The sequence below is a fragment of the Myotis nattereri genome, assembly GCF_964212035.1.
Source record: "Myotis nattereri genome assembly, chromosome: 4".
Classification (NCBI taxonomy): domain Eukaryota; kingdom Metazoa; phylum Chordata; class Mammalia; order Chiroptera; family Vespertilionidae; genus Myotis; species Myotis nattereri.
In genome coordinates this window covers 26,464,999-26,537,087 of record NC_138079.1, presented here as the reverse complement: position 1 = coordinate 26,537,087, position 72,089 = coordinate 26,464,999, and the positions used below count along the sequence as shown (strand labels likewise).

The 72,089-nt window shown below is 40.9% G+C and overlaps 1 protein-coding gene across 1 annotated transcript; it reads left to right on the top strand.

Moving 5' to 3' along the window:
- The first annotated feature begins 16,024 nt into the window (after nt 1-16,024).
- Nucleotides 16,025-71,476, top strand: ICE1 (interactor of little elongation complex ELL subunit 1). Its single transcript, XM_081089714.1, has 19 exons — nt 16,025-16,212; nt 27,204-27,262; nt 27,822-27,858; nt 30,683-30,699; nt 31,453-31,564; nt 33,617-33,693; nt 34,617-34,654; nt 36,725-36,807; nt 37,008-37,047; nt 37,134-37,190; nt 46,527-46,613; nt 48,974-49,365; nt 51,695-56,428; nt 57,570-57,738; nt 59,547-59,707; nt 62,605-62,795; nt 65,574-65,680; nt 67,371-67,469; nt 68,616-71,476. Exons 1-19 carry the CDS (start codon nt 16,132-16,134, stop codon nt 68,795-68,797), a joined length of 6,723 nt encoding a protein of 2,240 aa, XP_080945840.1. The 5' UTR covers nt 16,025-16,131; the 3' UTR covers nt 68,798-71,476.
- The last annotated feature ends 613 nt before the right edge of the window (nt 71,477-72,089 follow it).

Genomic DNA, 72,089 nt, shown 5'->3' with positions numbered 1-72,089 from the left:
TGTAACAACCATGGACAACAATGAAGCTTAGAGTGGACTCTCTTTAAAATATTCGTTAAAAGGCAACCATGGAGACACCATACAGATTCTTTCCATCACAGACCACAGCAAGGAAAGCAATTGTCCCAGACATGGGAAGAATTTTGCCTGGTTGTCAGCATCTTTGGGATGTCTTTGGGGTTCTCGTGCATTTTACTAACTAAGATCAAATCTCTTCTGATTTATTTTTTATTTCCACAAGCACACATGGGCCATCTTAGCAGCACAGAAATTTCTAAAGCCAGTGCAACCCAACACGAGTGACTGTGGGAAGCAGAGTTCTAAGATGACCCTGCTCCCCCAGAGGCCATGGTATGCACAAATCATCCCCCAGTTATTCAATTACACTAACCTAAGTGCTGCTGAGATTGAGTCTTGCCGATGAAAATAGGTTCAAAATAAGTTGGCCTCAAGATAGATTGTTCTGGGTGAACCTGACCTAATTAGGTGAGACACTAAAGGGATGGGGAACTTCCTACAGAAAGAGATTTGAAGCATAAGGAAAATTCAACATGAGGGAGGTTCCCTGTTCCTGGCTTTGAAGATGAGGGGACCACATGGTAAGGAATGTGAACAACCTCCAGCGCCTAAGATTCTCAGTCTTACAACCATGAAAAGAAATGAATTCCACCAACAACCTGCCTAAGTTGAAAGCAGATTCTTTTCTTGAGTCTCCAGATAGGAAGAAAGCCTGGCCAACACCACAGTTTCACTGTGTGAGACCCTGAACTGAGAATCCGGCCTCACTGTGCCTGGCCTTCTGACCTGGAGGTCCGTGCGGTAATGCATGGCTGTTGGTTTACACCACTAAGTTCTCGATAACTTTTACACAGCAAAGGAAAGCTAACAAAATCTGTTATGCAATCAATAGATGCAGATTTCCTAAGCAGGCTCCACCATCCCACAGCCCCAGACACCAAAATTCTCAGCAAAATGGGTCAATAATGCTGATCCTCCATTCCTCTTCTGGGAATGGTGAGGACTGCTGAGAAAAATGCCTAAAATTCCGTTGGAAAAATAGAAAGCACCATCTAAGGCAGAGTGGATCATGTTCCTGTTGTCAATGATTATATTTAACTAGAGGCCTGGTGCACAAAATTCGTGCACTGGGGGAGGGGGTTCCTCAACCCAGCCTGCCCCCTCTCACAGACTGGGAGCCATCAAGGGATGTCCTACTAACGGCTTAAGCCTGCTCCCCACAGTCTGGCCTCTGTGGGAGGTGACCGAGCTGACCAGGGGAAGGTGCCAGCCCCATCACCCCACTGCTGCTGCCACTGCTGGCCACTGCAGCCGCCAAGGTGTTTTCATCAACACAGACTCCAGTCCCTTCACCATGAAAAGATGACAACTTTCTTTAGGCATTTCCAAGATTTCTCTTTCATAAGATATGACATTTCTTTCTTTCTTCCTTTTTTTATCCTTTCTTTCTTTTTTTATCCTGAGGATATGTTTCCATTGATTTTTAGAGAGCTTGGAAGAGAGAGGGAAAGACAGAGAGAAACATCAATGTGAGAGGGACACTTCAATTGGTTGCCTCCTGCGTGAACCCTGACCTGGGCCCTGGCCAGGGGGGAGCCTGCAACCTAAATACATGCCCTTGATCAGAATTGAACCTGGACCCTGTGGGCAGCAGGCCGAGGCTCTAAACACTAAGCCAAACCAGCTAGGGCAGGATATGACATTTCTTAGCCCCTCCAGCAGAGGACCTTAGTTTTTTTCTCCAGAAGTGTGATGGAAAAACCCTAGATCACCTTCTTGGATTCTTATTGCCCAAGTTACCAAGAACACTGCAAGTGGCAGCATACAGGGAGCTTAGCCAATGAGTGGTCAAAAAAGGTGTTTCCTTTGCAGTTCACATGCAGAGGCCCCCCTGCGTTGTGTCCGCTGGGCTGGGGGTGTGCTGCCTGCCCAGACGCCCTTCCTCCCTCTGCAGCTGGGGCGCGGGATGCTGTGGGCACCGCCATCTTTGTGATGGAGTGACAGTTGATTTACATATCACCCTTTTATTAGATTAGATTATAGCTGTCTTCATTTTTGCTTTTGGAGATGTTTTGTCCTTTTCATAATTTTGCTTGAAAAATAATAGTATCAGGAAAATAGTCTTTCCTGGCTGCAGGGCTTAGAAAGCTGGTGTTCACTGGCTGTTCGTTGTTGTTTCCTGGAGAAGGTCTAGTAACCATCACATTCTTGGAGTCACAGGATAGTAGCAGGTTGAAGGCCTGGAGAATTTCTGCTACAGGGAGACTTGCTTAACAAGACTTAACTGGGCATTTCCCAACACTGCTGTTCCAAAAAGATCTTTCCTTCATTCTAATAAATCCCACAGGACTCGAGGAACCCAGTTTTAAAAGACTGGTTCAGAGTTGAATAACAAACAATAACAAGAACAAGAAAAACACTCAACAAATAAATGAAGGTCTGCCCACTCTCCACAGCAATCCGGCCATGCTGTGTCCTGAGCATATGAGAGCCTGCACCCTCATGAGTGTGGCAGGTGCTTTCGGCCAACACTTGGATGTTCCCCTATGACCTTGGGCCTAAACATTCCCAGACACTCCAGGCACAGCAAAAGGAGGTCTGGTAAGAATATTTAAGACAAGTGGCTTTACTACACAGAGGGAAATTTCATGGCTTCAAAATGCTCAGTAAGAAAGGAAAATAACTTTTGAATGGGAAACACTTGACCTGATAAGAAAATGAAAAGTCACTGTCCTAAAAAAATGAACACCTTTTCACTTATCTAAATGCTATATAAATAGACTCTCAACCAGTTGCACAAAAAAGCTGTGACTTTTTAAATGAGATCTGGTCAGCCAGATAAAGTGTATTACATATCAACAGTGATTTACATTTTATGGCCTGTGGCCAAGACAAGAGGAAGATCAAGAGAATAGAACAGGCAGTCCAGAAACATTCTCTCCTGTACAGGGACTTCACATCTGAGCCAAAGGACTTACAAAGATGAATTATTCAACAAATAGAGTCAAGAAAACTGGCTAGCTCTTTTTTTGTTGGGGGGGGGGGTGTTATATTTTCAACTCTCCTCTTATTTTCAAATGAACTTTAAATGGAATACAAATTTATGTGAGAAATAATAACCTCTAAATATAGTAGAAGAAAGCATAGATAAAGATTTAATCCTGGGGTTAAGAAATAACTTAATCGCAGAAGTGAAACCATAAAGAAAAATACTGATGGGTTAGATTATATATAAATTTTTCTTATAAAGAAAAACTAAATGAAAAGGCAAAGGGACCTTGAGAAAAATACTTCTAACATTTATAAAAGACAGATGATCAGTATTCTAAATGGATAAATGAATTACAAATGAATGAGAAAACATTGAATTCCCTCAAAGGAAAATGGGCAAAGTGCATGAGTAGGCAAACTAAATTGGGGCAGGAATGGCCAATAAACACGTGAGAACATATTTGACCTCATAGGCAGTGGAATAAGTTGAAACAAAGTAATAAAATGCCTGTCTGATAGGATAGAATGAACATGAGTGAGAATCATCCATGCTGGTTATGGTGATGGGAGGTGTGTCAGTAGAACAGAGTAAATTTTACAAAATTTCAGGAAAACAATGTTAAGAGAAAAAAAAATAGAACTCAGACATAGGCAATGGATGACGCTGTCTTTTCAAGGTGTTGGCCAACCGTCACTTAATATCTATCTGAATCATTGGAAGTAACCACCTTGGTTTAACAGATTATTTTCTATTGATGAGGATACTTCACAAGCTGTGAGAGTCCATGTTAACAGGAAACTGAGAGCAATGCAAGTGATTCCTGTCTGATGTCAGTGGAAATGAGTGATGTCCTGTAGCCTTGGAAAGGCTTACGACCCAAAGGTTAGTGCTCCATTGTGGGCACCACTGAACACCTTCTTCCCAGTGTTTTTGCAGTACTTTTGGGCCCCGTCTCCACTTATTTCTGAACCTGCCCTACCATCTTGCTGGTTGTCTCACTCAATGAGACAAGGAAACCTTGGACAGAGGCTTGCTTTATATTTGCATGAGAGTTGTGTTTTAACTTTAAGAAAATGATACTTGGACCGAAATTTGGCAAAACTATATCAAAGTTCTTGACGAGATGCCTCTTCTCTGTAACAGTAATTGAACATCTAGGAATGTCCACAGTGGTTATGCTTGGAAAGAGGAGGGCAAAAAGCTCTAAGGAAGTTTGGGCAGCTCTGTTTAATGTAGTCAAAAGAAAAAAAAAACACAATGAGAGAGAAAGAGAGAGAGATAGAGAGAGAAGACAAAAGGAAATGAATTACTGATTCTCAACCTGGAGTGGTTCTGGCCTTAGGGAGAGTTTTGATTGTCCCAACTGGAAGAAGCTACTGCTGTCATCTAGTGGGCAGAGGCCAGGATTGCTGTTCAGCCTCCTACAGGGCACAGGGCAGCCCCTCCCCCCGACCCCCCACCCCCACCCACCCACACACACACACATAGAGAGAACGAACAGCCCAAATGCCAATAGTGAAAGGTTGAGAAACCCTGACCAAAATGTACAAGTACAGTTGAACCAACTAAAGTGGAAAGTTTTGCAACCCATGAGATAAAACTATGATCTTATCAGTATAGATTCATTCATATTTATGTTCAGAATTCATTGTTAAGTAAAGATTGTTATAAAAGTATATTTACAATGGTCATATAGCTAGAAAAATAAAAAGGTATTAATAAAATATACACACATTTATAGAATATTATATTTCATGTTCTCTATAAATATATGCACCCCTATGTTCATAGCAGTGCAATTTATAATAGCTAAGATCTAGAAACAGCCCAAGTGTGCATCAGTAGATGAGTGAATAAAAAAGCAGGGGTACATTTACACCATGAAATACTATGGCACAGTAAAAAAGAATGATCTCTTACCATTTGAGACAGCAAGGAAGGACCTGGAGAATATTATGCTAACTGAAATAAGCCAGACAGAGAAAGCCAAGAATTACACGATCTCACTCATATGTGGAATCTAAAGAACAAAATAAACTGATGAACAAAATAGACCCAGAGACACAGAAGCATGGAACAGGCTATTAAATCTCAGAGGGAAGGTGGGAGTGGGTGGGAAGAGATTAACCAAAGAACTTATTTACATGTATGCATAACCCATAGATACAGATAGTAGTGTGGGAAAGGCCTGGGGCAGGAGGTAGTGTGGGTCAGAAAGGTTCAATGAGGGAAAATACTTTCAACAATAAAGATAAATTTTATAAAAAAGAATATATTCATTATGTATCTCTATGCAAAGTAACAAATGAATGAAATACATATTATATGCACACATACTATGGTATTTATTATTTATTTCTCTATACCTTTCTCAATTTACATATGATATGATATGATATTGACTTATTTATGATGTGTGAGGAGGGTACATCGTTAAATAGTCTTGTGTCTACGTGAAGACACTGTTAATTCTGTAATAACAAATTGGTCTTGGGGAGATAGCACACTGAACCCTTATCATATATGTGCTCTGTCTATGAAGTGGTTGACTGGGTTGGCTGGCCTGCCAGGTCCTCAGCTCTGCCTTGGGGAGCAGGGAGCTTTGGTAAAGAGCGAGGCTCCATGTGGGACTGCTCGTACAAGGTCAGGTCCACCTCTGAGCAGCTCAAGGGAGGTCCTGCTGCTTCCTCTCAGGACTGTCTGTCCACTCCCTGAGTGGGCCTGGGAGCAAAAGGCACAGGGATATGTGGAGACACAGGACTGTCCATCCCAAATCTGGCCTGCCCCTGGGCTGTGCCGGGACCCAGGTTCCTGGCCTGTGGAATGAGCGTGTTGAATCAGCAGTCCTGGGGATTTTCAGGGTTCTGACCCTCTGAATTCCTCATCACGTATCCATCCCACATTTTGCAATGAGCAAACGGTTTCCATCCTCAGCACTGACATGCCTTTTGAAATCATCCTCTTGGCTTGGCAACTCTCTTCTGTTACTTTCAAATCATCACAGGCTCCAGGGAGGAGAATTTAGGTAAACTTCTCTCCAAGTGCTGGGTCCCAGACATCCCCCCAAAAAACATCTTCCTACGAAGATTGCTCGAGCTCTGGGATGTGTGACCACGGACATCCAAAGGGTCAGCCAGCCTGCTGCTCCTGTGGGAAGGAGGCAGCAGAGGAGGCTGGCTCTGGTGTGCATTTTCTAATCTTTGATTAATTCCGATCTGTCACTTGATAACATAATTTTCCCTTCATTCCTTAAAGCCCAATAAATCTTCTCCCACTCTCTAGTGCTTTATTTTGGGAGGAATATAATTCTGCCTGATCTATTACCACATGTGAATGTCTAACCAAGATTGCTAAGTGATTTTTAAAAAGGTTGAATTCTATAGATGCTTTGAAACCAGGTGACTTTCGCTCTTTATTTTCATTGGGTTGAACAGTGAGCTATGATTGAGAGAGAAACACCTTTATAAATAACCGAAATAACCCAGTCTCTTTAGCTTCCCGTTGTTGTGTGAGGCGTGAGACCAGGGGTTCCCAGCCTTGACAATGTGGCTATTCAATGCTGACAGTTCTGCCTAGTGAGGGACTGTGCTGTGTGTTACAGGACGTTCCACATAGGCCCTAGGCTTGACCTACTTGATGCCAGTAGCACTTCCCACACCCCGAACAGTGTGACAATCACAAATTTAAAAAAATGTCATGTCACAGAGCACACAGGGCTCTATTGGCCCACTTGGCCAATGGCCTCCATATTGTAAGAAATAAGAACAATTTCAACCATTTTAAGTAAAACAGCCTTTAAAACAGAGAGTCCACAGAATTGTTCGACCCTGGGTTAGAAAAGTGGTTCCAGGCTGGGCCTCCAAGGATGACTCCATGACACTGCAGGACAAAGCAGATCAGGGGTGGGGACCCGTGCTGTGTCAGGAAGGTGCCGGGTCAGGAGAACAGTGTCTGTGGGGTGCCTTCAGTGACCTCCTTTCTTGCTGTACAAAGAAGCCCCAGCTACCCAGCCTGGGTGGCTCAGTTTGATTCCTGGTCAGGGAAGCAACTGATCTCTCTCTCTCTCTCTCTCTCTCTCTCTCTCTCTCTCTCTCTCTCCCTCTCTCTTTCTCTCTCCCCCCTTTCCTCTCTCTCTAAAGTCAATAAATATATCCTCAAGTGAGGATTTCTTAGAAAAGCTCTAGCCATGATGGCTACAAAGGATTCTCGACACCTAAAACATCTAGTGATGCCACACAGGAGCACCTCTGTGGGGAAAAAGTCACATCAGCAGGAATATGACCTCCTGCTTGCTTCTTTCTTCCAATGCTTTTGCGGGTGCATCTACTTGGCAGAAGCTGATCCATGTCCATCATTCTAAGGATGAAGACACATGAGCGAAGTGGTGTTAGCTTTCTGCACTCTCTAATGTGTAAAAGATACATGAGAGAAGATGAAAGGAGGCTACTGTTGCCAGTCACCTCTACCCACCACATGAGGCCCTGTTTAAACAATGGGAAATTATCTGCTTTAATTTTATGCAATCTGATCCTTTAGATGTGATTTGAATTTATCATACCTGTGGTGTCATTTCCCCCCAAAACATAGATAAAGCTTTGCAAAGTCATTACCACTGGAGGAGTCTGTTGTTTTTGTCTCTGATGTTTTGTCTACACTTTGGTTTAATTGCCATGACTTAAGTTTTCATGTCCTGGTTATAGCTACCTAATATGAATGATTCATTGTCAGCTGGGCAGGGAACTAGATGAGTGCTAAGCAAGCATTCTTGCTCATTCCTTTAAAATGACTGCTTGCATAGGGCCAAACCCATTGTCTTTATATGTTATCCACATAAGGCTCTTAAAATAGGTATTCAGGTATATAACTCAGTCAATTCCCCAGTGATATTTGACCACTAGGCATTTTAAGGACTTCCTTCCTCCTTTTTTATGACGTCAACAACAGATACTCTTAGCTCTCTGAGTTACTTGACTCAGAAGGGAGCTCCTGGAGACCTGGTGAGCTTCCATGTCCATGTCTTAGTGCAGAGCCTAAGGACTGGCATGGAGAATGGTGGCCCATAAAATACGTCTAATGAATGAGCAAATTAAAGAAAATCTTCCTTTAAAACCACCCTCCCAAATCTGGTTTCATTTTATTGTTGAAGTCTCAAATATAATCAGTCACTTTTGCCATAAAGGGAACCATTAGCCACTCACAGCGTTGCTCATCCGAACTTTCCATGAAGCGGGAACCACAAGTAGGCAGTATAGTCACAGTGCCCACAGGAATAGCCACTTCTGTGAAAGGGACGCCCAGCATCCAGTCTGCTACATTGAGTAGAGGCATCAGATTCCATGTAGGTATGTCCCTCACCCATACAGCCCCGCTCATGGGTGCTGCCTGTGCTCCTGGCTGTTGGGGAGGACCTGTAACCCAGATCTAAGCTTCTCCCAACCTCAGAGGCTGGTTCAGGTAGGGGCACCTGGCTTACAGAGGCAGGGTTTTGTTTGCTAGGAGCAGGACCAGGTAACTCTCTTTGCTAGTGGATGAGAACCCATAGAAATGCAGAACAAGGAGTGGCTGTCACCCATCATGTGACTGTGCAAAGGGGCCTGTCCAATCACTGCAGCGGAGTTACAAGGTCAGATGTTCCTTTAAAACCAGATGAGGTTGGGTAGCTTGGTTGGAAAGCTGTCCTGATTCACCAAGGTTGTGGGTTCAATCCCAGGTCAGGGCACATGTAGGAGTCAACCAGTAAATGCATAATGGGTGGAGCAGCAGCTCAATCTCTCTCTCGTCAATAAATACATTTAACTTTTTAAAATAAAATAAGGTTGGATTCTCTGTTGATTACAGCTGAGTCATTTCTAAGTGATGTAACTATCCGGCCTCAGTAGAACCCTGAAAAGTTTTGTCTGCTCAAAAGTGCAATTGTTTAAATTTTTGCACATACCTCTTCCCTTCCACATACCCTTTGAATTTCTTAGTTCCTGAAAACAAGGATAGATTTGACAACTGCAATTCATACCCTCAGAGCTTGATGGGGATGCGATATATCTCTACAAATCTTCTCAGATCTTGCTTCTGAATTTGCAGAGATTTCAACCCATGTTTAAATAGATATTTGAATTTTTTTCTCAATATCTGTATAAAACTGCTCTTCTTTGAGTAGAAAATCAGAATATAACAACAATTTAACATCCGAGAGACACTTGGGGTCATACTTTTCTATATTTTTAAAAATAAAAAACATTAAAATAGTCTATTTATTTTTCCATTCAAGTATATGTTGAATGATTGTCCACAAGTCTTAGAGCTTCCACCATGTATCTGGAATGCACCGTTAAAGCTTATCACCATTTTTCTTTATGTCAGGGCTTGAGGAAGAGGCCAAAGGAAAATTTCTGGCCAAAGATGTTTGCTATAATTTTATCTAAACTACAAACAATTGCTAGACATGTATTTTAAATGAAAAACGTGTGGGGGTTTTTTTGTTTTTTTTTTTCCTCCTTGGAAACAATTTTCTTCCTGGATAAATGACCAAATGTGCTATATTCTCATGATCTTAGAATAAAACCATCTCAACTCACGATCTGAACCCTTAAATTTCAGAAATAGGGACGTTTTGAGAATCATTAAGGTCAGTTTGAGAATCTTAAGGTCAGTAAGAAACTCAAAACATTGCTTTTCCGGGTAATTGTATGATTCTTCCTTGGGAAATCCAGAAAGGAAGTAAACAACCTCTTTAAGTTATACACGCCTTTGAAGCAACACATCCTTGATTTCCTACCTCAGGCTGATTCTTTCCCAACTCAGGAAATGACACCCAGCCTCCCAGCCTACTTCCAAGACAGCGGTAACGAAAAGTTTTAGTGTGACTCAGATAGTGCCACTCCATCCTTAAAAGTCTTCAATGACTGCCCTTGCACTTACAATCTAAAACATTTCTTCCCTGGCCTACAAGCTCCTGTAGGATCTGGTCTGTGCCACCCCCTCACCTCCATTAATCGATACCCAGTGAATTACAGACGTTGAGCTGGTTTCTGATGCTTTCACCTCCCACATTTACTCCTCCAGTGAAGACTTTCTGCAGTTATTTCCACTTTGAACAAGTGGAAAGTTATTGGCAACTTTCTGTTCTTGGGGTTTTGTTGTTAATAGGTTTTATTTTATTTTTTTTTTAGAACATTTTTAGGTTCACAGAAAAATAGAGTGGAAAGTATAGAGCAGCGATTCTCAACCTGTGGGTCGCGACCCCTTCGACGGTCGAAAGACCCTTTCACAAAGACCATCCTGCATATCAGATATTTACATTACGATTCATAACAGTAGCAACATTACAGTTATGAAGTAGCAACGAAAATAATTTTATGGTTGGGTCACAACATGAGGAACTGTATTTAAAGGGCCAGAAGGTTGAGAACCACTGGATAGAGATTTCCCATATACTTCCTGCTTCCACAAGGGCATAACCTCCCTACTATCAACATTCCTCACCAGGTTGTATATTTGTTACAACTGATGAGCCTGCATTGATACATCATAAATACCCCGAGTCTGTAGTTTACACTGTGGTTCAATCTTGGTGCTGTACATTGTATAGTTTGGACTGATGTATGATAACATGTGTCCACCATTAAAGTATCAGACAGAGTTGTTTCACTGTCCTAAAAGAAATCCTCTGTGCTTCCTCTATTTATCCCCCCCACCCCTAATCCCTGACATCCGCTATCTTTTTACTGTCTCTGTAGTTTTGCCTCTGCAGAATGTCGTATAGCTGGAATCATACATTATGTCGCCTTTCCAGATTGGCATCTTTCACTTAGTGATATGCATTTAGGTTTCCTCCATGTCTGGCTGGGAGGTTGGCTCGGGGCTGGGGGCAGGGGAGTCCCAGCAGGCAGGAAAGCCACCTGGGGGCTGGGGATGCTGCTTCCCACAGTGCCCTTCCTTCCACAGAGTGGAACAGGAAGCCCATTGCAAAAGGAGCACTGCCTTCCTCGCACCATGCCCCTCAGGGACCTCTTTCTTCAGACTTGCCTGAAAGGACTGCATCTGAAGAGCCAGCCTCCAGGCAGGACTGGGCTTGGAGGCACCTGTGCTGTGTCTCTCACCACCGGTCCTTCCTGGCGGCCTGCCTTGTTGCTGTCACCCTGTGCGGACACCGCTCTATCAGCCTGTAGTGGTAACAGTGGGTGATCATATATATGCCTCTGCTTCGGAAATGCCCTGGTGGATTTCCCAGAGCTGAGCCCCTCTGGGGCAGGCCTTCCCTTCAACTATGGCTGAGCCATGGCTCTGAGAAAGATGTCTCTAGACATTTTGGGGGGAGTGAAATCCTTGCTTTTAGATGATACCTTGGAGGGTCTCCAATAGCAGATCTTCTGGGGTTGAAGTGGGGACGGGAGATGAAATTCCCCTGAGAGTAACTGCCTCTCCTCTAAATCCGGTTAGTTCGGTTTAACCAGAATCCCCCTTATCCTCTTACAAATGCCCCATCCTGCTCCTCAGCTATAAACTCTCACTTTTCCTTGTTGTACTTGGAACGGAGACAGCCTCTCCATCTCCCGTTGCAAAACATGCACCTGGCAGTATGCTCCTGAATGCCTCTCTTCTCCACTGTGCCACCCCTGTGCACAGCCAGATGCCACTCACAGTGGGTGGCCAAGGGCAGGGGCTGAGCAGGAGCAGCCGCCAAGCGGAAGCAGCAGCTCCCTGCAGTGGGGGGCTCCTTACAGCACCTCCGGAGGAGCCCGCAGTCTGGGATGGCATGACTGCTGTGGAGGGGAGGTGGATGGAAGTGAGTAGAGACCTCACCAATGGGACTCCTTGAGGCTGACATTCGACCAGTGGAACTTAATCTCCTATCAGTAGCAAGGGAGCCCGGGGAACTCTTGGGAAAAGGTGACACAGATTTTGGTGAGCAGCGGACAGGATCTGCCGCTTGTGCAGGATTACAGGACAGGGCCAAGGCAGGCCTTTTCAGCTGTGGCATCTCTGCAGTTGTTTTGATGGTGGATATAGTAACAACAGGTTACTCCAGGCTGCCTGCTTTCACTCAGCCTCAGCCCTGGGCATCTAGAAAACCTGTTCAATCTCTGTCCTCCTTCCTGGCTGTCCTCTCGCGTCCCTGGACAGTTCCCATCGAGAAGCCTATGTATCTACTGCACAGAAAACCCCTACCTTTGTCCAATGCTGGTGAAACTGCGGCTTGCTCCCAGTGGCCCTCTTCCCATAGCCCCAAGAATCTCTCACCCCCTGTGGCCTTCCCAAGGTTCCCCCCAATCACTCCAGGCATATGTGGAATTCTGATTCACCCCATGACTCCTCACTGGCCTAAGGTGAAGAGACACACTTCTCCTCCCTCCCCCACTCTTCTCTGGGGTAGGAGCAACGTGCCCGGGCACGCCAACTCCCCCAGACAGAATCCTCTCTCCTGCCACCCTCTCTGAGCCCCACCTCCCTTCTCCAAGTCCTGGAGACCCCAGAAGCTCTCACGTGACAAGTTGTTCCAACTTCCCGATATTCACAAAATACCATACACATGCACGACAGAGTGAGCCGGCACTCCCCTGAGGAAGGTACTGCACCCATGAGAGGCCTTTACAACCATAGATCTTTAACGATCTTGTCAGCTTTGCATTCTCTTCCAACTATGCTTGTTTTAAACAAAAATCAGGATTTTTTTGATTCCTGAATAAAGTCAATCTTCCAGGAAGAAGCAATGCTTGCCCTCCTCCCAGACTTTGCATCCTTTGAGGGTAAGAGCAAGGGCTGTAAGCAAAGGCCCAGGACCTACTGCTGGTTCTGGGGGACAAAGCAAAACGCCAGCATCACCCAGGGCAATGAGAAACACGGGGGCAAAGTAGCTCAGCACCAATTCGGTGGACCGTGAGAGGCAGATGGTTCCCACAAAATGTCTCCCACCTGAGACACCCCAAAGGTGGCCTTTCCATCCATACATAAAGGGGGCTGATATGGCAAAAATACACAGGAAATTAGATTTGTGTCTAAACTACAGACAGGGAAAGATAGACATCTTGTGGGCACATGGTAGCATTGCCTCACAGGTCTGGAAATTAATCTAACATCATCAGATAATATCCCTGAACTGGTAGACTGCTAGCCTTGCAAACCACTGTATAAAACATCTCTGGGGGTGGAGGTGGGGGGAGAGGGGTTACAAGAAAGAAGAACATGTAGCTTATTTTTCTTTTTGGTGAATGCATCAAATGAAAGAGTAGCTCTTCATAAAGCTAAGAACAAATAGCTATCCATTTTGAATTATGATAAAAAAAAAAAACCCTTGGCTTCTACACATCTAGGAGACATTTCAGTGGGTGCATATAATTAAATAATAAATTAAATATTCGGTCACCTCTCTATTATGTTATGGCTTAAATCATTTATTTCAAGAAGTTACCAACCATCTGGAAGGTGATGATGTGGGTGTGGGGCAAGAACTGAGACTTTTATGGACTCTGGAGGTGCAGGGAAGCCCCAAAATCAGAGTCCAAAATCTAGACTCCCCTCCAGGTCTTAGGACACTTTGACAAAAAGCAGAAAGTTCTTCAGTTTCCCAAAGTAGAAGATGCCATAAATAAATTAACAACTACTCTCTGTATAGTAGAGCTTAAGGATTCGGCCCTGTATTTGTCACTTTTCACCTAAATTACAGCTAATCCTTCATAAGAAAATAAAAGATCAAAGAGATCACTAACTTAAGAATTAATTTAACGCCAGATGTGTGGTTCCAAAGCCATCTTTCACTACTTTCTGCAGTGCAGACATTTGTTCCCATCACAGTGACCAAACAGTGGCCCATGTGGGAATGAGAAACAGTGCAACATGCAGCATTCCTCAACCGGGGACCTGTATCAGTTTCATCTATTTCCTATAACCACACCTGGTTTTGTGTAGCCTGCAAGGTAAGAATATTTACATTTAATAGGGTTCTTTAACAAATTACAAAGAGAAACATGTAACAAAGACCTGTATGGCCCCCAAAGCCTGAAATACTTACTGTGAATCCCTTTACATACAGTGGGCCCACCCTGCATTACACAAACAAGGCTTTTGTAACTTTCTTTAAATGTCTTAAGAACTGATTTTGAGAAAGATAGCAGAAACAAATGCACTTTCATTTTTGAACACAAGTGTTTATTCTTTTTTTAACCTTTCAATGAGTTGAAACGAATTTGATTCATTCGTTGAGCACTTACTATGTACAGCACTTTGCCAGATTTAAAAGGAAATCTCGCCTCTCAGACATAAAAAATCGCTATACTCAACGTGAAAACATAGTGTCATAAAAATTAGGGCAAGGATGGGAAAGGAGGCAGGCATTCCGTGGGGATGTGGAGGTAAAATGTGGCATCTAGGGTATATGGATCACCACACGTAGAGCTGGGAGGACAGAGTCCCAGGCAAAGGGAAGACAACGGCAGGTGTGCAAAGGCAGGAAGGAAGCGGTGGTCCTGAGTTCTGGCAGGGGCAGGTGTGTAGAGGGTGTAGGCGGACAGAGTAGAGGGAGATGAAGCTGTACAGTAAGCTGGTGCTTCCCTCACTACGGTACTCCAGAAAAAGCACTAATTTAAGAAACCTTAAATATAAAGAGTTACTGTGAAACTTCCTGGGACCAGAGCCAGAAATGTAGTCATGGGGATCCACACGGGCCTCCGCTCCCCTCTCTCCAATGGGTCATGTGAACCCTGAAAAGAAGACACCTACTAAGAAGGGCTCCTGGTAGGTCCACGCTCACCCACTGAGCCACCAGAGCCGGGCTCCCCTTTCCCTTTTGACCCTACCCCTGTTTTCTGCTTTCGGGTAAGTGGATCCGTCAGCGGACTTTCTCAGTCAGGACCTGGGCGACCTTAGGTGTCAAAGACAGGAAACCTAGCTGTCAGCCCGAATGTGCAAGCAAGGGAAGAAATCCGGGCTGTTTTCTTGGGAGGGGAGTTTCCAGTTGCAATTTCCATACTAAGGACTCCTAGGAGAAGAAGCTGGTCAAGTCTGCAGGCCTACTTAACACATGCAATGCTTGCATTGAATGCCGAGAATTTAGACTTTAACTATAGGCTCTGGAAGCCAGGTTGGGCTCTGATAGCAGGGATGGAGACAAGGGATTGGAGTCACTGAAACCGCAGTTCAAACAAAAGGATTCCAGCCGGGATTTATCCAGGAACGGCGGCCAGCGGGGAGGATTCTGTGTGTGTGCCCCCTCCCAAGAGGTATTCAATGGGACTGGGTAGAGGTTGGCTATGCACCCTGAGCGGTGGGGGGGTCGCAGGGATGGGTCTGGAGACCAGGCCCAGGAGGGAGCGGGGTGTTGGACAGCAAGTGGACCACAGCCGGACAGCAGGCAGGGGGAGCTGCCCGGAGATAAAAAAAAAACATTCCTGGGGGAAGAGAGGGCCCAGGGCATCAAAGGCCGCGACTAGGCGATCCGGCACACCCGGCGTGGCGGGAGGAACCGAGCGGGCGCTGCCCGCCGCGCGGACCTTCGGGAACTGTAGTCACCCCGCTGCCCCCGGACCTGGCCGAACTCGGACTGCACCGCTCCTTCTAGTTATAAATCGCACACAGACCCGGGCAGGGTGGGGTCCTTCCAGTGTGGGAGGCGCCTTAAATGACGTCATCGAAGGTCCGCCCCCCCCCTTTCGTTCAATGTTTTAGGTGCCCATGGGAAGTCTGTCACGCAGCAGGCCGGCAATACAATAGGAACCAGTATACGGTACAGGGAGGGCACCTCCGATGCCTCTGCTATCCCTGACTTTTCCTTTGTGGGCGTGGTCCCCGCCGCATCGGCAGGGCTGGGCCCTTATTTTGCTCAGGCGCTACCTTAGGCAGCTACATGCCGTGACGAAGGGCGGGGCGAGCTAGGGCGGGGCGGGTCCTGGCCGTGCAGCGTCGCGTCGGGGGCCGCACCGGGGAGCGTTTCTCTCTAGTGCCCGGGGCAGCTCTGGCTGGGAGAGCCTTTGGCCCGCTCCACGGGGACCTCTGTGCACGGATGGACCCGCCCGGACACGGCGGGAAGCGGCCTGGCAGGCGGCGGCCCCGGCGACGTCAGCAGAAGCAGTGCAGGGCCAAGGCCGCGGGTCCCTGAGGCGCGCGGGCCCACCGGGCCCGGCGGCGGCACCATGATGCCGGGCGAGACCCACTCGGCGGCGCCTGGGGCGGCGGATCTCTCGCGGTGTCAGGGCTGCGCTTCCCTGCAGCAGGTGCGGCGCCTTCCCGGAGCCGAGGACGCGGGGGGGCTCGGTGGGCGCGGCGGGACGCGCGGGGCTGGGCGGAAGCTTCCCTGCCCCCACCCCCCATCACCCCGCCTCCGTCCGTCGGTTCTCCCTGCACCCCCTCTCCCCCCGGTTCTCCCTTCTCTTTTGCTGCAGTTGTTTTGGGAACGGCTTCCTTTGCTTTATTTGGGATTGGAACCCTGGATTCGTATTCGGGGATGCGGTGGGGGGCGGGGGAGTAAGCGAGTTCTGGAGGGCCCCCTCCACCGCTTACCCAGCCTCAGGCTCCCCAGGGCTTACATTTAGGTCGGTGAGTGATAGGATCAAGGTTAAGGTTTTTGCTTGTTCTGGCCCGTCTGTAAATACTTCTTGCCTGGAGGCAGGCTCTTGTGCGACGAATGGCATGCAGGTCCTGGAAGTCTAACGGCGGCGTGGACGGTCCGGCACCGTGATGACAGGAGTTGCTAGTGTGTGGCTCCAGGTCTAGCGAAGTAGTGGGATCGCCCCAAGCACTGGTTTCCAGCCGGACCCTCCTAGTTGTCGGATGTCGGTGGCTCTTTTAACTTCCTACTGTCAGCGTCTTTCCCCAGTGGAGTGGAGCTGTCCACCTTCACCTACGGGATGTGATGAAATCACCATCTGTTTTCGATGGTGGGGTAGGTGCGAGGGACGCACAGTGGTGAACAAAATGGGTCAGATCTGCTCTCATTTGTAAGATGTACGTGTGCAAGTAAGGCTTTATAAGGTCCTGAGTCCCAGAAAGGAAATGAAGGAGGAGTTGAAATGGGGGGCTTGTCTCTTGGCTGCGGTGGCAGGCAGGGTGTTTTTCAGGAGGTGACATGGGGAGATTTTGATGGGAAGCAGCAGGCTAGATAGACTCGGTGTGGGAGGAGCTTTCTAAATAGAGGGAGTCACAGGTGGAAAGGTTATGAAGTGAGAAAGAGCACAGTGGTTTTGAGGAGCAGAACGTGGTGTGGGCACGGTGCAGAGGGGAGAATACAGTACTGATGAAACGAGACCAAAAAGGACCGTAGGACTAATAGGCCACCAAGGAAAGGTGTGTGTATGTGTGTGTGTGAGTGTGTGTGTGTGTGTGTGTGTGTGTGAGAATGTGATCTATGACCTGATCTCAGACGTTTTAATTGTTGAGAGCAGGGGAGGGAGAAAAGGGAGTTCTGCACTGCCACTCTGGAATTGGAGAACTAATAATAATAAAATCACTGAATTGAGTTGTACATAAGGCATTTGCAACGTGGTTTAATTTTTTGCCTCTCAAATCCTGGGAACATGGGTGAAATTATCTCGAATCATTAAATTCTATCTGTTCTTTGCACCAGTTCATTCAAATATTTATTGATCACGTGCTGTGTTTCAGGCAGAGTGATTACAGGGGGGAGGGAGCATGGGAGACAAATACCCTTGCTCTCTTGGAGCTTCCATTCTAGGAGGTGGGGATAGGAGACATTAATCAAGTTACATGAGAAGGTAATAAATACATTGGAGACAAGTTAAGCAGAGAAGAGGGGATGACAAGTGGGGGAAGAAGGGACCAATGGCTGGGGTAATTGAGGAGTGTTGAGAAGGCCTCACAGGAAAGGTTGTGCTTGAGCGGGGTTGGGGCAGGGGTGAGAGAGAAGCTCTGTAGATAGCTTGGGAGAAAAGCATCCCAGATAGTGGTAAAATCTGGTGTGGAGGCCTGACACAGGAGCTTGCTCAGTGTATTGGAGAATAGCAAGGAGACCAGGTGTCTGGGGTGGGGTGAATGTTGGTGTCGTCATCTGTTTGGGGTTGCTATAACAGTACCATAGACTGGTTGGCCTATAAGTAACAAATTTATTTCTCACAGTGCTGGTGGCTGGGAAGTCTAAGACCAAGGCACCAGCAGATTTGGTGCTGGTAAGGTCTGATTGCTGGTTTATGACTGTTTTCTGCCTGTGTCCTCGCATGGCAGAAGGGAGAAGAGAGTACTCCGGGGTCTCTTTTATAAGGACACGATTCCATTCATGAGGGCTCTGCCCTCTTGACTTAATCATCTCACAAAAGCCCACAAGTCCAAATTCCATGACCTTGGAGATTAAATTTCAACATACTAATTTTTTGTGGGACCCAATCTGTAGCAGTCAGGGAATCTGATGAAGTCACGAAAAGGAGGGCCTGATTATGCCTTGTAGCTATTACTAGGATTTTTACTTATACTCTGAAAGAATAGTTTCATTGGAGGCTTTTGTATAGGAAAGCAACTGCTGTGAATTATTCTTTGCAGTTGTGTATCTGATCTTCCTTCAGAAATCTGGTCTACCCATAATCCCATCTTTTTTTTTTTTTAATATGTTTTTATTGATTTCAGAGAGAGGAAGGGAGAGGGGGAGAGATAGAAACATCAATTATGAGAATCAGCTGCCTTCTGCACACCCCCTACTGGGGATGGAGTCCGTAACCCAAACATGTGCCTTGATGGGATTGAACCTTGACCTCCTGGTTCATGGGTGGACGCTCAACCACTGGGCCACATGGGCTGCGTAGTAGTCCCCATCTTGCTTAAATGTAGCAACTGTATCCTCCTGGTTGCTTAGGCCAGAAACTAGATGTCATTCTTAGTTCCTCTGTTTCTCTCAAACATGCCTCCAATCTATCAGCTGGTCCTGTTGGCTCTGCCTTTGTTTTCTGTTCACTTCTCTCCATCCCCACTGCCTCCACACAGGTGAACCACTATAACCTATGGCCTGGAGATTATTTCAGTAGTCTCCTAAGCCTTAGGACCTAAGGAGTCTCCCTCCTTCCACCTTTGGCACATTCCCACTGTTGGTTCTCAAAACAGCAATAGGAGTAATTATGTTAAATCTCTAAACCCAGGTGTCTGCAGACTTTTCCTGTAAAGAGCAGGATCATAAATATTTGGTGGTGTGGATGGTGGTCTTGTTCATGACTATCAACTCTGCCATTAGAGTGTGAAAGCAGCCACAGGCAGTACTAAAGGAATGTGCTGGTGTGGTCCATCAAAATATTTACAAAAACAGGCAAAGGGCCTTAGTTTGCAGGCCTTTTTCCTAGATCTGGATACATTTTTGCATTTGGATTTTCTGTTGCTTGAAATGCTTTTTTAGGGGAAGAGGGTGATTAGAGTGTCTGGAACAAGTCTTTAATATTGCAAAGTACGAATGGAAAAATAGATTCGTGTCGGATTATAGAGGACCTTGAATGGTTACCACCTTAATATTTTGTTCTTATTTCTGTCAGCATTATGGAGCGGTGAAGGGTTTTGCATAGTTACCACACAAGAGCAGTGCTTATAGTAAAAATAACAGGTGGTGGTGTTCAGGGTGGATGGATGGAGGAGGTGCAACTAGCTCTGGTAAATTATTTTACTAATGCATACTAGTGATAATAAAAGCCCAGATTAATTGAAATTTCCTGAGCCTGGGCCTGGAGGTTCTGATTATGAGCAACTGCAGAATGGACAGATCTCAAATTAGGGAGTAGAAGGCGCAGAGATTTAAAATCTGAGAGGCAGGAGAAAGTGAAACCGAGGCACTGCAGGTATAGGGAATGTCGGGCTGACGTTTTGGAATGATGTCAGAACTGGAGAATTTCAACTGTTTTCACATTTGTTGTTTGTGAAGCACAGTGCCCCCAGGGCACCCTACCATAGATCCAAGGAAGTCGAGAAGAGGCTAGGTTAGGTGGGTGCTGGGTTCATTGTAAGAATTTTATTTGGGGAGAGATGGGAATGGAAGAATGGAGGAGTATGTTCTGTCACTTGAAAAATAAAACCCCTTTGAAAACCTTCGTGGACTAGATGTTATCATGAGCATTCTGTGAAGAAAAAGTAGTTGGGTAGTGACAAAGTTGAGCATGGAAAGGTGAGAAAAGGAGAAACAGATAAAGATAAGATAGTTCAATAAGAAGTGTATAGGAAATCAGTTTTGGAAAGCATGAGAATTGAGAACAGGCAATTGCATTTGTCAGCGAGAGGTCAGTAACTACCTTAGGAAAGATGTTTCTGCGTCTTTACTACAGCACATTCCGTGTTCCAGTCAAAGTCATGCAAGAGAGAAACTTAAGAGGTTCCATGCAGAGAGAAGATAATCCCACTGTGTAGTTCTAACACACTGAAACTCTGGATCTTTTAGAAAATGTACAGTATATTACAAGCACCTTCCCTGCAGGAGGCCTTTGCCCAGTGCTGCGACTTCATCCTGAGCTGTAATGGGGACTCAAACTGTTCCTGTCCCGAGTTGAACATTTGTTTGTTTACATTAGAAATCTCCCTTCATTTCCTCCCTGTCCTCTTTTTCTTAGTGGTTGAATAGATAGTGTGCCTGCTTGATTCAGAAATGTATAGATGACCACATTTTATGCATTTTTTTACAAAATGCATATTACCTTAGCAGTCTCACATATTACCTTTCTTTTCTTACCCTAAATGATTGCAATGGTTCATGAGGGATCTGTAGTTTAATGTCCACATGGGTTGTCAAACTTTGTTATAAACCAAAATGGACCTTACTCTGATAATACTATGCACAAGTAAAGAAGTCTTAAATTGAGTGGTTTTAAGTTAAGCTGCCATAAGTCTTTCCTTATGAAGGAGAAGCACCCCTCCTCCCCCTCTTTTTTCTTAACAGTTTCATTTATTGCAAAGCCAAACATTTTAACTCTTGGGGGTCCAGATGAGAATTTGAAGCATATGTTTATACTGTTTAGCTAATGTAACTAGATAGCTTCAGAATAGATTTGAGCCTGTCATTTACATAAACTTGTGCTGGACTCCTATTGATAATTGCCAATGGTTGAACTTCATAATTTGGAGCTTCACACATATACATTGATTTGTAAATGGTTATATTACAGGGGTGCTCACAGAATTGTTATTTATTCATTTAGCAAACATTTATTGAGCATCACTGCATCTGTGATGCCATGGTATATTGGAATACAGTCAGGAGCAGAAGAGGCATGGAGCTTGTGTTCTAGGTGAGGTTACAGATGAGTGAGAAAGCAACCAGACTATAAACATAATGCAGTAAGTACTGTGTTGAGTGATGTACAGGGTATGTTGAGCATCTAGGAGGGACAACTGAAGGCTTTGTAAGAGGAAGTGAACCTAGACAGGTCTGAAAAATGATTTGTACCTAATTAAGAGGGAAGAGATGTAAGGAAAATATTCTGGATAGGAACATTTCATGTGCAGAGGCTTGGAAGGGAGAAAGTAGTTTGTGATTGATTAGGCACAAAAAGTCAAAGGTAAGGGCAATGGAAGACCAGGCAGAAAGGATGGGGTGGGAACCTTCCAAAATTCCAAGTTCCCAGACTCCAGCCAAGGGCCAGCCTTGCAAGCAGGTTTTTGTAAGGATAGCAGTCTCAGGCCCGATGTGGGAACTTTTCTTGTACACACAACTTGGGGGTGCTCTGGCCAGCTAGTGAGTAGGGCCAGAATGCTACCAAACATCCAGAGTGAACTGACTGGACTGCTCCCACAACTAAGAATTTTTCCCACCCCAAATGATAGTGTTTGAGTAGTAGTGACACATAATTTACTCTTCCCCAAGTTATCTATTTACTTATTTGCTGTGTACCCATAGGTTTTACTTATTTAGTGTTATTATTCTGTAATCTACCTCAGCCAGGCCAGCTGGCTTGCTCCTTGCCAGGGCTGTCCTGCTGCCTGCTCCTCACGGCTTCCGTGCTCAGTCACTGTTTTGATTCTACTTCCCCAAGAAGCGAAGAGAAGGTAGGAAGAACAGAGAGGATTTCTTTTTCTCCACTGTTGCATATTCACAGTGACATTCAGAGGAGATTGTATAGATAAACTTAAAACAGTACACTATAGAAAAGGAATGAATGGGGAACGGAAAGTCCGAGTAATGGGTTCCTCTTGGATTTGTTAGTGGCCCAGTGAGTAAATATAAAGCATTGCTTGAGAAACTCACCCAGAGAGCAGAGAAAAACAAAAGCTGGCAATTGTGGAAGGAGAGGAGAGAGAATTGAGAGTAAATCTGAGCCTTCCAATAGACACCAGAATAGAAATTCAGAAGAGAGCAGGGCTGCTGGGAGAAAAGCAATAATCAAAGAAACCAACCACCTTCACTTTTCCTGGAGGAGGAAGAGTAGCCTGAACCTTTCTTCCTTCCTTGGATGCAGGGTAATAGGGCTCTGCGAATACCCCTGAGAGTGAATGTGGGTCAGGAGGGGGCTCTAAGGGCCCCCCACCTAGATTCAGACCGCTCAGCGTTCACAACTCCAAGATTCATTAGTTGGAGACCTTGGCTGCACCCATCAGTGACATTTGAATCAGATTGAAGAAAATAGAATGTTTTATTAGGACACTGCTGTATCTGACCAGCTTTGAACTGCCACCCAACCAGGCCTTAGGAGAAAAAATAAGTCAGGGACTAGGATGCTGTAGGAAACCAAGAAGTCATATTCATTTAGTATGTTATGTTTTTTCTTATATAATGCTATGTTTTGTGAATTTAGGTTTTTGTTTTTATTAGTATTTTATTTGTTTTTATATGAGCACAGTTTAGAGAGACAGCTAGATGTATAAGATTTGGTAAGACAGCCCCCACCCCCTAGCTCCCGTAATTTCCCCTTCCCAGGAGACAGCACTTTTAATTACTTGAACAGTGTGTGTTTCATAATAAACTTTCATATTGTTGAAATAACAGACTTGTGTTGGCTACTTGTTTTTCATTTTTAGGCATGTCATTTGATTTCTGACTTTGAAGGTGAGAATTGAGCTCTCTTTCTGTCCTGTACCCCACCACACCTGAGCACCCCTTCTGCGCTCCCCCTACCCCCATCCTCAGTGTAGTTATGATTTCAGTTAGGTCACTATGGGAGTTGACCTAACTATATGTTATTCAGAGCTAAGCTCTGGAGTAAATTACAATTACTTTTCCTTTTCTGTGTTTTCTTGTTTCCTCTGGTTAATGACTATATCCTTAATTCAACTTCTTCATCTTAAAATTGTTGAGGAGTGCTTACTTTATGCTGGGGGCTGGGTTAAACACTTTGGCTCATCCTATTTAATCCTGATAGCAAGCCAGTTTTGTAACCTCCTAGTGTCTGTCTCCTTCTCTGTGCAGTTGGAAATGGTTCTGAAGCAGGGAGAAGTCAAGTAAATTTGCCCAAGGTCACTTAGCCAGAAAGTGGAGGAACAGGAATTTGAATCCAGCTGTGTGTGACACTAGGCCTGAGGTCTCTGGAATGTCTCTTGCCTAGCACTTTACATTACAGATGGCATCTGGAAGCAAGGTGGGGAAAGTGAGATCAATTAGCAAAAAACTTGAAACAGAATGGAAAAAGAGAAAGAATCACTTTTACCAAAAAATTGTAACTTAACTGCATGAGGAGAAGCAACTATATACATTCACTTGCACTTCTCTGCCTTTTAAAGCTTTCATTCAAGCAGATATTGTATCATTTTCTTATTAGGGGAAAAATTCCCTCCTGAGCCTTCAGTGCTAATCTGGTACTCAGCTGCCTTCCTAGTCTTTAATTATGCTCTGTGCTCCACATTGTTCTCTGTGGGTTTGTCCATGATTTTGGTGAAGCCTGTTCACATCTTTTAGTACCTCCCTGAGCAAGGATGTCTGGGAAGACTGCAGATTTGAAAATATCTATTTTACTATCACTATTGATTGCTAGTTTGTATAGACTTTTATTTAGAATTCATTTGTTTTCAGAAAATTTTGAAGGCTTGCTTTCTAGGTATCCAGATTTCTTGACTGCTGTTGAAATCTGAAACCCTTCCAATTCCACATTCTTTGTATATGACTTGTTTTTGTTTTTCTCTCTCAGGATTCCTATAGACTCTTTGCTTTGTCTCTGATATTCTGAAATTTTATATTGATGTGTCATGGTTTGGATCCTATTTGTATCAGTGTGTTGGGACCTTTCAGTTTGGGAACTTCTGGCTTCATTTCTGGGATCTTTTTCTTGAACATTAGTATTTCTTTGATTACCTCTCCATCTTTCTGTTATTCTCCCTGTAGAACTCATTGTTGGGCATGTGAACTTCTTACACTGACACTCTAATTGTTTTTCTTTTTCTTTTCCATGTCTGTGGTTTGCTTTATTTTGGGGGACAGTTTTTCAACTTTATTATTAAGTCTATAATTTTGCTTCCCTGTTTTAAATTAATTATAACAGTTTTTTGAGGTATAACTCATATGCCATAAAATTAAACCTTTTAATGTGTACAATTCAGTGGCTTTTAGTATGTTCACAGTTATCTAATCTTGTCACCACTATTTAATTGTGAAATAGGTTTACCTACACACCCCTGTATCTCCCCAAGAAACCTCTTCAATACAGGGTGGGGCAAAAGTAGGTTTACAGTTGTGAGAACATGAAACAGGGTTTATTCTTGTATTACTTATTAATTATTGTGTTATTTTATATACGAACAACTGTAAACCTACTCTTGCCCTACCCTGTATTAGCAGTCATTCCCTGTCCTCCCCTAACCTCCTCCGCCCCAGCCACTAATCTACTTCCTGCCTCTGGATTTGCCTATTATGAACATTTTATATGAATGGAATCATACATCAACTAGCCTTTTGTGACTGGCTTCTTTTACTTGGCATAATGTTTTCAAGTCTCTCATCCATATTGTAGCCTGTATCATTCATTCCTTTTCATTGCCAAATGACCACATTGTATGACTGTATGACATTTTGTTTATCCATTCATCAGTTGATGAATATTGAGTTTATTTTTACTTTCTGGCTAGTGTGAATAATACTGCTATAAATAAGAATGTACAAGTTTGGCCTGAACATGTGTTTCCAATTCTCATGGGTATATACCTAGGAGTGTAATTGCTGGATCACATGCTTAACTCTGTTTAACATTTTGAGGAATTGCCAAACTATTTTCCACAGCAGCTGCACCATTTCATATTCTACCAGCAATGTATGAGGGCTCCAATTTCTCTACATCCTCTCCAACACTTGTTATTGCCTGTCATTTTGATTTTAGCCATGCTAGTGGGTGTTTATAGTCTTACTTTTTAAGAGCTTTTTATTTTAATTTCTTAGATCTTGATCATTTCTTGTTTCATGAATTTAATATAATTTATCTCAGATCATATTATTTTTTTTGAAGTTTTCTTCTTAATTTTTGCTTATTCTAAGTTTCTTTGGGTTGTTTTGGTCTCTCTTTCATGTTACAAGTTTCTGAGTTTCATTGCAGTAGGTCTGGATAGGCCATTTATTGACTAAATAATATCTGATGTCAGTACCTTTATCTCATCTCCAGGCTGATTAGAGTTCCTCAGGTCCTCAGATAAATTGTTTCAAGTCCCTGCATGGAGAGCAAAAGGATTGGCTGCCACCATCTGGGAGCTTACTGGGGAGGAGAAGCAGGTGGCAAGTGTGTGTTAGGTGTACCTGGTTCCTCTGTTCTTGGTCTAGTCCAATGATGGCCAACCTATGACATGCGTGTCAGAGGTGACACGCGAACTCATTTTTTTGGTTGATTTTTCTTTGTTAAATAGCATTTAAATATATAAAATAAATATCGAAAATATAAGTCTTTGTTTTACTATGGTTGCAAATATCAAAAATTTCTATGTGTGACACGGCACCAGAGTTAAGTTAGGGTTTTTCAAAATGCTGACATGCCGAGCTCAAAAGGTTCGCCATCACTGGCAGTCCATCTGTTCCAGGTGTTCTCAGTGTCCCAGGAGGAGACTTTTTTCAAAAGCAAAGCTCCTGCTAGATGAGGGAGGACCAGCTGGCTAAGAGGAATCTGGTGTCTGATTCCCAAGCTTGTTGATGTTTTGCAGTGTAACTGAGTACACCACACTGAAATCAAGTACACACAGTCAGAGCATCTGTACAACTAACTACTTGCTCTTAGAGTTCCATCATTCAGGTAAAAGATTCACAGAGAGGCAGTGTGGGCTTAGGATCACACTGCATATTTTTGTGTGTTATACACAATGGAAATAATAGATTTACATATTTCTGTGTTTATGTAACACAGTAAATAACATGTTTGTGCTTTATAATAAACTAGGGGCCCACTGCACGAATTTGTGCACCTTGAAAGGAACTGTGGGCCGTGAGGTTGCGGTGGGCACAGGGGCGGGTCTTGGCCCATCCTCTGCACCCCCACTTGGCCCCTCCCACCATGGCCCCCGGTCCCCTCTCTGCTGGCAGCCCCGCTCCTGCCACCACTGCTGTCACACACTGATGGCGCCCGCCCCACTTGCACTGGCTGATGGCATGGAGCAATTGGGGCTGGTGCCATCAGTGGGTGCGAGCAGCAACTGCTGCCCCGATCGTCCCTCAGGAGTGGGAGGGTGGCGTGGAGATGCCCTCAGGGGCGATTGGGGCTGGCAGTCGCCTCTTGCACCCGCTGCCAGTGACGGCCCCTTTCGCACCTGCAGCTGGCACTGGAGCCGCCGCTTGCACCTGCTGCCAATGCCCGGCACTGGTCCTGATTGCTTAGCACCATCAATGGGTGCGAGCGGCAGCTGCCGGCCCCTTTTGTGCCTCAGGAGCAGGGAGAGGTGAAGCCCTGAGGGGTGATCAGGGCCGGCAGCCGCCGCTCCCACCCGCTGACAGCACCAAGCAATCGGGGCTGGCGCTGGGCGCCAGCAGCCTATGTGAGTGGGGTTGGTGTTGGCAGTAGGTGCAAGTGCTGAGGGGTGGGGGTGGGGGCGGCGTGGCACACGGGAGCAAAGAATTTTCAGTAACCACCAGAGGCTTGCCCCAGTGCCAGCGACCAGCGCCCCGCCTTGGTCTGATGCACCTGCTCCACCATCCTGCCACTGCTGATGCCTGCCATGTTCCGTGCACGCCCCCGGTGGTCAGCGCATGTCATTGCGACCTGTTTGTTTGGTTCTGCTGTTCGGTCTATTTGCCTATTAGGGTTTTATATATATAGGTGACATGCTACCTTAAAATTATATTTAAATTAATTTACATAAAAACAAGTACCTGACTAGTGTTTTTTTTTTCTTTCAGAATTTAAATGAATATGTTGAAGCATTAATCACCTTGAAGCAAAAAATTATTAATACAGAGTGAGTATATTCATGTGTTTGGCTGAACTTCATGGACCTGGACAGACAAGCTGAAGTGGCAGATGATGTTAGACCTCTGAGCCTGAAAGGCGAACTGGAGTTTATCTTCTGAAGCCTACATGGTGTTGTGCTGATTATAACGAAAATCCTGTCCTCGTCATTAACCTTCTGTTATTGGCCTTAACAACAACGTTCATGTCTTAGGAAGCGATTATTGCTAAACTGGCAATTTTTGTAAAGCTGTCTTATATATTCAAAGCCTTCTTGGTTTTAGGAGAGAGCCTCAAATTTCCTCACAGTATTTCATAGCTGTGGTGTGAGATTTAATTTTTTTTTTTAATTCTAATGAAGTCACATAATTTATAGACTAAGATATTAATTAGATCAAAGGGATTTTTAAATGAAAAACTCATATATCGATACAGTGTTTTAAGGAATTTAAGATAATATGTACATGTTTGCATATATATAATTAAATTTATTGTGGGGGAAGAAAGGTGCCTTGCATATTTTGAAACATAGTTTTAACATAGTATAACAATTCTTTTCTTTGTTGCAGTAATTTGTTAACAGAGTACCAGAAGAAATGTGATGATATCCTTTTATTGGCTTTTTTCTTTGAATTTTTAAATTTACTTATATATAATTTTTTAAAGAAATGTGAGATTTTCATGATTATCTTTTGGAGGGCACTATTTACAGACTTAAAGGAGGGAGTATTTCTAACAGGCACAGTAAACAGTTGGTCTTTTACTGTTAATACGTTTCCTGATAAAGACTGCAGGTCTCCTTATTTTAGAATTTTTTGTTGTCATTGATTTTGATATTTTTGATATTTTTAGGTTTCATAAGCTTTTTAATGAGTAGGTCTTTTTTCTTATATATGCATATTTGCATATATATGTATATTTATATGTATATATTTATATGTAAATATGTATATATACATATATATTTATATGTATATATGTAAATACATATATATATGTAAATAGGTATATATGTATATGTATTTCAGAGAGAAAGGCAGAGGGAGAGACAGAGAGAGAGACATCAATGATGAGAGAGAATCATTGATTGGCTGCCCCCTGTACGCCCCCTAATGGGGATTGAACCTGCAACCTGAACATGTGCCTTGACTGGAAATTGAACTGTGATCTGGTTCATAGGTTGATGCTCAATCACTGAACTGGACAGAGTAGGTCTTTTTCATTGTACCAAGGACGTGCTATATGTTCTTTAGGCTCAGAAATAATGTGAAGCTGAATATCAGAATATTTGGGCATTTCTGCAAGAAGGGCCCTGTAGGAATATTCAGAATGTTAGAAAACCGTCTTGTGTTTATCAGTGTTGGGACTTGTAGAGATTAATGTATACCTTGAGCTCATAGTCACCATTTGTTCAACAACCATGTAGGGCACTTGTGTTATATTTGGCCTTTGGTTAAATAATTTCTTAGCAAGGTGAAAATGGTGTGTATAATTGATCCTTTCTCATCTTGTGATGATGACACTTACCCTGAATTATTTCTCCCATAAAATAAAATTTCTCTCACAAAAATACATGTATATTTTCAGGGAGTCACTGAAGTACAGCTTCAGCTTAAATATTGGGACAGATTCTGCTGGTCACCTTTGGCAGTTACTCGAAGCCTGCTTCATTTGGTATTATGTCTGACATCCTGGACTTATTTGTTTGTGTTGGTACCATCATATCTAATTTGTTATTAAAGTGATAAAATCAGGGTATAACCTTGAGACTTACTTTTCATATCTGGTTTTTTACATTAAAAAGTATAAGTCATTGAAATTTCTTGTGCCTTATTTGTTGAAACTATCCGTCTACTTAACTATACATGTGTATTATTGCAAGAGTAATTTGTTTGGTTTATAAAAACTACAGAAACAGTTATTGCAGAAAAATAGGTAGGCGATCAATTCTAGTATTAGAAGAGTATGTGTTCATCCTTTTTGGAAGAAATGGTATAACCTTTTAGAGATAATTGCACAAGTAAGCAGGAAAATTACTCACTTTTCTAAAAGTTGTTAGAATAGATTATTAAAAATTGATAAAGCTTTCTATTATTATTGAATTTCCATTCATGATATAGTAATCTGCTTCTGTCTCGAACCCACAACCTACATATGTGCCCTGACCAGGAATTGAACCCCCCAACCTTTTGGTCTACTGGGATGATGCTCCAACCAACTGAGCCACACTGGCCAGGGCTAAATATAGATTTTTCAAAAAACACATTTGGCATTTGCCCAAAATATGTATTTGCTGTACCTCAAGTATTTAGTAATTTGCTCTATAACTTGAGGTACCAATGTTATAGGGTTTGTATGGCTTTCTTATATAACTTGCTTTTTTACTTTTTTTTTGTAATTCTGACCATTTTGTTGTTTATTAGTTTCTCTTTCTAAAGGGAAGAGCAACTTTATTTCTGCAGATGTGTTTTGAACTTTTCTTGCAAAGACTGCAGTAATTTAGGTTGAATAAAATATATTACTTAATCTTGAGAAGTTTATATTCTAATAGAGGAGGATACAGACTAGTTACAAATAAACATTTGCTATATTGTGATATGATTAGGAATTTATAGGAGATGAAACTTAAAGGAATTATTATTTGCTATCTTTATAACATTACTGGCAGCTTAAGATAAGGAATGAAGTTATCAAATTGTGTAAATTGTAAAAATGAGTGAATATCTAGATTTTATGTTCTCCCTTTCCTCATTACTCATTGAATTTAGTTATGTATAGTTTTAGTAAGAACATATTCTTATTTGATAGAATTATTGAATTATTCTCTAGATCATCGGTTCTCAACCTGTGGGTCACGACCCCTTTAGGGGTTGAACGACCCTTTCATAGGGGTCACCTAAGACCATCGGAAAACACATATATAATTACATATTGTTTTTGTGATTAATCACTGTGCTTTAATTATGTTCAATTTGTAACAATGAAATTGGGGGTCACTACAACATGAGGAACTGTATTAAAGGGTCATGGCATTAGGAAGGTTGAGAACCACTGCTGTAGATCATTTGAGAAGTGGAAGACAAGTTATTTGGTTGTTCTGATGTATATATAGGATTCGAGGGATTATCCATTGGTTTCATATTGTCTTTATTCTTGGAATTTAATATTGATCATTTAATCAGATGCCTTTTTAATTTAGAGAATTGGATATTTTTACTTTTAGTACATGTAAAATAACTCAGTAAAAATAACTCAGTAAAAATATTTTCACTATGTTATATGTATGTTATGTATGGAACTTTGAATATTGTTTTCTAGGAATTATGACCTTACCTATATATACATTTAAATGTTATTTTTAAGTGAGTTTTGTCTTTAGACAAGTATCAGTAGATAAAATTCTCAGAGTTTTCTTTAACAAGTTTTACAGTTGCAGTTTGCCAGAAGGTAAGCTGTCTGTTTCCATATTTGATTTGGGGGAAACATTTCTCAGTCTAGATTTTTAAATGGATGGATTTGAAAAAAGAGCCATTTATATTTGACCCATTATTTAGAATGTTGCTTTGATACTCATAATAAAAGAAGATTCATGTTTCACAAGTGAATTTCTTATTAAGGTATTAAATTATGGCCTAGTTTGACTTTTCAATAACTTTTAATGACTATTGAGATGAAGCTTATTGACATATAATTGTTGTTGTCTATGTGAATTGGACTATTCAGTGCGGTTATTTATTTTGTATATTTGAAACAATTTTAGATAAACTTATGCCAAAATTTAGCAATATTCTAAACTGATTACCCTCATCACTTAGAAGGAGGCAAAAAAACATGGTTGTTAACTGAATCACAAAATTGTCTATCATTTAATTTGAATAAAAGGTGATTAGTTCAAGATTGGAAGAGCCAACTTACTTGGCAGATTGCCCTTCAATGTTTTCTCCAGCAGATTGAGAATCTGCTGTATCTGCTTCTCAAGTGGCTTTTTGATATACTTTTATTAGAAATAGACTATAATGCTAGAGAAATAAAAAGGAACGTGAGGGTCATGTTGGTATAAATAGAAAATGTATTTAAAAAGATAAATTCTTTCATTCCTTTTTGTTTCTATTTAGAAAATAATCAAAAGTCACCAATAGATATATTTAATAATTCACTGTAGATTCTTTTGTATAATGTTATTGCATTGTCCATTTTCAGGGAGAATAGTACTCTGCATCATCAAGTGGAACAGATGCTTCAAAAAATTTCTCCTCTGCAGAAATGTCAGGAAGAACTGGGATCTTTAAAAGCTGAGCTAGAAGAGAAAAAGGTACCTAAAATAATTTTCCTCCAAAACCATATCTTCAATTAATTAAGAGCTGCTAATTCACTGTAATTGGGATAACAAGACACTTTCTATGTTAACAAAGGAAATCAATACTAATCAAGACTCTTAAGTGTGTTAGTACACTTAGTGAACATTGAACTAGTTGATTTATGGCTTGATCCTTACAGTGATCATTGGATCTGTACATCTGTGTTAGTTTCTAATGCTTTATGAGAGGCTCAGTAGTAGAGGATTCTTCTAGTTGTGAATCTTTATGGCTCCATGTGTCCTGCATTGATTGCCTTTTCACATCGTTTTTGTTTGTTTGTTCGGGTTTTTTTGCTTTAAGTGTAAAATAACATACAAAAATTTAAACTTAAAAGTAGCAAAATCATATTCTCTATTTCAAGATCAAATTATAATAAAACAGTTTATTTAAAATAGTATAAGCTTGTTTTTCTATATAAATTTTGGTTTAGTCTTTATAGGAGTCTTAGAAGAGAATTCCTAGCTTTTCAGATAAGAAATATCTGAAGCCAATAAAGTGAGGTGATTTGTATAAGACAAATTATGGCCAATCTGGGATGATTCTTGGCTTCTTTACCTATTCTTTAAGCTCTTCTCAGTATTATTGTGCTGTTCAGTCTTCAAATTGTGGCATCTTAATAATGGCATGCATCTATCTGAGGTCGTACATACTTTAACAGTGATTGATTTTCCCATTTCTGGAGAAATTCTGTTTTACATATTTCACTATTCAATAAAAGTTAAAGAAAAACAACCAAGACGTTGAATTTTGTCTACCTCTGATTGATATAAATATAAAAGCCTAAGCGACCGTATGACCAGTCAACCGAACAACCGGTTGACCGGTCGCTTTGATGCGCACTGACCACCAGGGGGCAGACGCTCAACAGGAGCTTCCCCCTGGTGATCAGTGTGCTCCCACAGCCAACCTCCCGTGGTTCCTCCCCAAGGTCGGCTGGCATATAGTAGCCTTTAGGGTATATGTATTGATTGGTGTTAACACATTTTCTTCAGTTACTGTTAAGTATAATGACTTGTTTTATATTTTTGCATACTGGTTATAATGGCTTATATTAAGCTCTAAAATTTCTTTAGGTTTTGTTGAATTTTAATTGGTTGAGACAAAAATATTAGCAATTCCATATTATGAAGATTTGGACTTAAAATTAATTCATTTTCACTTTTTAGCTTTGATTGGACTATTAATCATATTATTGTAATATACAAAGCTAAGTGACCTACCGCATGTCCGACCGACGGACGACTGACCGACTGATTGGTACATATGATGCACCCTGGCAATTTAAAAAATAAATGTTGACTCGCGCATGCGCGATATACATAAAGCTCTCGCTGGTGCCAGTTGCATGCATGTGTTTCAATCTGTTATTGTCAATTGTGAATTTGATTGTTTTTGTTGACATTCAACGTAAACCACATCGCGATTTATTCGACAATTCAACCAGCCAGTACATATGATGCGCACTGGCAATTTAAAAATAAACATTGACTCGCCCATGCACGATACATACAAAGCTCTCGCTGGTGCCAATTGCATGCGTGTTTTAATTTTATAATAGTATACTATATATACTATTTTGATGTAATTTTTTTAATATATTTTTTATTGATTAAGATATTACATATGTGACCTTATACCCACGTTATCCCCTACTTCCCCCCCCTCCCCCCCATGCCCTCACTCCCCGTTGTCTGTGTCCATTGGTTAGGCCTATATGCTTGCATATTGATGTAATTTTTTGCAGTATTGTAGTTACTGCACAAATCTTTCCTCTAATTAATTTCCTTTCAATTTACACGAATCCGTGCACCTGCCCACTAGTGTTTAATAAGGATCTAGTCATAGCCTTTACAATGTTCAATGAACTGTACTTTGTTTCCGGCCTAACATATCTGTTCAGTTAATTTCATACTGGTAAATGATAATAATTTAGCTTTTCTAGGTCAAAGTAAGTTATTACTGATGGTCATGACTTTCAGATTGATAGTATCTATCTATTTTTTAAGAGTTCTCTAAAGTTATATCAGGAAACTCATCAGGAATATGCTCGTATAAAAGAAGAATGCTTGAAAACTGATGCTCAGTAAGTAATTTTAAAATTACTTTGGAAATAGGGTTTTCATCTTAAAAAATTCTTAAATCGGTTATGTGTCTCTTTTCTCTGTCTTTGGGTTTGTTGGCCATAATTTACTGCAATCTTGAATGTCTTTCAACCTTGGTGTCCACATCTGTAAAGTGGAAATTATAACTACCTTGAAAGGTTAGAAGGAAGGTTAAATAAACCATCACAAGTCAAAGGACTATACAAAGAGAAAACTCTGTAAACATGTTAATATTTATATGGCATGCATGCTTATGTATCTCTGTGCTGTGTGAAAATACTATTTACTCCTTTCTTTGTACCAGTACTTTTAACAGCTACCATACAGAATGGATGTCTTTGTTGCCATCCATAAAAAGGGCTGTTGAGAAGCATCCAGTTGATTATTTTGAAATTTTAATCCTATATTCACATTATTCAACAAACTTGTAAACTACACAAATAGTAGTTTAATTGATGTAGCAGAAACTCAGAGAGCACCTCTCTTCTCTGACTCAAATCCATCCAAAAACAAGTGCACATCTCCAGTGACGGCCTCTCTTAATAGTGGTGTTGTGAGTACTCCCGCCATCCGTGCTCTTGAAAGTAGCATTGCCTAGTTAGAGGCTGCACTGAATCTAAGAGACCATCCAGACTATCAGCTTGATTCTTAGTTGAAGCCACTGCAGTTCAGAGAGAAGTACACTTTTCTTTAGTTCATTTTACAACTCTTACATACTAAATGGCATAATATTTTTCTTGTTCTACCGTTGGAACAATTGCTGATAATTTTAATGGTTGATGTGTGATGCTCATTGTGACTGACATTTACTTTGTTATATAAACATCAGTAATTAAAAATAAATGTACCACAAACTAATGTATATTTTTTTTACCATTTTAACATGTAAAATTTTTATTTTTAGGAAGAAGAAACTGGAAGCCAAGGTGAAGAAGCTAGAAGGTATTGGCACTATTGTTATCTAGCTACTTACTGGTAACTGTAAGATGTTGGAGTACTGGAGTAAGTAGTTGAGTAGTCGTGGTTTTGATGGCATATCCCTGGGTGATTGCTTTAAGGATACCATTAGGAAGAATCTGGATGCTATTATATTCCTTTCATTTACCAGATAGTAGCATGAAAATGAATGTGGCAAATCCTTAAAATGTTGTTCCATTGAAAGTAGTAGTAGCCTATACTTTTTCTGTAAAAAAACAATTAATAAAAGGATTTAATTTTGAAAGTTGAGTCTCAGAGCTTTCTCATTTTTTTTTCTAATGAAATCAGTGGTTAATAGAGAAAGTTACTACTTTTAGTACCAAGAAACTTCATGCATTTAGATAGTTATGACTATACCCATGGAGGGATTTCCGTGAAATTCCCTACTTTGGGGATTGTCACTTTGTCCTTGATCTTCCCCACTCCCCATTGTCTGCTTAGGGGCTTCTAGTCCACACTGGGTAGGCAGAGTACAGAGGGGCCACTAGGAGGATCTGGTCAGTCCTTATGGAGCAGCTATTAACCCTTTCAGGAACTGAATGCAAGATCTTTCCTTCTGTTTTCTTCTCCCTTCATTGAGTGGTTGGGATGTGGAAATAACATCCAGTAAAGACCAGCAGGACTCTGCCAGACCCATCCCTGGTACATGTTTTTCTCATTCCTGCTGTGCTTACTGACCCTGCTCTTTGATATTTCATCATACTTGCAGTGCTCTGCTTCAGAGAATGGTGAATTTTTCACTTAGAGCAGCGGTTTTCAACCTGTGGGTTGCGACCCCTTTGGGGGTCGAATGACCCTTTCACAGGAGTCACCTAAGACCATCAGAAAACACATATATAATTACATATTGTTTTTGTGATTAATCACTATGCTTTAATTATGTTCAATTTGTAACAATGAAAATACATCCTGCATATCAGATATTTACATTATGATTTATAACAGCAGAATTACAGTTATGAAGTAGCAGCGAAAAAGAAATAGTTAGACTTATTAAAAGGAATCGGGACAGCATTATTATTCTGGTGTCTTATGGCATTTTACTTTTCATAACAATTGTGAATGAACATATTTAGTACTATTCAGATTCCTAAAGTATGCTTGGATGATACGGTGCTTCAGAACCAAAACCAGAAATGAATAATTGGCTGAAGATTCAGAGAACAGCTATAAATATGCCTTAATAGTACAGTTGATCCTTGAACAACTCAAGTTTTAACTGTGTGGGTCTATTTACACATGAATTTTTTTTCAATAAATACTATAAATTGTATTTTCTTTTTTATATGATTTTCTTAATAACATTTTCTTTTCTCTAGCTTACTTTATTGTAAGAATACAGTATATATTACACATAACATCCAAAATGTGTGTTAAGTGACTGTTCATGATATTGTTAATGCCCCTGATCAACAGTAGCCTATTAGTAGTTACTTTTTTGGGGATTCAAAAGTTATATGTGGATTTTCAAACACTTGGTGGTCGGCGCCCCTAACCCCAGGCTTGTTCAAGGGTCAACTGTAGATCATAATAAAGGTATTAGCTTATTGAAGGAAATTCCAGAGAGGAGTAACAATATAGTAAGCATAGAGAAGATTGACTCTTCCCCCAAATAAAGAGAATGATATTAACTTTATTCTAAGATAAAACCTCAGTTCTATAATCTATAAACCTTGAATGTTGCTGATGAAGAACAAGGAGGGGGACCATGGCCTCCTTCTCTTTTAAGGTTACATGTGTTGGAACTTTCCTATCTAGAGGGTTTGGGTTGGCTTGTCCTGGGATTGTAAAGGTTCCTAAGGGCCTGTGCCAATTCTATGGTTTTGTAGGTGATAGAAATAATTTTTTAAGCTAAAAGTTTTTCTCCATCCTGATTGATAAAATGCTGAAGGCATAGGAATCTTTTACACAATTTTTTTTTCAAAGTTTAAGAAATGAAAAAACCTCAGTAGATTAGATTTTGAATATTTTATTAATGGTACTTGTAAAGTTGGTAAATTATGTTTCTTATTTCCTTGCACTCTTTAAATAAAGAGGCTGCTGTCAAGCAAACTCAGGACTTCAAGCAACTAAGGAATGAAAAGAAAATACTTGAAAAGGAATTTAAGAAGACACAGGTAAAAGATAACAGCACACACACATTAACGTTCTGGCTTCAGGGCTCCTTAGTGTCCTTGTAAAAATGCAATGTCCTGCTCATGCAGGAGTCAGGAATGAGGCCCCTGGTGGAAACGGCCAGCGGTACTGTCAGGCTGCCCCTTTCTAGAGTGGCTACACTCCTGTACATTCAAACACTGTTAGTGTTTTGTTTCCACAGGAAAGGCTTGATGAATTTTCTAAACAGAAAGCTGAAAAGGGTGAGTATTCAGTTAATGGCTTACATAAAAATTATGTTTGGTACACAAAATTCTTCTTTTAACTGTTTTTCCCTCCTTATTTTTAGAGTTGAGAAACGTTGGAACACAAATTTCAAGTGATACTTCCGGAAGCATAAATAGAAGTGAGTATATTCCAAGTTCTGTTTTTATTTCAGTGCATTACATTTAGTGTTTTGGGAGGCTGCTCTTACCTATAATTGTGCAAGTTGCAGGGCTTAGTAGATGTTTCAATGGAAGAAGAAGCCGTATCCTATTTCATGTCTTCATTAGATCCCTGTGTGTTATCACTATACTATGTGATAAAATAACACATGGAAAAGAAGTATAAAAAAGCAGTATTGTTTAGGAAATGAAAACTAGTTAGAAATGTAATTTCCAACTTTTCAATGAATATGTATAGTTTTCTCATTAGTTTACAATTTATTGAGTTAATTTCTTAGGTGCCAAATATATAAAAACGAGAGGCCCGGTGCACGAAATACATGCACTGGAAGGGGGTCCCTCAGCCGGCCTGCACCCTCTAGCAGTCTGGGACCCCTCAGGGGATGTCCAACTGCCGGCTTAGGCCCACCCCCTCCACCCCTGCCCCCCGGACATCCTTCTCGCAATCTGGGATCCCTCACTCTTTATTGCCCACCTACTTGCTCCTTACTGCTCGGCTTGCTGCTCCTTAGCGTTGCCGTGGAGGTGGGAGAGGCTCCCACCACCGCCTCTGCACTTCCCAGCCATGAGCCTGGCTTCTGGCTAAGTGGCGCTCCCTCTGTGGGAGCGCACTGACCACTAGAGGCCAGCTCCTGTGTTGAGCATCTGCCCCCTGGTAGTCAGTGCACATCATAGCTACCGGTTGTTCTGGTTGTTCCACCATAAAGGTCGCTTAGGCTTTTCTTATATAGATTGTTAATGTCAGGCAGGAACTTGAATCAAAGTCCTATAAGTGATTTTGGAAGATAAGACTTTATGGAAGGCCAGAAGTTACCAGGAAAAGTAAAGTGGCAGTCACAAAAGTCACAGGGAAATGACAGACATGCATGTGTACCTTTTACCCCTGAATAATCTTGTAGATGTGGAGGCATGACCCTGGAAATGGAGAAATTTGGGCTTTCACTTTAATATTTCTGTTTATTCATTGTGGGACTATTTACTTTCCTTCTTTGTGTTTTCATTCTTGATTTCTAAATTGGAAGTTATGAGTTTCTGCTCTGCCATTTCTCACTTTTTTGTTAGGAATAAATTTAAAGTGTAAATAATGGTGTTTTCATGCAATGTGTGTTTTTTTCTAAATGGATATTATTAAAAGCACTTATGATGTTTTGTACAATGTAGTGTGTCTCTTTAGAAGTCTCCTTTACCTTTTTTCTCTTAAAAAAATTTTTTTTTAAATATTCAGAGCATGAGATCTTTTGTGTATGTGTGTGTGTATGTGTGTGGTTTAAGGCTTTAGCAAGTCACACCTTTTAGTTGCCTGCTCATTGATTTATCACTGTCACTGATATATAATTTGTGTGCTTTACACTATTCTTCCTGCTCTTATCTATGGAAAGTGAAACTCTTAGCAATAGCTGTTGCTGAGAGAAATAGAAGGTTGGACAACACTTGGCTTTCCCAAGTAACAGTGGACTGTAAAATGTAATGTGATCTTTTTTGAGTGGTAGATTTGCTCTAGGATTCGGCTATTCTTGGGCCTTACTATTTGAACCGAACTCTCCCACTCCCTTTCTATAGTTGCTCTCTGTCCCTATATTCTTTTATTTTCCTTAAAGAAATTGCTACTATCTCAAGTAAAATTGTTTTTGTTTTTTTTTTTTTACCTTCCCTTACTATAAGGGTAGGGATATTGTTTTTTTGTACATTAAGTCTTTAGGAATCTGCTGCATATTAAGCTGTGGACCTTGATGGGTTTAATTTATAATTCTTAAATGATCTTTAATGCTTTTCTTTATTAACTAGAGGCCTGGTGCACAAATTCATACATGGGTGGGGTCCCTCGGCCTGGCCCAGGGCTGATTGGGGCTGGCCGGGGGGAAGGACCATGGGAGGTTGGCCGGCGTGGGAGGCTGGCTGGCACGGGAGGTTGGCTGTGGGAGCACACTGACCACCGGGGATCAGCTCCTGCATTGAGCATCTGCCCCCTGATGGTCAGTGCATGTTCAAAGCACTGACTGGTTGACTGGTCTTAACGGTCACGAAGGCTTTTATATATATGGATCCTTGACTTCTCTGAAAAAGATTTATAAGTTAAGCAGAAAGGGTGTTGATTTCACTTTTAATAAAGGCTGCCTGAGTGCCACATTTGCCTTTTTCCCTTTTAGCTTTCAAAGTTAAGTAAAAATGGCAGAAAATAAAATATAGCCCTTCTTTATAGTTAAAAACTTTAGCACCAGTGAAAGAAATAAATGAGGAAAAAAGTAGTTGGTTCAATTGGCGATGAAGCCCCAAATTACAGAGAAAACAGCAGTCCCCCAAAAGCAAGCTTCTATGGCAGAAGCTGAGTTTCCTCAAAGTAAAGGTGGGAGGGAGAAAGAGCAGGACAACAGCATTTTGCCAGATCATTGATTAAGGGATGAAAAATATGCAATCTTCTGGGTTCAGAAATAGTTTCTGATGTTTGTACAGAGGCTATGGCCCAAAGTTCAGTTGTCTAAAATGTTAGTTATGCCATGGGTGCGAAGATTGGGTGATTATGGCTGTTCCTAGTCCCAAAAAATGAGATGTTTCTATATTCCATGTAATTCCACACAACTGCGTTCACTCTCCCCCTCCCTCTGAAGGAGGGATCGTATAGGCTTATGAAATAAATCTCCATTTATTGTGAGTATAGCACTAAAAATGTAGGCTGAGGAAACATACTCTGGTTATCAAAGATGTTATGCCAAAACCTTCATCCAAAACAGAAAAAAAGCAGGGGCAAGAAAGAAAGGCACCAAAACTCAAGAAGAACTAGTTCCTGAGGAAACAGTATGAAATTATAAGCCACATAAAATGTTAAAAATTGAATTGTATTCCTAGAGAAAGTCCAAGAACATATACATAGGCTGTTGCTATGAAATTGGAGTTGGGGTTCTGGAACATTAATAATGTGATTGTAGGAATATACCCACGAGAAAGGCTGAGTTGTTGAATAGACAAATACAGGATAGGTGTCTCTGAGACTTAGTCTGGATGTCTCTGAGAACATGGTACAAAAGAACAAGGAAATAAAAAGTATTAGGGAAAATACAAGAATCTGGAGGATAAAGCCAGATAGCATAGTAGTCATCTATTAGGACTTCTTCAGGGAGAACAGAGCCAAGGGAAAAAAGGTGATTAAGAAATACAGAGCTGAGCACAAATTGGATATTTATATTAGAAAGGCCTCCTAAGTGTTGAACATGACTTTTGTGTATGATCTTCATCTCTAATACATTTATAGGGAATACATTTTAAATCAAATGAAGTAGAAAGATTAATATATAGAGATGGATAGAAAAATTCCAAAGAAATGCTAACTTGAAAGCTATAATGTAAGGAAAAAAATAATTCAAGACTAGATATGAATTTACATGGATTAAAAGGAAATATCTAGATTTATTAAAGGTACAGCTTACCAAGAAGAGACTGTTGTCATGGATTAAAGACCATGAAATTATAACTAGTGGCCCGGTGCATTCAATTCGTGCACGAGTGGGGTTCCCTCAGCCCAGCCTGCACCCTCTCCAATTGGGGACCCCTTGGGGGATGTCCGACTAAACCGGCAGCTAGACATCCCTTTCACAATCTGAGACAGCTGGCTCCTAACCGCTCACCTGCCTGCCTGCCTGATTGCCCCTAACTGCCTCTGCCTGCCTGATCATCCCTAACTGCCCTCCCCTGCCGGCCTGATCTTGCCCCCAATTGGTCTCCCCTGCTGGCCTGATATCTCGCCCCCAATTGCCCTCCCCTGCCGGCCTGATATCTCGCCCCCAATTGCCCTCCCCTGCCAGCCTGGTTGCTCCCTATGGCCCTCTCAGCCAGCCTGATCTTGCTCCCAACTGCCCTCCCCTGCCGGCCTGATCTCCCCTAACTGCCTCTGCGTCAGCCCCCACCACCTGGCTTTGTTTGGAAGGAAGTCGGACATCTAGAAGATGGCCGGTTGACCCGGTCTAATTAGCATATTACCCTTTTATTAGTATAGATAGATTATATAGGATAGGATTGCTTTCATCGGGGGGAGGGTAAGGAAGCCTTTTTCACCAAGAGGAGATGCTCTTGGCAGACAAAAATACATAGTCCCTATATCTGGACTGATAGCCAGCCATATGCACTATACTGCCAAACTGGTCATTAAAAAATTGAACCGCTTTCTTACACCTTACACCAAACAGTTGTTGCCCTTAAAACCCCTCCTCAGCCCCCACCTTAGGTTCTGCTTTCGTAGTTCACCCATATTAGGTTCTGATTGGTCGCTTTCTATGCCAGTAAGTGTCAAAAGCTTCACCTCCTAGGCAGTCATTGGCTCCTCACACTTCATCCAGGTTTGGTTTTGATTGGTCAGTTTCTATGCCAGTCAGCATCTCCGTGCCTATCTCCAGGCCTGATCAGAGAGGCGGGGCTGATCAGCAGCCCCCGCAGATGCCCAGAGAGAGAGAGGCGTGGCCGCTGGCCAGGCCTGGAGAGAAAGAGAGGGCAAGGGCTGATCAACAGCTGCTATGTAGGCTATGGATCAGACCCTGCTTCTCTCTCCAGGTCTCTCTCTGGGCCTGATCCACAGCCCCCTCAGCAGTCAGTGCTGGGTCATCACAGCAACCGAGCACTGACTTCAGGACTGACTTCTGGTCGGTCAAGGCTTCGGTCGTTTTGGATGTTACGGACACTGGGTTTTTATATGTTAGGATAATAAAAGCATAATATGCTAATTAGACCAGATGTCCTTCTGGATAAAGCCAGGGCTGCAAGGGAAGCCCAAGTCCCAGGTGCCTGCCAGGGGCCACAGGGAAGCCTGGGTCCCGGATGCCTGCCAGCAGCCAGAGGGAGGGAAGCCCGGGTCCCGGTTGCCAGAGGGAAGCTGGTGCCTGCAGCCGGGGGAAGAAAGGCCTACTCTTGCACAAATTTCGTGCATCGGGCCTCTAGTGTCAAATCAAATGCTTGGAAATTCTAAGGGCAGTAGCCAAGTTTGCTTTCATGGGAGACTTGAATATGTTTCTCAGAAATAGAAAAGCCAACAAAATAGGAGATATAATTTGAATCATAATTGCAAGATTGATGAATTATACATGATATGACTTTTAAAATCCTAGATTTTAAAGTATTTTTAAATAATTTAAAGCTCACTATTTAATATCTTATCTAATATGAGATATTAAAATATTGTTGTTTAATAAGATACTAGTAAAACTATCTCTTACATGCCCCCAAAAGCCTTTCAAAATCTATCTGGTAACTGAAAGCACATAAATCTTTCATAACAGAAGATAAAAATGAAAATACTCAACTTTTGGAAACAACAGTAGGGCAGTATTTACTAAATTTTTGAGATTTTGCCGAATGGTATTCAAAGGAATTATTTGTGGTCTCCAGTGATTATTTTAGAAAGCAAGAATAACAGAAAATGAGTGACTAAGAAGACAGGAAAATACAGCAGACATCTCAGGAAAATAGAAGGAAATAGTTGATGCAGATGAAAACGTAAGTTAATGAAATAGGAACTAAACACTTTGAAACCATTCAAAGCAATTGGTGGATCTTTGTAATGCTGGGGAAATGGACAGTAGCTTTGCAAGTCTGATCAAGAAAGCAAGGAACAAACATCCAATAACATCAGGACTGTGAAAGCTATAAAACTATAATTGGAGAATCCTAATTCACAAGTTTACATTCAGATTTGATCATGTTAATGAAATGGACTGTTTTCTAGGAAAACATACCGAAGTTATCAGAGTAGTTGCAAACCTGAATGGAAAAATAACCCAGAAGAAATTTTAAAAAAAAATTAGTTAAAGCTCTAACACCATAGAAGACCAGGTGGCTTTAGAGGTAAAGCCTTCAGTGAAAACTAATGTCTTCATCATTTTATTTGTTTTAGAATTTAGAAAAATAGTCAGTGCTTTCTGTCTCATTCTCTTACATTAGCATTCTCTTACATTAGTACCAGAGCAAGTTAAGAGTAACATGTACATGCATCCTCAAGAGAGAGCTGTCACTTAGGAGTATAAGTAAACTTTTAAGAACTCAAATCTAGTAACTGAGGATATAGACAAATTATGACTTAAGGATTTCTTTGAGAAATACTGCAACAATTGGTTAAGAGAAAAATGACATGACCTCAATTCAGCATGCATTCCTCATAAAAAAATTGGTGGGTAATAATAGGAAAAAAAAAAAAACATTTGCACTTGAGAAAGGTGAAACATAAGAGCCATTACTGTCAGGATAAAGCAAGGCTGCTTCTTGTTACCTCTGATTTGTGAATATGGGAGGCTTCAGGCAGTGCTGCAGAGAAAACACAAAAGACTAGGAGCTGTAAATACTAATAAAGAGGTCGAAATTGTCAGAATTTCAAAGTTTTGACTGAAAATATCAAAAAGTCTCAGCTGGGAAATACAAGTGCAGGAGCTTGGAAAAGTGGTGATATAAACATTGAACATGCGACATATCATTATGAACCTATTAGAACAGGAATGGAATAAGAACAACCCATCCTCAGATGGCAACAGAACCATCAGATGTTTAGGAAAAGACCTAAAAGCAGTGTGCTATGCCTCTGTGAGGAAAACTATGAAACACTCCTGAAGAGCATTAAAGAAGACCCAAATGCATAAATAAACGTCCTGTTCCTGGATTGAAAGACTTAACGGATAAGGATGTGAATTTTCCTCAAATGCATTTGTAAACATACTAGAGGCCTGATGCACGAAATTTGTGCAAGAGTAGGCCTTTGCAGCCCCGGCTGCCTTAAGGCCCTGGCTGCCTCATGGCCCTCCGCCCGCCCACTGGTCATTCGGAAGGTTGTTCTGCAGTCTGGTCTAATTAGCATATTAGCTCTTTATTATGTAGGATGGTCTCACTTAGAATACCATTGAAGTTTTATGTGGGGATAAAGCAGATGGTGAAGCTTTATTTGGAAGAGTAGATGTTCAGAATAATAAAATTTTTGAAAAGGAAAAATCTGATCAGATACTAAAACAATTATAAAACTATTATGATTAAAAAGTGTGGTATTCATGTGGAAACTGACATGTCAGTGGAATAGAAAAGTCCGGAAATACTGACAAATGCCTTAGATTTTGATAAAGGAAGTGCTTTAAAAGATTGGGTTAAGGTGTGCGGTTCAATTTAATGAGGTTTTCTTTTCCCAAATAAGTAATGAAGCCACAATGAAGATTGTTTTGTTTTATCTTGCCTGGAATAGATAGATCTTTTATTTGTAGATTAGAAGTAATGAAAAAATGCTCGATTAGGATAGCTATAGCTCTGGTTAATAGACTCCATAAGAAAAGAAAAGTAACTTTTTTTCTTTTTTTTTAAGGTTCCCTGTTTGCTGCTTTGGGTATACCTAATAAGCAGGGATCCTGGTCAGGTCATTTAAGCAAAGGGGATTACATTGTTTGGAAGCAGGCTTTGGGGTAGGTTAAATCACAACATAGATAAGCTGCTTGATCATAGAATTCGGAACTCAAAAATGGATGTGCCTCACACATGGTTACTGTCAGAGTTGACTGGCTCAGGGGAAGTTGGAAATGTCCAACTCTGTCCCAGTCCCTCTGTCTGAACCTCATTATTTGGTGTGATGCAGTTTGCCGGCTTCCGTAGGGCTGACCTATTCAAAATTTGTGATTTCTTGGAGATATTTAGATTTGAAAGGTTGGTCTAGACTGGATTAAAGATTTCAGTAGTTTTAATAAGTGCTTCAGGTTAACTTAAGAACTTAAGTTCAAGGAAACTGTAATAGAACTTTGAGGTGGCCTAAAATGAAATACAGCTTATTTTTAGTTGAATTTTAATATGTGTGAGCTGTCTTTTTATGCAGACTTAATTACAAATTATCAATACTTTTATGAATATTTTTTCCTTTTAATTTTTTTTGGAATTTGTGTATTCATTAATGTTAAACTCACTTTAAAACCATAATTAATATTCTTAATGTTATATGAATTGTATTGGGCCTGTCTTAGTTACAGTTACTATTGGCCTTTCAACTTGAACCAGTGGTTCTTAATTATTTTAGGAATCCAGGCAGACCCTTTTAAAAACTTATAAAAAAATTCCAAAGTTTTTGCTTTGCTCATAAAAGCATATGCTTTTCTGTGTGATTATCTCTCTCTGTTTATCTGTTTACGCACACATCTTTTTGTCTCCCTCATTTTCCATTAAGACTACTAATGGCTTTTCTATGATCCATGAAGCCCCCAGGTTAATTACAGTCTGGTCAACTCTGAGGGTTTTCTATTAACCTCATTATCTGAAGAGATACTGCTCTTCTGTTCTTTCTAGAATACATGGAGCCCAAATCTCTTATATTGGTCATTATATCTGCTTCCTTCCCGATCCCATATCACTCTCTGTAGAAAACTTACAGGCCAAAGGTTTATTTCACATATACATAAAGGTAATAAAAGCCATTAACAACAAATAGATTTGGTCTGTTGACTCAACATAATCCCATTTCCCTCAAACAAAACCCTGTATTCAGCCATCAATATTTGTCTAAAACAAGCATGTCAAACTCGCGGCCGACAACAAATATTTTTGTGACCCAGTCAATATAATGGTATACAAGAAACGTTTTAATAAACTTTTCATAACTTAATTTTTACAATATCTGTTATACATACTTATTAATAACGAACTACAGTGATCGCTAATGACTGATTACTATAATCGTGTGGCATTTATTTCCCTTAAGCATCTTATGTGCAGGCACATCATTTCTCTCTACTAATACTAGCAGAGAATATTTTAGAAGCCAATTGCCACATCATTAGTCTTGGACTGACTTGTTTGGTGTGTGCAACAGGAAATATTTCACTTTCGGAGAGTAAGAAAAATAGGTTGATTTGCGTTATGCTTATTAATTTGTGCAGTTATTCAGTGTCTGGTAAGTTAATATTTAAGAAAAAATATTAATATTTATTAAAATGTTCTTTTATGTTAACGATCACTCATTTATTTCAGCCCTTTGTATTCAGCATGTTTCTATCAAAATAAGCCTACCTTTCTATGAAAAATTAAAGCTTTTTTTTTTTTTTTTTTTTGTGGCCCACCTAAACTTAAACGTTGTTTATTTGGCCTGTGTTAGCCTTTGAGTTTGACATCCTTGGTCTAGAGCATTGCAGATCTTTCTGTCAGTAGCTAACTGAATTATGTGCAGTAATTGAATTTGGGGAAGATGTTTAAGTTACTTTGTTTTTGTGTTCCTAATAAGTCCTGATTTCACAGGACTATCTTTTGGCCGTGCATACATTGAGCCACGTAACATGTCTTTAATACTGTATTCTCTTTCCCAGGAAAAGTAAAACTACTTCTGAAGGAACTCTGGCTCTGTATAAACACAGCAAACAGAGCACCTGGTGAAAGCAGCAGATGTGTCCCAGGTGAGAGAGAAACTTCCAGAAATACATATTGTACATGAAAGTAGAAATGTTTACCATGGCTATTGTGTGTCTTTAGTTTTTAATGTCTCAGTGTAATAAATAATGGACCTAGCCAGAATGGGTACTCCTAATTATACCAGATTCCTTTTCCTACATTTTACCAATCTCAGTAAATGCATTTGGGTAGTAGCTTTCGTCAGAGAACATGAAAAGAAGTTGGCTGACCCACCGTGGAGGTGTATTTGGCAGGTGTGTGCAGAAGACGGAGGACGCGCAGCTTTTCCAATCATTTCATGAGTTCCATCCACCTACCAGCAGTTTAGCTTCCTCCCTGAAATCAATAAAAAATATATCTATTTTAAAAATAAAGTGCTTAGCTTTTTTGTTGTTGTGCTAGTTTCTTAGATTAGCTGCTGTGAATTCACAGATAGTGAAGATGTAAGTCTGTAGAAACATGCACCTAGGTTTTCTTCTCAGGCTCTGAAGGTCACTCACATTCCCTAAGGTTATAGGCAACATTTCAGTTTTCTGTATTAGTCAATAGTCTTACTTTATTTTTATTATAAATACTTGATTTCATGTTGTTAAATATGTTATTAAAAGGGACATTTCTTTGTTTAGTAATTTAAATGTTTCTTTAAAAATAAATATTTTAAGGGTTAGGTCTCTTCCTTAATGTTAGCTTTTTCAAGTAGAAGGGAAAACACTGTCTTTGCAATTTTATATTATAAAATATATTATTGTTTGTTGTTTTGTTTTCATATGAGAAAAGTTACAAAAATGGTCAGAAAATCCCCTTATTATTTCTCATTCATATTCCCTGAAGTTTAACATTTTCCATAACTTATAATCAAAGCCAGAATACTTAGAATAATACTAACAAAAATGAACCTCATGTGAGTTTCACCTGCTTTTCCACCAATGTCATTTTTCTTTTCCAAGACCCCATGTTGCATTTAGTCGTCATTCTTCTCATTTCCCCCAGTCTGACAGTTCAAACATCTTTCCTTGTCTCGCATGTTTTTTTCTACTTTTTGGAGAGTACAGATAATTTTGTAGAAAACCTGTTAGTTTTGGCTTATCTGATGTTTTCTCATATTAGATCGAGGCATATATTTATGGCAAGAACTTCACAATGGTGATATTGCACTCTGCTTAGGGTACTGTACCTAGGGAGAGGGGTTGTAAAGATGCATTATCACTGGGGATGTTAGAACCTTTATTATTTGTTTAAAATGGTGTCTGCCAGGTTTCTTCATTGTAAAACTATTATTAGTTAATTATCTTTGGGGAGATACTTTGACACTCTGCAAATATTTTGTTTCTCTCTAACTATAGCCCACTGATTTTAGCAGCCAACAGTGGATCTTATTTGCTATTGTGGCTACTTTGTCTATAGTATCTCCCTCATTTCTTTTGCATTTATTAAATGAAATTTTTCTGTAAGAAAAAGCTTTCCCTTTATTAATTCACTTATTTCTGCCACTGTAGTCTCATGGGTATTAAGTTCATTTTATGCATTATACTTCAGCACTGTCATTATGTATTGTTCAGATTGCCCCAGCTTTGGTTATTGGGATCGTCTTTTGGTTGGCTCCTGGGCTCTTTCCGCATACTCCATCCTATTCTGAGTACCTCTTTATTTTCTGGCACTGCAAGATGTTTCAGGCCCAGCTTGTATTTCCACTCCTCAGCTCTGTTATCAACCACTTTTCCCAGGAGCCCTGAGTCCTCTGTAAAACATTTTTATAGCTTTTAAAGTATGACAAATAGATGTTTCTAATGATTTCCAGGACACATAGGTCTTTACTAGGAATTAGCTCCACTCACTTAACCAAAATCGAGACCCAAAAATCATTGCCTTTTTGTAGTAATTTTTCTGTGGTTTAGAGTAAAAAGTATTCATGTGATCTGACTCCTTAATTTGAACTTTGTACAAATAAGGTGATGGAGTAAGCTTGATGTCAATGGATTATAGATCACTTGTCAAAGAAAATTGTGTTCCCTGTCAACCTGCGTGCACAAAACTTTCTCCCAGGTACTGCTGGTCGTAAGGTTCTTCAAGAGAATGGGCAAGTCATCAGGGCCCAGGGCCTGTTACACTGCTGTGCTCTGCTGCGGAGGAGCCACGGGAATCCCATTCATCCGTCTACCTGTCTTCTCATCCTGTTTGTTGTGAGCGAAGCATACTTACATGAAGTGCGTTCAGGTTTTATAGGCTAGTTTTCAGGAAGGGATCAGTTTTTTAAAATACGTTTTACTTGGACATTGTAAACATTTTGAACTGTTAGAATAAGTTGGGATTTTTTAAAAGTTTTTCTGATATTGTAAATATTTGATATTTACTTTTTTTTCTACAGGAAAACCAGTCCAAGAAAAGCCCATATCTGGAGAGTCCAGGGAAGATGTTGTGCCCACCCGGGTAGGAGACAGTCCTCCCAGAACCTCTGCTGTGCAGACATGTCAGGCAGAGCAGTCCATGGAGATAGAGGGTGACGTTTCTGAGTGTAAAAATGTGGGAAAGGAGTCACCCAGTGCAGCAGCCCACCATAATGATGACCAGCATCCTGAGGTTTTACTACAGAGGAACGAGGAGGACAGTGCTGACTTTTCTGATCATGATCGCTCTTTTGATGAAGATCTTCAAGCTGCAGTTGACTTCTTCAAACTTCCCCCTCCTCTTTTGTCTCCAGTACCATCACCCCCTCTGGGGTCTGCACACCGTGGCACCTTACCTTCTTCGCTTGCACCTGTGAGTTTACACTTTGAATTTGAGTCACCAAGTGGGCACATCCTATTATGTTAGCCATACTCAAAGAACATTTGTGGTAATCAGACCAGATTTTATTAGGGAGTAATAAGAGAATTTAAAAAGCCTGCCAGTGCCCTTAGGATCAACATGTAGTTGATTGAAAAAAGTCTGGCTTTTTTCACTTTCTATTATGGTCAAATGTTTGTCTTTATCCACAATCAAATTGTAAATCTCCTATTGTTTGTTCTTATCTCTCATGCCTGTCACTTAGCAGATATGGAGTGAATAAATTAAATACATGTTTGTAGCCATGGACTTTTTCAGAGATGGGTAAATTCATTTTTATAGCATACATTAACCTTGGTTGCTAAATTTCCCACATTCATTTTGTGAACTCATCACCTTTTTGTGTGTTTACAGAATGGTTTATCCTAATTTCTTAGGAAGTTAGTTTTAATGAAACAGATTTATGTACTTTTTGGCTTAAGGAGCAGTTAAATAATTTTGAGTCACTTCATTCAGGACACATGCTTGTCTGTTGTGTTCCAGACATTGTGCGAGGCTCCAGGAATGCTGAGGTGACATAGGGTGTGGGATGGTTGCCACTTGGTTGAATCTTGTTGGCAGTCGGACCTTAAGGAGTAGGTAATTACACAGCCTTAGTAGAGTACTTCACTGCTGGGAATTGCACCCTGCTGGAGAGGACTTAGACAGGAGCTTGGTCCTGCATGGAAGCCGGGTGGAGGGGGAAGGGTGGAAATTGCTTCAGGAAAGTCGGACCATAGCTCAGTGTTGAAGAGGAGTGAGGCATTTGATAGAGATATAGGACTGGGGTAAACGGAACATTCACACAGACCAGGTCCATAATGGCTGTGTGTGTCCTAAGGACTTTCCACTTTATCCTGAAGGCAGTGGGAGATTCTTGATGGATCCAAAGAAGTGAACCTGATGATAAAATTTCTTTTGAAAGGTTTGGTTTAGTCACTGTATGAATGGGTAGCGGGTGGGGATGGTCAGGAAAGGGACAAGATCATACATAGGGAGACCAGTAAATCAGCAGTTTCCTTAATTCTTGATACCTTAACCCAGTAGTGGCATTGTGGTTAATGAGGTGGGACCGGTTTGGAAAATGTTATGAGGATGTATGAGCAGCCTTTGGTGAGATTTTCTTTCTGGTGGTTAGGAGAGATGGAGGAGTCAAGGATGTTGGAAAATAGCAAATGTAAGAAGAAGCCCTACTTGGGCGAGGTAATGTGTAAAATGTTAGATATTAGGTGCGTGTGGAATTTCCAGGTCGACATATACAATGTGCATTTTAGATCTCTGGGCATGGTACTCGAAGGGAGGCGGGGGTGAGACACAGGCATTCAAGATGCATCAGGATGGAGTCCCAGAGAGACTCTGGGAAACTGTCAATACATATGTGACCAAGCAGAAAAGGGGAAGAGGAAAGAAAGATCAAAAACAAGTGCCCAGACAGTGGAGGAAAACCAGATGACGGTATTCCAGCTCGGGGGAAGAAAGGATTCTTTTAGTAGGAGTGTTTCTGTTAGCAGTGTCTAGTCTTCCCCAGACTGCCTTTTTCCTTACAGAACAGGAAGGCCAGGTGGTCAATAAATTTGCTTACTTGGTGGATCACGTGTGAAGGCAGTTAGCAAAAGAGGGGGCTAGTTGAGGGTCAAGCAGGGTTTCTGGAGCAGAGGTAGAGATAGGCTGGGTGGGAGGGAGAGTTGTCACTGCATACACTGTTGAAGGGCAAGAGGTGGAGCAGGTCTGGGTAATAACAACATCCAAGGTATAGCACTTGTAAGGAAGTGTGTGGCGAGAGTTGTCCATGAGTAGTCACCCAGAGTGATGGCCCATTTGATGCTCTGGGCTGGAGTCAGACATTTCTGGAGGAGTGACTGGGAAGTGGAAGAAAAGAGAGGGTTGTGTAGCCAGACTCAGAAGCTTTTTTGGCCAGAAAATGGGGAAGGAGTTGAGAATTAGGAGTGTTTGGAGGTTAGGAGAACAAATTGTACACTAGGCCATGTGTGGACTGGAACTTGGAAGAAACTGTTATGGGAGAAAAGGTGTGAGTGAGGGTAGCTCTGGGGAGAGGTGGGCTTCTTTTAGAAAAGGGCAGAGCAGTGCCATACTTGTGATTGAGACTTTCCCACCTTATAGCTATTAGAGCGATTCCAGAGAGTAAACCACTTGTCCTCCTATGTGTTCTAAAAGGTTCTTCAGGAAGGATTTACTTTGTGTTTTTTTTAATGCATTTATTTGATATTTTAGTTGGTTGAATTGGTATGTAATTAACTTACTAGTATAACTCATTTATTTTAAGGAAACCTACTTTGGAGAATATACAGATTCCAGTGATAGTGACTCAGCCCCACATGGAAGTTCTGAGTATATTTCAGAAGATGATACACCTGAGGCACAGGATTGTTTTGGCTCATCCAGAAAAAATAAAGGAAGTGGTACATGTGAGGAAAAACTCAAATCGCATGAAGCCACCCAAGCTCCAAACACATTGAAAGTAAATGAAGTGACAACTGTTGGGTTTGAGGCATTTACAGCATCACTGAGAGAACCTTCAACCACATTCTCCTTAGCTCGTGAAAAACACTGGGCAGTGCCATCTCAATTCATGAGAAGTAGAAAAAGAGACATTTTAGGTGAGGCAAAAAGACCAGGAGAGGTTAGGGAAATAGATATGTCGATGCAAGCTGAGGGAACACTTTGTAAACCCATCGGAATTGAGAGTGTTGAGAAGTTGTCTGGTGGCATAGCACAAGGGAAGGAAGCAGCCCTTGGGAAGGTAGACATGTGTTATTCTCCCATTGCCAAGAGACCATTAAATGAACTCATGAGATCTGAAGGAAAAACCCCATTATCCAGGAATATTGGATCATCCAAATCAAGCTTTACTAAGTGGACACCAACTGATGAAACCACTTGTGAAGCAGATTGCACATCAGTTTCTGATCATCTTCAGGGACTCTCTGGAGAATTGGAAAAGGAAAGAGAAGACATGCCAGGGTTTGCTTTAGGAGAATCATCTGAACCTGAAGAAGATGCAGATGATGTAATAGATGCATCAGAGCTTGATGTTGAAGCCAAATTTTCTTCCTCTTCTACCTCGGGAGCATTATCTGTCCACAGTAATCCCCAGTTTTCCTCTGGGTTGAAGGGTGGTCATGATACTCATGTTCCTTCTGAAGTAATCCCTACTGAAGTGCGTCATTCAGAACAGAAGTTAGCTAGAACTTCAAACATGTCAGGTCTGCAGTCTGAGCCATCAGAATGTTCTTCAGGAGCAAACAACCCAGAGGATAGCTTGCATGCTCTGAACCCTGAATTGGGAGCATCTGATTTTCATGATCAGAGTAGCAGTGGGGTAGAATGTACAAAAGTTGTGAAAGATATGACCAAAGTGTGTGCCCTTCCTCAGTCAGTATTCATGAAAGCTGTGAAAGGTGGACAGTGTGAAAGCCAAGGTCCAGGAGCTGAGCTCACAAGTCAGTCAGATTTCACAGCATTGGTAGAGTCTCAGTCTGGCTTGATCAAGAGTGGTTTTGTTAAAAGCACTTCTTGGCACCATAGTAATCTGTTAAGGAGAGGTGGTGAAGAAATGCTGATAGCTAAATCAGAACATCAACAAGAGACCAACAATCAGTTACCAAAGGCAATGCCATCCATAGAAAATAGAGAGTCAACATCATTGTTGCCTAACCAAGTGTCAGTTATAACCAAGCAAACGAGGCCTGAAATGATGCAGGGTGCTAGATTGGAACCTTTGAGACTACATAGGAATGAACCTGCCTCAGCAACAGAAAATGTTGATAATGTGTCATCTATAGCAAGATGTGCAGATAAAGAGGAGACAACCCAGAATAGCAAGGAGGTGGCCCAGAACATCAAGGAGGTGGCTGCTACAAAAGAGACTTCACCAGAAGGTTCCACCTCTTGTAGAAAACTAGATTTTGATTCTTCAGGTGGTTCTTTACCAGTAGAAAATTCTCATTGTTCCAAAAATAGTAAGTTATCTTTCTTTTCTGAAAACATCACAGTCTCAAACCAAAACATGATGGAACCCTCCGTGCAGGCAGAGCTGCAGGAGCAGTGTCCATGTCAAAATGCCACAGATTTGGACTCATCTGGGTTGGGTGCAGATAAACTTCCTCCAGCCACAGAAATGGCAGCGTCAGAAGATTTTCCTATTAAAGAAATATCCTCTGGAGACCCAGTCACATCTGGTGATGAAGCCCTGGCCATTTCAAAGGACTCTCCTAGTGTAGAGCAAAGCCTGGAGGAGCCTCTGGAGCAGCCATCACCAACTCCTGGCTGTGCTCCTGAAGGTCTGGGCCCGACAGATACTACTGCCTTTTTACCAGCGATTGGCAGAAAAGATGAAGAAACAGATGGTGTTCCCCAAAGTAGCCTTTCTGGTCCTCTGTACTGTTACACAGGCATTCGGGAGGTTGCGGGTGGTGATACTGAGGTGGAGGAGAGTGAGGCCCCTAGCTGCAGTGAGGGTGAAAATGAGCCTGAAGCCGTGATGGGTAAACAGCAACAGGATGCTGCCGAGGCCTCCAGAGATGTAGGAACTGCGGATGCTGGTGCTGCCGAGACAAGGCCTTCCACAGAGGTGGGCTGTCTGACCTCAGCGCTACAGGACTTCAACATCAGTACTCTCTCTGAGATAGATAGACTTTCTACGTCAGAAGTTGTTATGTTTCTTGAAAGTTGTCAGTTGAAAGATTATAGTTCAGGGGACTCTGTTCCTGAATATTCTAGCAAAGAAACTCTAAATGAAGAAATGAACAAAGAATTAAAGCAAAATGAAATATCAGGAGAAAAGTACAGAAAGCAAGTCTGTGAAGAAGAAACACTCAAAACCTGTGAAGAGTGGATTGAATCAGAGGAAGATGATTGTCCTTTAAAGGACGCGAGTCAGCTCACTCAGTGTTCTTTGGAAACGTTGTCTGAGGTGCTCACCAAGATTGGGCAGGAACTTCAGTCCAACTGTGAGGACTCAGATGGAAAAGATGCTAGTAATTTACTGCTCTTCAGTATACATGACAGCCTAACAACCGAACCCATAAAAGAACAAGTCTCACCTCAGCAAACAAGTGGCTCCTTGTTGCACCCTTCAGATCCATCCCCTTCAGCAGCTGGTTTGGATGCTAAGGGCAGTTCTCCCACTAATGGGGAATCTATTGAAAACACTCAAGACAGACCTGAGGGTAACTCAGATGTGACCAGACTGATTGACAGTGGGGACGAAGTCCTGCCACAACCAGCAGAGCCCCCAACCCAGAGTTGTTATTCAGGAGACGAGCAGACAGCTGAGCACAGTGCTGGTTGTGAGGAGGCAGAAAGGACATTTCAATGTCAGATATCTACAGTAACTTCCAAAGTTATAAATAAGGACCAAGATCTAGTCATTGAAAAGGGGGACAACTGGACCATCATAAGTGGGGTACCACTCATGCCAAATGTGGACCAGGTTATCCTCTGTGACACCCCTGGAGACATCCCTGCTTCCCCAGTTGAAGAAGAGCCAGGAGCTGGCTTCATTTCTGTTATTTCTGCGGAGAAGTCCCCTGAGACCAGCCACCCTGGCTCTCCATTTCAGGAGCCCCCCTGTGATAGTAATCTTCCATGCACCCAAGAGGATATTTCCAGCAGTGGTCAGAGTTCTAACTTTGATAAAAGTCGTTTACGGAACAGACCTGTGAAACCTAGTGTAAGGATAAGTTCTGAAATTTATGATTTTGAGTCTCAGATTGTTGCATCGGATCACACATATTATAACTCAAAACTGGAGCCAATTGACAAAAACAAGAATCGATCAAAGATTTCAAACAAAGACCAGTCAACCAAACTAGTAAAGACTTCAGCACCAGGCAGAGTTGAAACTAATCCAGGTGAAGTTTCTCAGTCATCTTCAGGGGACAGAGGTAGCACAAAAACCCAGAGACCTCAAACTCAAACCATTCTGGCCAATGCTGACACCTCTACCCCTACAGATTGTTCTGCTGACACTCTGAGTAAAATACGGCAGGAGGTGGGGCCCCCTTTGCCACCCCTGCTTGCTCCTTTGATTGCCACGCCTCCAAGGACATCACACCCAGTTTCTCCTCTGATATCAAGTTCCAGTCCCTCCTCACCCACCTCTCCTGTTGTCCAGCTTTCTCCATCATGTGAGATCCCAGTGCCACCCATGATGTCTCCTTTGCTGGAAGATCCAGCACATGCCTCCCCTTCATGCACATCTATGTCTCCATCTGCTGTACCTGCTGGGGAGAGGATATTATCATCTCCTTTGCAGTTTTGTGCTACCACCCCAAAGCATGCTCTTCCTGTGCCTGGCAGACTGCCCCCCTGTGCGTCAACCCACACTGCTGTGACTGGTCCGCAGGAAAATTCTGTTAAAATTCTTGACACCATGTACCCAGAGTTATCTGCCAGGGCCCGCACTCTCAACATCCTCAAAGGGAATATTCAGCTCACGCGAGGGCCACCTGGTGACCGTCAGAATTTACCAGGGCCGGTCAGTGCTATAACAGGCTTCAAAGCAATCACTTCCATGTCAACCGCCTTTGTCAAAGCAGGGGGCAGCTCTGGTGGTGACTGTAACCAGGATAAATCAAGAGATTTGGGGCCCCAACAAAATTCAGGTGGGAAAAGGACATTGTCATCATGTACACCGAGGAGTGCTAAAAGACTGCGCCTGGATAGCGGGTCCCCGGAACCAGAAACCTCGAGCCCCGCTCCAGAAGGAGTCAAACACCCCCGCAGGAACCTCCCTCAAGTTGAAGTCACAGTGACAGATGAGGAATCAAGTTCTGTTCCAGCTGCCAGTATGGTTTCACAGTTGCCTCTGAACCCCAAAGAAACTGTGGAGTCCCATGATAAAGCCATAGCTGATGCTCTGAAGAAGATTGCAGAGTCCTCCTTTGACCTGTTGCCTGTCATTCGGAGTCATGTATATGTGGGGAATATCTCCAAAAAGCCTGTAATGAGAGATCAAGAGAAAGAAGTTGTTTATGATTTCAGCACAACAAAGAAGGTAGGTGGCAGCTGTATCTGAGAGTTTAGGAGTTGCTCATCAGGGACAGGCTGTCAAGGTGGCAGATGACCCCAACAGAGCTTTTAGTTCAGAAATGAACAGTTATCCATACAAACAGGCCTATACTGTATGTCTAGCCACCATTCTATGCATTTGAGATAAGACACTAGAGATTTGGTCATTTGTGTTCATCAAATAACTTAAAATTTTAAAGTATTCTGTAAGAACTAAAATTGCATGTGTCCCATAGAATCTGACATGTTTACAGGCTCGAAATTATTTGCTTGAAAGCATCAAATGCTTATCACATAATAGAGCCTTTTTTTTCTGTAAATAGTATTATGTACACATTTGAGAGTTTGATAGTCTTTCAGAAAGACAGCCTGTGGGCTTGGTTTCCTCTTCTCAATGTATGTCGCAAGTCAAACAGCAGGTATTCAGTTTCAAGATGAGGGTTGTGCACATCTACAGTTTATTAGGACTGTAACAGGCTTATATTTTCTAAATGCCCATATTGACACCTTGTGTGGATGACTTCCAGTACCATGCACTCATACGTTACTGGTTATCTGCACAGTCTCCGATTCATAATGGTATAAATATTTTTCTTAGATTGTTTACTTCCAGAAAGCATACAGAACACTAAATAATTTTGAAAAGATGTTTATTTTCAAATAGATATGTCAAATTACTTAATGCTTTTCTTACTGAGCAAGAAAATGTTACTTCATATTTAAAGATCTGAACAGGGTAAATGTGTAGAGTACAATGGAGTTGAGAAAACAAGAAGGGAATAGGATAGATTGGGCTTAATACATGCACACACACAAATTGTAGCAAACACCAAGACACTATAATTGGTGGGAGTGACAGCAGGCAGCCAGGTGTGCTCAGATTTGCCTCTAGCACCTGTAGCACTGCTGACCACAGGCAGCTGACAGGTGTGAACTTATCCATCCCCCAGAGCCCTTGGCTTACCTGCTAAGCAGGTCGTTACTGGTTAATACCCTCTTCTACCTTCTGATAGTGCCTGTGTGTTATTTTTCCAATAGATGCTAAATTTTGCAACTTAGGTTTTCTTTCATAGGCTAAAGATAAATATCGTACATTGCCTTTTGATTTTTTTTTTTCTCCACCTCAGCATTTAGCGGAGTGCTTGCTTCACTCTATTCTCTCAGAACTAAAACTTCAGAAGATATCTCTGGAGCACAATTATATTCATGCACTCTGTAGAGTGTATGTGGGTATTTGTCGGCAACTTGGAGACTTGGAAAGAGCTCGCTTGTTCTGCTACAGCCTACTTAAGGAAGGTATGTTCCACATGACAGCTTTTTTTGTATTGAAAATATATTGTGTGTTTACCTCATTATATTTGGTTCTATATTTTTAGCTGAGCAATTGCTGTGTATTTTTTAAAAATTGTGTAATGATTTATACATTTACCAGAGGGCATGTAGAGCCTTAGGTATACCTGTCCATCCCTGGTTTTCAGTAGGAGAATTCCTGTGACTTGAACTTACTTAAATCAGCATTTCACTTACATAGGATACATGGTCTCTCATTACTGTGTATTTGTTTCATTCCTTGTGCAACTACTTTAGAATCAGATCTAGTTGACACAAGATAAGGGAATGATTTAAAGTCAATGGTAAAGTACATTACTGTGTCATCAGCTGGAAAGGACAGGAATATGAGATGGATTCATAAGCTCATGAAGAATATCAGAGAAGAGGAAAGGAGGACTGTCCTTTGATTCTCTTTTCCCTTTACTACTATTTCTTCAATCTCTACTGATGATCAGATTAGGAGTCATTCTTCATTATATCATATCGTTGGTGGAGACATTTTTAAATAGTAAAATGATATACAAATGCAATGCAATATATTAGAAAGTCTTATCTAAATTGCAAAGACTTATAATCTTTTATTACCATAATGCTTCTGGGCTTACAAATCAGGATAATTGAATGTATCCATCACTTCTAGAATTGTGAATGAGGCTGTTCACAAGTAGAACAGAGAATCAAAAAGATGTGGCTTCACATCAAACAGAATAAAAATCTTCATGTTGAACTGGCTGCAACCAAATTGCAAAACAATTTTGATAGTTTCTTATAAAATTAAATCATTAGTTTATCATAGGACATAGAAACGTCACTCTTAGGTACTTACCCAACAGAAATAGAGACATATCTTTGCATGAACCAGTACACAGATATTCACAGTGCCTTCACTTATAATATCCCATAACTGGAAACATGTCCATCAGTAGGTGATGAAAAGCAAGCATGATTATGAGCAGTGGCATACTACTCCCCCTGAAAAAAGGAGTGGGCTACTGATGCATAGAACAGGGTGGATGAATCCCAGAAACATTATACTGAGAGGAAGTCAGACAGAAAGGGTACATGTGCTCCATGTAAATTAGGCAAACATTTAAAGTGACAGCAAGCAGATCTGTGTTGTCTGGTTTTGAGGTGAAGTGATTCATTGGAAAGGCTCAAACCCTGGGAATTTGGCATGATGGCAATGTTCTATATATTGACTGGTGAAGGTTACATGGATGTATTCATTTATCAAAATTCATCCAACTGTCTGCTTTAAAAGAGTGTATATTATTGTATTTTAGCAGTACCTCATTTAAGTTAATTGAACAAAGGACAAGCCACAGTGTGGAAAAAGTTATTTACAACAAAGGATTATCATCCATAATTTAAAAAAAAAAAAATATTTTCAGCACCAATTGCTTTTTGTGTTCTACAGGGGTGTTCTCTTGTAAATGCATACAAAAAATAGCCTGAAATGACACTAGCCAATTAGAAGGGCTCTGGGACTGGGGCAGGCTGGAGAAAGGGTGATTGCCTTGTCTTCATGTTTTAGAGTTTATTTCTCTTTTCAACAGTGGTATATATATCCATGTATTATATTTCAAATTTAAAGAAAGTTTGCCAAGGGGATGGGGGAAAAAGAAGAGAGAAGCAGATTTTTAAATAACTGAGGCTGGGCCTCAGTGGGTACGAGGCCTTGCAAGGTTCAAGTGAAATTACTAACATTTACTCTTAGTTATTTATTCATTTGATCAGTCATAAGGTTTATTATCTTATTTTATTTTTTACAGATTTTCCAGAGTCAGAAAAATTGACTTTGTTCATTGCAAATATGTGGCATGATATATTTATCTCTCAATCAGTGATTAATAAGGCAATGCAGCTAGTTGCCAGGCAACGTGCTAAAGGAGAGGTTCTGAACTGTTTAAGAGCTTATCTCAACTGGGAAAAGGTGAGGTTTATTTTTACTTCTTGTAATATCATACTTTGTAGATCTCACATAAATGTTGTTGTTTGGTTTTCTATTAGCTGATAGTCCTTTTAGAGATAATATATTCTGTGCCTTAGATCCTTTAAAATGTCATTTTAGCCTAAGCTTTTTTTTTTTTTAATGTTGTTCATTAAGTATGTATGTGACCCTTTGGGAAGAATTATAGACCTGTGTATTGTGTTAATTTAACAGTTTATTTTGTGCACTAATTTATGACTGATGAGATTATGCATATGTGTAAGGGCTCCAAGGAGAGCTATAAATAATTTATTTCTACAGTATGTACTAAGAAAGATGAAAAAATTATCTCAACTTTTTCCTGTTAAGATTTTTCTGAATCTTATATTCTATATTTTTTTCTAGTTGATGGAATTTCTATTACTTTATTATTTTCTTTATAATATAGTATCTAGGTTGGTGTTTTAGTAGTTTTTGATATTAATATTTATTAGATTCTATTTTCTTAAAAAGAGCAAAGAAAAAGGCCACTCTCCCAGGCTGCCTATAGGGCCACTTGGCTCCTGTGTCAACCTCCATGTGTGTAAAGGAGCCTTCTCCTTTGGCCATTTGGGATGAAGCCAGATGAGATGATTTGATAAGAAGAGACATTATTTATAAAGAAGATAGAATTTTAGTAAATGTATTTACCCTGTATCAGATTAAATACAAATATAAAGTCAAAGCTATAAAATATGAGGAATACTTGTGGGGAAAATACTATTAAAGTACAAGACTTCCAAATTCTCTTACAGATTTCAACAGATCTGATAGACAAAAATCAGTAGAGACATAGTGGAATTCAATAATATAAAAGGTAAACTTGAATGAAGAATTTGCGTTTTTTCATATTTTGTAAATGTGGCATTTTTAAAACTAGTCATGATTTGGGCCACATGAAAACTTTAATATTTAAAAAGTAAAGATTCTACATACACAATTCTCTGGTAATCAATAAAATTGGACATAATTAATTCAAAGATTTCAGAAAAATTCCATAAAAGTGACTTGGAAATTTAAACAGCCCTGGACAAATTGGGAACAAATAGAAACTCAACAGTAAATTCATGGTCTTTCAAATGTCATTGTTAAGGAAATTTTTCATAACAAAGTTCTCTGGTTTTAGAAAACCTGTAGTCATTAAAGTAGTTTAAATGTCTTTATTATTAAGCAAATAAATAAAGTTGGCTGGTTATCATCTTAAAAATTAAGTCTGTGACAGAATCTAGAAAAAATATAGTTTAAGGTAATACAAGTAATCAAGTAGAAAACAAAAAACACAAAAGGAAAGCATTGTCTTTAAAAATACAAATAAGACTGATAACTCAGTTCAGATTCATGAAAAAAAGAGAAAAGCCAAAAATATCCAAGAATTTGGCTGAGGATAAAGATGTATCTACATTTATAGGATAATGACCAAGAAGACTACTACTTACAATCAAGAGCAACAGATTTGGAAAACTAGAATGATTTCTTAGCAAAATAAAACTGACCAAAATTGGTTTTAGGAGTGGAACACTTGATTAAACCTGTTGTTTCAATGATCATAAAAGAGGTTGAGAAGATGATTAAGAATGTACTATACAAAAATCATGTGTAGGTTCCACTTGTACTTTGCCTTATCTTTATAGAGCCAGATAATCCCAGACTTTTTCAGAAATAAAAGATTGGAAGTGCTCTGTTCATTTTTCATAATAAACCCTAGTAAAAAAAAATTACTCAAGAAAACAATTATAAATCTGCTATGGTATTTACCCAAGAGAAGTCAAATTTATGTCTACACAAACACTTGTGTACAGATGCCCATAGCATCATCCTATGTAATAAAAGCCTAATATGCTAAGTGTCTGGTCGTCCGTTCAACCAATCAAAGTGTAGTATGCTAATGATATGCTAAGACCACTCAACCACTTGCTATGATGTGCACTGACTACCAGGGGGCAGATAGTCAACCGATTGACCAGTTGCTATGATGTGCACTGACCACCACGGGGCAGACAGTTGACCAATCACTATGACATGCACTGACCCCCTGGGGGCAGATGCTTAATGCTCCCCAGGGGGAGCGCCGTTCAGCCAGAAGCCAGGCTCATGGCTGGTGAGCACAGCGGCGGTGGCAGGAGCCTCTCACAGCAGCAGCATTAAGGATGTCCGACTCCCAGCGGGAAGCGGGCCTAAGCTGGCAGTCAGACATCCCCAAGGGCTCCCAGACTGCGAGAGAGTGCAGGCCAGGCTGAGGGACTCCTCCCCCCCCACCCCCCGAAGTGCATGAATTTTGTGCACCAGGCCTCTAGTTAACTATAGTCTAAAGCTATAGGGTGCATGGATAAACTGTGCTATACCTAGATAATGGATTACTACTCAGCAACAAAAAGGAGCATTCAGACTACCAATGCATGCAAAAACTTGGATAAATACTAAAAACCATGCACAGGTGTGAAATAGTGGCTAGTACTATCTGATTCAATTTTGTGAATTTCTGGAAGAAGGAAACTAGAGTCAGAAAAATGACAGAATTTATAGTATTTAAAGCTTAAATGTTTTATTATAATAACTTTAAATCTCTGATTAGAGTTAATGAAAATTTGCATTACAGTCTGGATTGCATCTTGTCTCTTTTCTGCCTGTCTGGATTCTGCATCCTGCTTAGAGCTTTTTATCTGGCCTACCAACTACCATTCTAGCATTATTTTAGGACATGTGCCATAACTGAGATAAACCTAATTCCTTATTCAAAATACAACTTTCAGAAGGTGTCTTTTAAAACTAAATGGTTAATTGACGCTTGTTTTACTCTTTGAGGCTACTTATAAGATGTGTTGTTTTACTTGAACTCTAAATTTTATGTTTTTGTTTGCTAGAATGCTCCTGCAGATGTTGGCTTCATGGTTTCTAAGCTGCTTTTGACCATACAGTTATGTCCAAAAACAGAATTTCAGTCCAGTGAAAAATTTGGTGAAGACCTAAGTGATAACACTTGGGAATACATATTTGCCATTGATCTTCTCTGTTGCCATCAGAAATGGATTTGGACACATGATAACATTATAAGGTACAGGGCTCTTTTGTAACTTACAATAAAATTGAGTAATTCTTATATATACGTAAAAGGCTAATATGCACAGTCTCCACTCGAGAGTTAAACCGGGAGACCAGGAGTTTGATCGCTCGCTATGACGTGCACTGACCACCAGGGGCGGCACGGAATGAAGGAAGGCTCTAGAGCAGCCGTGGGCAAACTACGGCCCGCGGGCCGGATCCGGCCCGTTTGAAATGAATAAAACTAAAAAAATAAAAGACCGTACCCTTTTATGTAATGATGTTTACTTTGTATATTAGTTCACACAAACACTCCATCCATGCTTTTGTTCCGGCCCTCCGGTCCAGTTTAAGAACCCATTGTGGCCCTCGAGTCACAAAGTTTGCCCACCCCTGCTCTAGAGGTTCCTTCCCTCTTTTTAAACTCTTTGTGTTAGCTGGAATACACAGTTATTATTTTATTACATTGCTGACTGGTTTTCTAATTTTTTTCTATAGCAATACTGCTTACTCTATTTATTAGCATATAATGCCATGATATTAATAGCCTGTGTGCTTCATTCTAAAATACTTATTTGAATAAACTTTATTCCAGCTTTTGCCATTTAGGCCTCAATTTCCGGCTCTTCCACAAAATACCGACTTCTGCGCATGGGCCACGAAGTTTCAATCGCACTGTACGTGCGCACCCGCACATGGTATTTTGTGGAAGAGCCACACTCAAGGGGCCAAAGAGCCTCATGTGGCTCGCGAGCCGCGGTTTGCCGAGCTGCAGTTTGCCGACCACTGTTAATAGGCTAATGTGTTGAATGATTGCTGAATTATGGTTTGAATAATTTTTACTGTTTAAGGTGGCTGCAGCATTTACAAGTGACATTTTGATTTGCGTAAGAGTTAATAAAACTACCCTTAAAGTACTTGTATCACTATCATATCTCCTTGCTTTATTTTTTTGTGCAAGTACCTGTCACTACTTTTCATTATAGTCTGTTATTCCTGTCTCTCCCAAGGAGAAATGACACATGGCAGAGACCCTTTGGTTCACTGGCATGCTCCAGCATGTAGGATGGTGCCCATGTAAGGGATATGCTCAACAAATATTTGTAGAATGGAACATAATGACCATTATTTTAATATACAAATACTCTGGAGAACCCCACATGGAATAGAAATATTCAAAATTCCAGGTTAGCAGTTCATCTCACCTGGGGTTTCAGGAGAGAAATAAGTAAGGAATTACCTTTTCTTGTGCATCTAGAATTCTGGCACTCGCTATATACCATCTTTGGAAGAATGGAGAAGAATAGTCAAATTTCTGTTATGTAATAATTCTTAATTTTCTTGGAACCCTGACTGAGAAAGGCTGATTTGAAGGAGTTTATGACATTGAAATGGATTCACCAAAGGATTAATAGTCCATATCCTTGAGATACTGGAGGAATTTATTCTTTGGAAATTTGTTCTCTCACTCATTTTTTTTTCCTCCTTAACCAAGGGAAAGATTATATATTTAAATGTCAGCAGTGGGGAATTAAATTATTTAATGAGATACAGCCATATTAAAGTAGCTGTAGTAGCTATAAATGGATTTTTATACATTGACATGGAAGTATTTCATAGTCTTATTAAGAAAGTGACAGAAGTCTATCCAGTGCCTTATTTCTGTGTAATGATGTGTGAGTGCCTACCTGGGCCTCATCTTCCTGACTTCATGGGAATGAAAGGCCAGAAGGCAGGTGGCTCCTCTGTCCCCCAGTGATTTGACAAAGGATACCACCAGGGATGATGCCAAACAGGTATTTGTTCAAGGTCCTCCCGCAAGTGGTGAAGACACAGTGTTGAATATCAGGATCTCTGCCTGAGTGACTTCAGACCCTGATTCCTAAGCACTGTAGTCACTTCCCCCTGTTTTTAACTTACATGCACATGTAGAAGTGCGTGGAAAGAAAGCCCAAAATTAGAAGAGTAATAATTATCTAAGAATGTGTTATTTGGGATGCTTTTGGTTTACATTTCCCTTTTGGTGTCTGCATTTAGCTTTCCTAGTACTATAAATGCTATGTAAGATGTAAACACATTTTTTTGAAAAGAGAAAGCAGAGAGGAATTGGCACTGTTTTCTGAGATTAGAAATTTTCCTGAATTCAGCTAGTGTTGTTTTTTTTTTAATTTCCATTGTTTTAGTTCTTTTTACAAAACAGCCTATTAACCTATCTCTTCCCATAGAAACTATTGACATTTGAAACACAGGAGCTGTGTTAACACGTCTGGAAGGTTTAAGTGAAAATCCAGTTTCTCCCTTCTTGTTCTGTGGCTTGGGAACATTGTTCAGCTTCTCTATGCAAAATCTTGTAAAAAGGGTTAAAACAGAGAATAAAGATGTAAAATGGGTGTTTATAACCTCTTTTAAGCCAGTGTGTGCACATTTATCCTGATAGTGGGATAGTTTGTGAGCTTCTAGTGTCCTCATTTTAACCTAAAAAGTAACATCTTCAGGAGATCCTCTTGTTCACCAATTATCTACCTTTTACAGATCATTTTTTTAAAAAAAATATATTTTTTTATTGATTTCAGAGAGGAAGGGAGAGGGATAGAGAGATAGAAACATGAGAGAGAAACGTCATTGATCGGTTGCCTCCTCTTTGCCACCTACTGGGGATCAGGAATCAAACTGTGACCTCCTGGTTCATGGGTTGATGCTCAACCACATAGCATCACTGGCTGGGTTCTTACAGACCATTTTTAAGATAATGCATACTCTCATACATATGTGTATTGTTATTACTTTATAGTAAGGAGCTGTGGCCTGTAATGGATAAGTGGATAAAATACAGAAAAGGACATGCTAACATTGCATATATTCCTGACATTATTATAGCATCGATACTAAGGCTGATCGGTGAGTTGTCTCTCGGATTAAATTTTTTCTTGACCATATTCATGGTGAGGTAATAAGTGTATAATAATATATGTTCACTGAAAATTCATCATAATAACTAATTTTGTAGCTTTTAGAGTAGATACTTTTGCACTTAATTCAATCTCTTTACTCACTCTTTCTTTATATATTAGTGTTTTTATCCATCTTTGTCAGAGATTAAGGTTAATGTGAGTACATTTTATTTATAATTGAATTCTTGCTTCTCAGATACTAATATTAGTCTATATACATATACATACTTACATATATATACACCAGGATACATAAATAACTATAAATTATACTATAGTCTCTTTTGGTTCCTAAAATAAGACCATCTCCTGTTTTTTACACCCCTATTTTTTTCATACTTGCCCAATAAGGATCGTTTTATGTACTTCCATAATTGCGAACTAGTTTTGTGTTGTTTTACTCCAATCTGAATATACAGAAATTAAAATCATTGTTTAAATGAGATGTAGACTCTTTAATATCAGACCTAAGGAAAAACCTCATTTGGTTTTACTCCCTCAAATCACAGATCTTTATTTTTAAAATTTACCTATTCTTTTTCCTCTTTGCCTCATCTCTGACAAGCTGCTCTCTAGGCTCTGCAGAACTATCAGAACTGACCCCCCAGCTCAGGATGGCTGGTGGAAGTTTTTCTAAAATTATGAACAATAATAAATTTCCTTGCAATGACAGGCTCACTTTATTCATTTTTAAGAAAATGTCTTCCTCAGTTTGAATAGCTGTAGTTTGTTGGTTTTTCAGTGAAAATTCGGTGTTTCATATAAAAAAGACCTGTTTCCCTCCCAAATGAAACATCTGCACAGGTGCTTTTCTGGAGATAAGCAGTGTGCCTGGTGTACAGGGGGAGTGTTTCAGGGGCACTTCCCGTCCATCACAGGTTGTGTACCAGGGGACTAGATGTAATAGGAATGACTGTGACTGCTTCTTGAAGAACATTCGTAAGGCACATTGGCTTTTTTTGACTGCAAGCTTCTGGTGATGAAGAGTGACCTCCATGTAGCATGACACCACTGTCTTGATTGGGGCTGAGGGTCCTTGACCAGCCATTGCTTTTCCACTGTCAGTCTGTGTCTCAGCTCTGATAGGAAGGCACATAACCTTCATAGCATTGTTGTGAAAATAGTTTTGACCTTGAAGACTCCAGGGGGTCTGAAAACCACACTTGAGAGCTGCTGTTCCACGTGGCGATGAGAGTCCTGTTACACAGCCACATTATAGCAGCAGAGGGTTATACCTGAGTGTGTGTGATGGGACCACAGTCTTAGAGTTGGTCTTTTAACATAACAGAAGTTAGCCATTTCACATTGAACCTACTGAAACCACTCATTCTCCTAAATTCCCCTTATTTATTATAACTTAACTGTGAAAAAGCAAAACATTGTATGTTATCTGTACATGTAAATAAAAAATGACCAAGCATTTTGCTCACTCCTGAAAGACAAATTGTGCTTTACTGATTTTTGATCCTTGCCTGTTTAACTTGTTTTCACTTAAGAATAAGTACCCATTTTAACTTCAGGATCACTAAAATTAATGTACATATTATTTTATGAAAGAAAACAAATTTTAAATTCTTATGAAAAGTTAATCAACATTTAACCAAAGATTATATTTTGTTTTATTTTTTTCCCCCCAGGTCGTTTAGGCCAATTGGGTTTGAAAGAAGGGTTTCCTTCTGCTGTGAAAAATATTAGTTCGGTCATCGGTATGTTCATACAGCATGCCCAGGATGAAGGTACCCTTCTGTTTATGAAGCGCTTGCATTTCTTGTACTAACCCATGCTTTGTGCTCACTGGGTCTGGGCATCATGCTCTGCTCCTCTCAGGCCTGATTGATGAGGAGAGGAGATAAGGATAATTTAAAAAGTGTAGTCTAGCTACAAGTTCAGCATTGACTATGAACCAGAGCCTCAGCTCTTTACTTAGTGCCACACCTATTTGCTTATTAAAATTGTGTTTTAAATCTCTGTATTTGTTTTACTCTGAGACTTTTTGTTTTTAGTCGTTATTATGAGCCCCACTCTGTGCTGCTCTAATTGCCTTGTAGATTAGGGGGGAAGGAATTTTAAAGCTGCAGTACTGTTTTGTTTTTAGCATTAACATTTATATGTGTGGGTTTTGTTATATTTTTATTTTAAATAATAGCAGTTTTGCCCTGTTGGACATCACCTCACTAAAAGGAATCTGAAATATATAGTTAATAATAAATTTTAATTAAATAACTCCTAAATTTTTAAAATAAAGTATTTCAGTAAGTAGACCTTAACTAAAATTTAATACATTTTAATTAAATAATTCATAAATGAACTTATGGTAAATGAGAATTATAATCTATAATATGTAACCCAGCTATAATCTATAATTATATGCTATAATCATCTACTGTAATATAGTACGTGAAAGTATGGTACAAGAGGTAGTTTTTCATTTTTTCTCATTTCATTATGATTTTCATTTCCAAAGTCCCCTTATAAACACTTCAGTGGATATTTAATGGAGTCATTTGTTTGATGAATGCTCTGGGATCCACATTTTGTTAAAATGTAAACGTGGGAGTGTGATGCTTCCAGAACTACTTTGGGAAGCTTAGCTAACGCTGACATGAGAAGGCGGAAGCTCTACTGCCCGTGCCTCCGGGAACAGGCTAGCCCCTGTCGGCACACAGCCAGCACCGGAACCCTGCTCAGAGCTGTGCTGCGTTTTTTCATTTTTCCCACTTGGAGACAAGTCTTAAATTAATTCTTTTATTGTGGATCTTGTTTTATATTTAGTTTTTATTGTGGTAGAAAGTGTTCTGAATAATATTCAGTAGGTTACACCATAAAAAATTTGAATAACGGACATGTTTTTATGTGATGATGGATGTGAAAATTCTTTTCAGATATACCATGGGGTATACAGCTAGCAGCTGTGTATGCCCTTTGTGACTTGAGTCCCAGCAATCCAGCAGAAATATCCAAGATCCTGGAAGCCTGGCGCAAGGAGACCTCTCACAGTGTTCCGTCTGCAGTGGTCCGCTCCCTGGAGGAAGTCAGTGCATTGTGTGCGCAGGAATTTGGCTAAGTCCCGCTACACTGCTCCTGGAGAAGTGCCTTCACCTATCGAGTATGAGCAGGTTAATCGGCTTTCAGAATACAAACGGAGGTTTCACAAAAAAGACGCAAGAGAGAAAATGCGAAGAGGCTGCCCTCGCTGTGGCAAGGAGACAGAAGAAATACACAGTGACACAGCCGTGTTTCCCTAAACCACGTACTTAAATCACTTACGTCTGTTGTGACTACATGACAAATGGATTATATTATTGTGTCTTGGTCAAACAACAAAAACTTGAACTTAGCCCTTTTTGCTGCAGAAAGTGCCCTTTTAGTCGCTTTTTAAAATTGACTGGCATTTTATAATGAATTTAATATGAAAACATTGATTTGGTTCCTGAGTTAATTCTGGCCTTTGCGTTCAAATGAATGACTAGGAGAAACTAAATTGGCTAAAAAAGAACTAGAAAACTCTCCACTGTCTTAGATGGAAACGGGCTAGAGAAGTTTTTCTCATTGGATAGTGTGCATCTGATCCGAGGAAAACACGGGGAGCCTCCGAAACTCACCTTTATGCGTTTTCTTCACAGGCGTTCCGAAACTAAAGTCCCTTCAGCTATTTAACTATCTGCCAGGAAAGGAGACTGAGAAGTCGAGTCCACTGCAGGGTCTGTGTCAAGACGTGTACATACGGATTCAGAGGCACCCAGAGCCATTCGCTGTGTACATAGGGACAGTGCGATAATGTGTGTCACATTCGATGATGTTCCGCTTTCGGAATTTTAGTATTTGTACAGAGAAAATGGGTTTAATAACTCACCGTGGTTCTGATTTGTCTTATATCCATCATTTCTTAAATCTCTTGTATGTGTTTTTTTATAATAAAAATAAAAGTAAGCCATGTACATTATTGTTCTGATCAGTGAAGACGATGGCCATTCCGAAGGAGATCCCGCTTCTGCATAGACACGTGCTGCTGCACCAGCATTTCGCTGTGAGTTCTCCACAATACTCAGTGCTAGCAGAGACCAGATGCCTAAGTGTTGATTGGCCTCCCGACTAGATATGTTTGTTTAATTACAGTTGCTGCCCTTCACAAATTACATTTGATAAGTGTTTTACTCCTTTGTGTTTTTTAAGTAATAATAACAGAAAACAGATTTATGAACAACTCTGTGTAGCCCTTTGGAAGCTGTTGTTTGGTGTGTTCACTTTTCTGCCAGTATTTAGTGAGCATGTGCTCTCTGCCGGTTCCTCGCTGGGAGGTCCTGGTGAACAGGCAGTGAGAAACAAGTTTTCAAAGACCTGTGATCTGGTGGTAGAGAAAAACCCTAAGCAGTCACCCTAGTAAGTCAACAGTTGAAAATTTTGGTGAGTTTGGTGAAAAAAAAACATGGAGGTTTGTAATAGAATAGCAGGGTAGAATCTGCTCTTCCTAGGTGCTGGTCAAGGAGGGTCCCTCTGAGGAGGTAACACTTGAGTCAGGACCTGAGAGAAGGGAGCCAGCCAGCCTTGAAAGTAGGGGACGAGTGTATCTCCTGGACAGGTGAGTGTCGCTCTGCGAGGGAAAGAGCCTCTTGTGTGCAGAAAGGCTGATTGAGCCAGACACTCTGTTTAAGGAACAAGTGTCATTTGTCCGGTTATACAGTTAACTGCCAGTCCCTGGGACCTACGCAGCCCTGGGCTTGTGCAGAGATGTCACCTGAGATTACAGTTCACAGGCTGTTCTGTGGTAAAAGGGTGTGAGAAGGGCAAGAGGTGAAGCAGAGGGACCTTCAGGAGGTAGGGCAGAGATTACCATGGTAGATGGATTCCAGATGTCTTCTAGGGGTCAAACCAATGCTAAGTTCCTGAACTGGGGTAAGGACAGGTAAGAATCAAGATTCCAGGTTACTGAGTTGGGCTCCTGGGGGTAGGAATCACAAATCCTGGATGCTGGTTTGGGACATGGGGCTCTTAAGACATCCTAGTGGAAGGGGCAGGGGCCTTTACAGGCAGGCATGGAGTTCAGACAAGATCAGGCAGAAGTTAGGAAGTTGATAAGTGTGTGAAGGCTATTTAAAGCCGTGTGTGTGTGTGTGTGTGTGTGTGTGTGTGTGTAGTGTGTACCAAGGAAGAAAACTTCCCAGAGGACAGAGGAGGAAACCCCAGAGGGCAGGAGGTGGTGATGTAGTAGTACCTTGGTTGTTTCCTTGCCAGATCTAAGAATGCAGGCATTGGCCATTTGTGCTTGAAGCTGCAGGGTCAGGTGGTGGGAGCCAACCAGGTGGTGGCTGGGTTTTGCATCCTGTGGGTGCTGTGACCTCAGTAAGCATTTACCACTTAACAGTTGGCTTAGAGTGATGCAAAGTAAAAGGGGAGGTCAGGAAGAGAAGAGCAGGTCTGCACACAACATTTTTTATTTTTTTGAAAATTTGCCTAGTGGATGAATTTGTTAAAAATGTTCAAAACATTTTTTTTTTTTTTAACCTCAGCAATTTTATGTGTTTTTAGTTGGTGGAGAATAAGTAACACCTGACACTTTCTGCTGTTGCCATTCTTCACCAACTAAGAGTTTGTCAGTATCTGCTCTGTGTTGTGACCTGATGATAAATAGGCCTGAACTTGCCTGTGGTGCTGTGTCACCCTCAGAGGGTGAAGCAGTTTAAGCTGTTAATAAATTTAATTTCTGGTATTCAGACAGAACATTGTTGTAGGGTTTTATTATTTGAAAAAAAATTAAAAAGTGAATAAACATTTGAACCTGGAGTTGGGTGGGGCTTTAGGCTAGCATAGGAGTCTGTGCACCAGAAAGCACACAGGTTCTGGGCACCACAGGCTGGCGTGCTGCCCTGCAGTGGCTCTCGGGCCAGCGGAGCAGTAACAGCCCAGGAGCCTGAGGAGCTGTTCCAGTGAGGCAGTGACTGAGGGAGAGCGATAGCCAGTGGCCAGTGGTCTTTATGGACAACTTCACGAAGCACATTCCTAGGGATGGCTCGACTTCACTCCAAGCACAAAGTCGGCCTGTAGATGATACTTCAGGCTGTGATTTCCCACCCTGAGACAACTTGGTCAAGTGGCTTACTTTGTTAGGAGAACATGGAACAGGATCTGTACTTGGGGATAGAAAGAGCTGCACTGTGGCCGTTAGAGGGCACTGCAGACTCTCCCGTGAACTAGGCTGGCCAGAACACTGGATGCCTTCCTGGGACAGGCTTAGGTGCAGTTGACACAGAGCCTTGCTGTCAGGGAGGCATTTCCGTTCACACTGTGGGTGTTGAATGAAGTTAGTGCTACCACCTAGGGCCATTATCTCCAGAAGTAAATGAGAGAAACTACAAAGG

Bases quoted from the DNA above. Each gene is read 5' to 3' on its own strand.
- ICE1 (XM_081089714.1), top strand. From the start codon at position 16,132: ATGATGCCGGGCGAGACCCACTCGGCGGCGCCTGGGGCGGCGGATCTC. The intron at 27,263-27,821 runs GTGAGTATATTC...TCTTTGTTGCAG, and splicing joins CAAAAAATTATTAATACAGA to TAATTTGTTAACAGAGTACC. The intron at 59,708-62,604 runs GTGAGGTTTATT...TTTGTTTGCTAG, and splicing joins CTTATCTCAACTGGGAAAAG to AATGCTCCTGCAGATGTTGG.